The 58,525-nt window shown below is 42.6% G+C and overlaps 1 protein-coding gene across 1 annotated transcript; it reads right to left on the reverse strand.

Annotated features, from left to right (window-relative positions):
* Positions 1-29,971: 29,971 nt before the first annotated feature.
* On the reverse strand, positions 29,972-43,674 carry ENC1 (ectodermal-neural cortex 1). The gene is made up of 3 exons (XM_075078458.1): positions 43,385-43,674; positions 36,821-38,633; positions 29,972-33,146 (listed from the first exon to the last, which is right to left on the reverse strand). The coding sequence occupies exon 2, from the start codon at positions 38,619-38,621 to the stop codon at positions 36,852-36,854; it is 1,770 nt and encodes a 589-aa protein (XP_074934559.1). The 5' UTR covers positions 38,622-38,633; positions 43,385-43,674; the 3' UTR covers positions 29,972-33,146; positions 36,821-36,851.
* Positions 43,675-58,525: the final 14,851 nt, after the last annotated feature.

A 58,525-nucleotide genomic window follows, 5' to 3' on the forward strand; every position in this document is an offset into this window, starting at 1 on the left:
AGGGAGGGAGGAAGGGGAGGGAGGAGGGAGGAGAAGGAAGGGAGGAGGAAGGAGGGAAGGAAGGAAGGGAGGAAGGAAGGAAGGGAGGAAGGAAGGGGAAGGAAGGAAGGAAGGAAGGAAGGAAGGAAGGAAGGAAGGAAGGAAGGAAGGAAGGAAGAGGAAGGAAGGAAGGAAGGAAGGAAGGAAGGAAGGAAGGAAGGAAGGGAGGAAGGAAGGAAGGGAGGAAGGGAAGGAGGGAGGGAGGAAGGAAGGAAGGGAGGGGAGGAAGGAAGGGAGGGAGGAAGGAAGGAAGGAAGGAGGAAGGAAGGAAGGAAGGAAGGGAAGGAAGGAAGGAAGGAAGGAAGGAAGGAAGGAAGGAAGGAAGGAAGGAAGGAAGGAAGGAAGGAAGGAAGGAAGGAAGGAAGGAAGGAAGGAAGGAAGGAGGAAGGAAGGAAGGAAGGAAGGGAGGAAGGAAGGAAGGGAGGAAGGAAGGAAGAAGGAAGGAAGGGAGGGAGGGAGGAAGGGAGGAAGGAAGGAAGGGAGGAAGGAAGGGAGGGAGGGGAGGAAGGAAGGAAGGGAGGAAGGAAGGAAGGGAGGAAGGAAGGGAGGGAGGGAGGGAGGAAGGGAGGGAGAAGGGGAGGGAGGAAGGAAGGGAGGAAGGGAGGGAGGGAGGAAGGAAGGAAGGAAGGAAGAGGGAGGAAGGAAGGGAGGGAGGAAGAGGGAGGGAGGGAGGAAGGTAGAAGGAAGGGAGGAAAGGAAGGAAGGAAGGAAGGAAGGAAGGAAGGAAGGAAGGAAGGAAGGAAGGAAGGAAGGAAGGATAGGAAGGAAGGAAGGAAGAGGAAGGAAGGAAGGAAGGAAGGAAGGAAGGAAGGGAGGAAGGAAGGGAAGGAGGGAGGAGGGAGGGAGGGAGGAAGGAAGGAAGGAAGGAAGGGAGGGAGGGAGGAAGGAAGGAAGGAAGGAAGAAGGAAGGAAGGAAGGAAGGAAGAAGGAAGGAAGGAAGGAAGGAAGGAAGGAAGGAAGGAAGGAAGGAAGGAAGGAAGGAAGGAAGGAAGGAAGGAAGGAAGGAAGGAAGGAAGGAAGGAGGAAGGAAGGAAGGAAGGAGGGAGGGAGGGAGGGAGGGAGGAGGGAGGGGTAGAGAGGTAGGAAGGGAGGGAGGGGTAGAGAGGTTTCTCCAGCTTTTGTCATTGAAGAAAACATATGGAATGACATCCTCAGATGGGAAAGATTTGTCTTATCTGCCTCCTGCTGATTATCACTCCTCCCATATCCATAACATGAGCCAGCACAGCTACACAAACATGTAGGAGAACGCAAAATAATCAGTTTAACTACTGCTAGAGGCCTCAGATCAGACCAGCTCTTAGGAAATCTGTTTGATAAGAGCAGATATTATACAGCTTTTTCCAGACTACCATTGCCAAGCATGTAGTTTTAGCACTGACATTTTGAGTCAAAGGGCTTTATATCTACCTTGAAGCTGTACTACAAAGGCACATTCAGGTGATACACCAGGTGTGTTCTGTACAAAGAAATTGCATCAACACAACAAAACCCACTCAGATGCTACCACCAGATTAATTCAGAATTGGCTAATGGCAACCTTAACCAGGTTGAAAACCAGGTACAATGCCTCTGACCAGAACCCCTGCATGTTCCTCAGCCCCACCAGAACAGCAGGTCTTACTCAGCTAATGCCCTGAAGCCCCACATGGAAGTCCATTCAAACACGCAGTTTGTATACATAGACTGTGCAGTACATCCAGAAGGCATCAGGCCTCTAGGAGATGTGTTATGCAGTGCATTTGGACATGCACAGAAATCCCACCTCCTAAGCACATCAGATTTACCATGTTAGCAGCTGTGCAGAGCATGTGCCATACCGACAGCAGTCTCAGGTGGCACAGTGCCCCTGCTTATGTTCATGCCTGGGGCCATAGCACAGAAATATGGAAGTCCCATGTAAGTGCTTCCACTCCAGTTTCTCCCCAGTCCTCTCTTATATACAACAGTCATGTCCAGTGCTAAGGGAAAAACAGCTGAAAGGCACAAACTGTCCAACTTCAGTGCAACCACGCAATGAGTTGCCTCTCTTTGACCATATCCATTCATTGTCCTAGTCCTGGGCAGAATGCTCTGGTTGTGTCCGGTAGCTTCATGCTTTGTACAAGAGCAAAGGATGCAAGTCAAGAACACAGGCCAGCAAGGGACTGTGTGGATTGTGGAGTCCACATGAATTAGTGTTGCTTCATAAGTAGTGTGATCTCTTGATCTGATTACCAGAGAAAGCAAAATATATAGGAAGAGAATGAAACATTTTTTGTCACTCTTTAAGAAGAAATGGTATAAGAGAAGAGCTATATTTTGATCTGCTACATTACCTCCTTAAGTAGATAGCTCAGTTAATTCCAGGGAATCGGGCAAAACTCCTGTTGATTCTGATAGAGCCAGGATGCAACCCAGTTATCAAAACCAGTTTGTCCTTCTTTAGACTCTGTTTTGATGAAAAGCTTTGCCACCCAAAATGTGTGGGGCAGACAAGCTAAAGACAGAACAAAATTAAACAGAACATTCTAGACCGGAACCCTCTCAAAGTAATAGTGTTTTTCTGTGCACATAACCCGTGCATGCATTACTGTTGTGTTAATGTTAGGAGTCTGAGGAGTGCCTAGGGAGAGACCCTACCCTTGAGTCACGAGGTTCAGACAGGACCCCTTGCTTGCTAAACTCCTTCTCTGAGAGGAGTCTAGGTGCAGCTAAGTCCAGTCTTAGTCTCAGACTTGGTCATCGATTTATTGTCTAAGGACTGTAGAAGTAACCCCTCATCAGGGTATTTGTTGTTAGTAACTAGTCTGGCAGATGCCCAGGCCGGTCATGTTCAATGAGAACGATCACGGCTAGGTTAATGAATAGCACAATTTATTAAAGCAACAGATAGGCAGGTTCTTTGAATTACTGGTGATAAGGTTGCTGATTACAAGACACACATAAATGCCAAAGATATGAGTACACTGCTAGGCTACAAGTATGCAAAACAAATATGAAGCGACTCTAATATGAAGCAAAGCAACTCTAATATTTTAGGGATTTAAAGTGACTCTACAGAGGTTTCCAGTCTTACCCAAAGGCGTCCCAATGGGGAGGGAAGAGAGGCTCAGCTCGTCGACTGGTCCCAGAAGTCAGAGTGGTACGCGATGGTATAGTCCCTAACAGCCTCTTTCTCTTCACGCATTTTATACTATTTTTTATCTTTCAGGTGGAGCTTGAGCAACCCTAGTCATACATACCTTTATTATGATTGGTGTAAAATTTCCTCGCTTTGCTTTTAAAAGTGTAGACTGGAAGAAATTCAAAGCATGTGCTCAGTGAGGCGTGGTCACACCTTAGAGGCAGGTAGCTTTTGCGATGGAGGCGTGTTTTGGTATTATCATGATATTGTAATGAGCAAAGCTCACCAAAAGGACAGCATTTTGTCAAAAGTATGACGGAATGTTGGCCCAGGGTGGCAAATATGCAGCGTATCAGCTCCATGATACCTCGAGTTCCCATTTATCACAGAGCCTGGCCACGATGCCTCCACACTGCTCCACCCTCCAGATAACTCCTCTTAGAGTCAGTATGCCAAGTTCTCCTGGCATTGCCGACATCTAAGGTTACTAGGGAACTTCTGTGGAATGGATTTCTCACATATCAGCTGCACTTCACCCTGAAAGCTTCTTCAGTGCTGTACCTTTTCGAAAAACAAAAGTTTAATTTCTAAGTCACCTCCAGTGATTATTGCACATAATCCACCCCGTGACTATAGTCACTTAAGCTTCACGCTCAAGCTTCATGGGATTTGGGATGCACTGGGTGTGTCACATGTGTTCTTGTGGTGAGGATTATCTAGGACATACATATGTTGTGGGGACATTTGGTGAGACAAACATTTCATCATAATCCAAAGTTTAACATACAAGGTAACTGTTAAAATACAACGCGATCCAGTAAGCATTAGTAAAACTACGACAGGATGCAGCGTCTTGTTGAAAATTCCTGTTGTGGTCAGTGACCATCCAAATAAAGTGTCCCACCAGTGGTGTTCTCCATCATTCTTCATTCTTTCTAAGACATGGTGTATCTCCTCTGCATTGTGATGGACAGTAATTAGAGTTCCTTCTCCATTGTTTCGAATTCTTTCTAGCAACCGGTTCAGATCATCATGTTGCAACAGTTTTTTCACCAATGTGAGATTCATTCCAATAGGGGTAGGTAACAAGTCTTGATATGACATGTGGTTAGATTGTAGCAATTGGTAGGATGGGACAGTTACAAAACTTATATCATTAAAAGTAAAAGAACTGTGTAACAGAAAAACAGAACAAAATTGTCTTTAGGGGTAAACTTCCCTTTCTTTTACTTCCATAACCCATAATCCTGCTGAATCATATGTTTACTGGTGGGTAATATGTGAGTTGTAAGTACAAGAAAGCTGCATTGAAAAAAAGAAACCAAACAAAAACAACAACAACAACAAAAAACCCTCCACTATGTAAAAAATGCCCAGTAAGACTCCTCTATTGTAGCAGGAATTGATGGGGACATTCCAGCAGATTTCTTTGACATCAGAAGGAGCTGAGACAGCACAGTGATATAAATGCCAGAGCACAATTGTTATCAACCATTGGCTCCCAATTAGCCCTTTGCAGAACCAAGATTATTAGGGATTAATGCATGCTGCCTGCTTACACGCAGAACTGCACAAACAAGAAAAAGAATATCTCAAGATACAAGTCATTTACTAGATCAATACAAGAAAGAAAGGTACTCACATTTAAATGATAAAAAATAGTAGGAAACAATATAGACAAAACAAGATATTCTGAGAACTTTCAGGGGAAGCAATCACGTGGATAAAACAAATATTAGGGAAATAATCTTGCTCAACAGAAAATGAAGTGACAGAGCCAGAAGAGGAACAAAGGACCTGTGGAACATAAATTTTGTATCAAGTCACTCTGAATAACAGATAGACATGAGTCCCTTCCAAAGAAAGCAATTTTTATACTAACACTGAAGGGGCAAGATACAGTAAAATAAAAATATATAGTAATGGAAAGTGTATAGAAGAAACATGGCTGAAGGTAACGGCTGCTGAGCAGATAAGCCACTTGCAGGAAACATTTTAAAAGATCCCAGTGGCAGCTTTACAATATTTCATAGATAAAAGACTGCAAAGTGCATCATAAGTAAAAGGTGAGGAAAAATAGGGAGAAAAATGCCTTTTAAAAAAATCCACCAAAGCTCTTTTTTTCCACCTTGGCTATTTCAAGACACTTTGAAATCATAAAAAAAGTGTTCTACTGCAAGAAAAACTAAAATGTTCAATGTTATTCTTAGCAAATGGCAAGAGATGTTTAACAATTTTCTTCAGTAGGCTTATGAACTGACTTTTGGAAGAATGGGTACCATTAAATGTAATTTCCAGTTCCACTCTGACTAACCCAACTGCAATAGCATTGACTGTATATGAGAAAACCCTCGCTCTAGTGCCCTTTTCTGCATTTGTATACTCATATTTAGAGGCATTTCCTTCTCTCAGGGAAGCAGATATCCACTAATATGAACAAGTGAGCCTTCTGGAGCACTTCTTACATAGCCCAGGAAAGGGAGGGAAGCCCAGTCTGGACACACCATGGGTCACTAGAAGTTACGGGACAAGCAGAGACCAATCATGTAGGTTGTGGGATGTTCCTCCCCAGGATTACCCTGGTGAACTGCAGCAATTAGAGTCTGATCTTAGGAAAACATCATCCTCTTAGCTCTGTGCTTTTGATTGACCCTTTCACATTGTGTCAGCTGATGACTACAGGTTTATATGTCTCCTTCGGGTTTTGTTCCCATCATGTGCTAAGGAAATCTGCAGGGGCGACCCTGCTACATTCACCTTGTGGCTCTCCCTATCCAGTTTCCCAGTGTGAACAAAGCCAGAAAACAGCCAAGAACAACCCATGCCTTGTACAATCACTCACTTTTGCATTCCATCGACCTGTAAGAAGACAAGCCTTTTCACTAGTCAACAGGGTGGGTTCTCTGCTTTCTACTAGTAAAAAGGTATCTGAACTTTCTCCAAAATGATGCACCAACAAATCCGAAGAGAGCAAACAAAAAGTCTTGCAATCTACAAGTTCCTCCAAACAGTAGATTTCTATTTTGAAGGTAGGATGATCTCAGTTGCAATAAGGTAAATGCAGTCAGATGCCTCACAAGGTATCTTACTGGGGGCAAGCAGGGTACCTCTGTGATACACATAAAAATTGGGTCTCTATGCTGAAATTATTTTAATTCTTATTCTCTGGTTTATCCTTGTTGGTGCTCATGAAGTGCAGAAGGGTACTTGCCCGGAGTTTGTCCTGTAACTGATTGAAATATGGGTCCTGTATTCATTTCATTTTTAAGCATCTAGCTGAAAAAAAGGCTTGGGATGATTGATATGAGGATAGTGCTGGAGAAAGTCATATTACAACTTAAAGCATAACAGATTTCACTTGGCGCTATTCAGTGGGAAACTGAAATCAAATACAGTAGCAGAGCAATCTGTCAAAGAAAACTTGTTTCACTGAGCAGCAGAACCCACTTAAAAGTACATAACTCACCAGCATATGAAACAAATGACATTTTCATTTCTTTCATTCCTCATGTGTTAAGGTATGGGATCTAATGCATAAGATCCACTACTGTAAATCAGAAAAGCTATGAGTAAGAGGCAATGCCTATAGGTTACTTTGTGCGTTTAAGATTGTTCTGCACCTTTACCTTCTTCCCCAAGGCTTATCTTTCATCCAAATCTGTCTTAGTAAGAATGACATAATGGGAAATTGTTGCAGGTTTGAACAATTTGCAGAAGAATGACTGACTAAAGTATTACTCATTGCGCTTCCTGCATTCCACAGATAATGACAAGGTTCTATCTTCATCACTAAAAATAAATTTTCAGGGTGGCATATTAAGCTATACCAGGTGATTTGGAAGAAAAGGCAGGCTGTGTAACACTGGCTTTTCACAAAAGCAACAGAAATATACTGTCATTCAAAGTCATTTCTGGCGACTTCATAGTCATGCAGGAGAGTCTGCGAGTAAGTAATTTGGGTTGGCATTTCTCAAGTTTAGCTGTGCAAAATAAGATAAACAGTTCAGAAGTGTGTTGAGCTCCAGTGTGCCAATGTTGATTACTCAAAGCCAGGAGGAGAATGATAGAATTTTATTTACCTTTTTGTTTAGAAAAAGGGTAGCTTTGGAGGTTGTTTGGGTTTTTTTTGGAAGCCTGTGGGTGTTGATCTTTTACTTGCATTTCCTGCTGGTTACAACGGCAGTAGTTGAGATGGGTTAAAACCCCCACCCTCTGCAAGACCTCACTCAAAAGTTATCACTTTAGAAGAGGCAGAAGATCACACTGATTGCCCAGCAAATTGAACCCAAGTGGACTATAGTTTAAATTAGTGTGCAGGGCTGCACAGTGTGGTACCCTTTGGTAAGAAGGGTGGCTGGAGAGGGGTAAGTAATCTCCCTAGCCACTACAATCAACACAGACAGGAACCATAGCTCAGAGACCTTAGCAAGTTTCCTTTTCCCCTACCCCATATCACCCCTTTTCATGCATATTCTGTTCCCATTCTCTTTCAGACCCAATCTGGCAAATATAATTTGTGGGACTTATCTTGGGGTTAAATTCCTAACATTGTCATATTAAACCACAAAATTGCCATACCCAAACATCAGCTCTCTTGATCCTGTTTTAACCACCCCCTGCTCCCTCCAGGCCTGCAATGCTCTGACAAGTCATCCATACAGTGTGAACATGTATATCACATGTAAGATCTCTCACACAAGAACGTGCATTTCTCATGGCTTTTCTTATACTGCTGAGCCTGTGTATTCCTCATGACACTTTGCCTGCCTATGTATGTTAAACCTGAGTATTACATTTCTGGAGAGAGGGGGAAGTCTCTGGGGTAACAAAAGTATTTTATTAAGGAAAGAAATGTGCAGAAATATGTCAAGGATACTTTTGACTGTAACATTTTCCATTACAGGTTTTTATTTTATTATTTGATATCTGAAAAAAAATTGGACTTGGAAACTGTAAATCATTAACTGCAGGCCCATTAATATTGTGTTTCAAGGTGTCACTTTAAAGCCAGCTAGAAATCAAAGGCATATTAATCCATGCTGTTGCATGATTAGCAACACATCACTTTTCAGTTTTGCACTCCAAACTGTTTCTGTGCTACTGACTGCACATCAGATTTTAGTGCAAGTTAGAAAAAAAAAATTGTTATTTAGGATGTAAAAGAGGTGCACAAAAGTAGCACAAAGTATTAATGAGGAAAATATATACTCAAAGATAACAGAAAAGTAGTCCACCTCAGTAAAAAGGTATGGCTATAATTTCACACAGGTTCTTTGTTCCAAGATTTTTGGTTTCTTGCTGTCACACCCGGTATAGGTAACCAGGCCAATGAAGCATCTTCGCCAACACCCTGGCAAATGGACAAAACTCTAAGATGGGAAAAAGACAGTTTGGTGGGCCAGCACTGAGAGGTAGGTAGTAACAGAAGTGGACTTACCTCAGAACTTGGAAATGAAATACAGATTTCCCAGTCTTAGTATGTTCCCACTTACCAAAGAGCTGTGCAACTCATTTGCCCAGACTGCAAAAGATGTTGCTCTTCACATTTGCCCATGATCAATAGGTGGTATTTTCTTACCCAGGTAGATCACACTGTTGCACTGCCTTTGTATCAAAGGTGCTAATAGTCTTCTTTGATATTATACCACCACACCCAAGAGCAATGAGGAAGGAATTTATCTGGTGATCTAATGGGCAGAGCAAAGAGGGATATGGTGGAGACAGCACTGCTGTACAAAGGTCCCTGCTACCAGAGTGGGAAAGATACTCATGACTCTAGCAGACAGCATGTGACAACAGTGGTGGAACAAGCCCAGAACTGGCCACAGCATGCAAATCCTACTTCCTGGGAAACTTCATGGTTTTGGAAAATGTTTTCTTTTTAAATCAGAATTAATGTTTGATGAAAGGTTACAGCTGCACATACACACTGACTGTGACACTTTTCAGGGCACTCACCTACCGGGAAGCCCAGACTGCTGCTTTTGTTATGCCTGACCTGAGTCCAGGTGAGAGCCCTCACCACTGGGCTGCTCTCTGGCTTGAATCTGCTCAACTTCTGTCTCTTCCCACTGCATTTCAATGGGGAGTATGCAAGGAAAGGCATCACTACATACATCCTTTGTTCTTAAATTCTTTCCATGAGCACCTAGTTCCAAGCACTGGCAGAAAATAGGATCTTTAGTCTGATCCATTACAATCAGATGTATGTGCTCTCCCACTTCATCCTCTACCTTTTCTCTGTCATCCTGTCCTGAAGCCCCAGTCCTCTGTGAGAAGCCGTTTCCAACCATAACTTCAACAAAGCTTTCTCAAGAAAGTTTCCTTTTCAACAAATCAGCATTCGACAATAATGTTTCTCATGACAGGAAAATTTTCCAACTCAGCCTTACTAAGAAATTTCTCTGAGACCGGCAGAAGTTTATCCTTTTATTTTTCTGATACCATTTAGCTTTTCATGCAAATAAAGCCTCATTGACTGTGTGTGCATGTCCTTGAAGTTAAAGTGCTGGGTTTTTCCTATGTAGTAGCAGTCTGTCTCACACAGCAATGTTCCTGGCATGCCACCAAAGTCCATGGAAAGATTTCTGTACGTTTCAGCAGGCTTTGGTTTAGACTCTCTCTGTGTAACCAGCAGGCCTGGCCAGTACAAAATATACCTACCTGCATTAAAAATATCATGGCATATTAAAATTCAAAACTAAATGGTACCTAGTGATTATCCTACCTTGACACTTGTGTGGCTCCCTTGAAGAGATCCAGCTTATTTCAAGAGTATTCCTAAGAAGACCCAGCCCTTGTTACAACGTTGAAAACAAAATAGATTTGTTCCTCAGACTAAATGTGGTGCTCTGTGCACCTATAAGGAAAGGTTGGATAAAGATGGCACACATCCCATCATCCTCTGATTCTGGTCCAAGAACTGCAACCATATGTCTGGACAGGACTGGACAGCAAGTCTGTCCCAGCATGTCCCCAGTTCAGAACAGGTAGGAAAGATAGGGTTGAGCTGTCATAGCTGAGATTCCTCCAGGCTTTTAGTGCAATGGACCATCACAAAAGGGCAATAGATGTTTTAGGATCCTATGGCCCTGAAACACTCCCTCGAAACGAACTGGTTTCCAGTGACCCAGATAGACAAACCTGAAAAGATCAATTAATTACACTACTACATTCTCCAGCGACCCAGAACCCAGAACTGCGACCCTAGAAACTTGGTCTGCTTGAACTGCATGACCAGTGAGTCCCCAAATAACCACAGCAGGCAATTTTGCAGTACGTGGAATTGTCATTCTATCCCCAGGCTCCTAACAGCTCTAGTGAAGCTGACTGCCTTTTTCCTTACAAGCCATCAGGAACAAGTGCGCTGAAGGCAGTAACCACACTGAATGAACCTCCTGCCAGAGCAACACTGAGCACTGAGTGTCACAGTGCACCCAAAACTGAATTGCTGACCAGTGCTTGGCGGGGGGAATTCAAGATTTTCTGCCACAATGAACATGTGAACTGTCCTGCACAAACAGGACACTGATTGCATTCCAGTAAGGAGGCAGAAGATCATACAAAATAGGGCTGGAAAGGACTGCAAGGGGTCACCTCATCCATCCCCCTGCCCCAAGGCAAGCTCAGCTCTACCTAAACCATTCCTGACAGATGTTTGTCTAACCCGTTCTGAAAAACGTCCAACAACAGACATCCCACAGTCTCCTTCAGTGGTAAAAATAACTTCTGATCTTCCAGAACTCAGCTCGACACACATACCAACTTACTTAAAGTACAAAGATGACAGGGATGTCAACTTTTAAATGTGCAAATGGCATTTAACTTCTTGATTTTAAGGAAAGCCCTCATGGATACAAAGGTGAGAGCACAGTGTCTCACACACATTTATACTGAAAGAGAAGGAGGCCTACCAGAGCAGCCAACAAAAGATCGCAGGCCAGCAGCTAGGCTGCTCTGAAATAACATCCATAACTCTGTACTATGCTATTCCCTCTACAGCAACACTGCTGCAGGCACTTAGAGAGTACCTGTGATCCACCTGAGTGCACACAAGGGCATTGGCCCCTCTACGCTTTGCAGAGCAGTCTTCAGCTGCAATGCCAGCAAGACTTACAGCCTCTGTGCCCGGTAGAATTGGTCTTGAGGGAGGTCCTCAAGGTGGCCCCAGTGTGATGTTCCCAGACATTCTCACTTGGGAAGTCACCAGGAGCAATCAGTGCAGCCGGGTGCTGCCATTTCCCTGGGAACTCTCCTTTGCTGGGAGACAGGAGGGAAACAGTTACCCCACAGTAGGTTAATGGTTGCTTTAACTGATGATGGAGGGAAAAGCAGAGTTAAAAAATATATGTCATTCAGTATGGATGTTTGTGTATGTGCATCCGTATGCATGTATTCAAAAAAGTGAACAAGAGACAAGTCTCATGAAGGTCAGTTCCCAGTTTCTGCCTTTTCAATAACTCCTGGCTTCCATTCAGCTAGCTGGAGTGGAAGAGACCCTAAAACATAGGTTCTATTTGATTTCAAGACAGTTTTCTGGAAAAAAATTAGTTATTCCTTAATATTCTTGGCCAAAAAAGGATAACATGTTTATTCTTTCACGTGGCCTTTGTCTCCACCAGTAGCATGGCTGCACGCTGGTGGTATTGAACATGGTTAGAGTTTCACCCTCCATCCCTCGAAGTTGACATGTCTTGAAGTTGTCTTCAAAATGGCCCTGAGGCAATTTATAACTTTTTTGGGAAGCCTGCAGAATAGAAATGAATACAACAGTTAGCCGACTGATTTTAGTATAATTAGATGAGCCATTCTTAGAAAGAAGGGGAAAGACAGGATGGCTAAAAAGCAAGTAGTGGATTTTATAATGGACAACACAGCAGAGTGGGAGAGAAGCTCTTTTGTGACTGGTGGATTGACTGGCCTCATCCAGATAAACACGAGGAATCTGCATCACTGCTCTTCTCCCTGGAAACACACTTACGTGAGGCATAGCTATGAGTTACTCCCGGGCAAAAATGTAATTCTTGAGCTACATGATTGCCCTGGATTCATCATGTACCACTGGCTGCACAACATTGGATGCCCCAAAGCTTCTCCCTCACACATGGCTGTGAGTTGCTTTTGCAATATCAGTGACCTGAATATATGAGAGCAAAACTCTCAGAGAGAATTAAATTCAAGAGTCTTGAAGCTTCCCAGGAATCTGAAAGAGCTGGCATTTAGGTCTTCATGGCCCACTAGATCCAGTTAAAAGGTCAGAAATAAAAGGTTACTGACCTGTAGATTTTCTTGAGACTCAGAGGGCACCATGATTTCAGCCCTTGAGTTCTTCTCTCAATACAGGGATCATAAAGGGGTTTGCAGGTCACTGACCCCACAGCCTGTGAAGTCAGGAAAATGACTGGTAAATTTACTCTGCATTTTATTTGATTGCCGTTGAACTTCAACAAATTACTAAGCAGTTATCACTAATCAGAAAAGCTCATGAAGGGCACAAATAATTCCCACCTCAAGAAATACTAGGTGACATTCTGCAGCCTAAATTATACAGCCAGTCAAATGATGAGACCATAAGGTCCTATCTGACCTTATGGTCTATGAATTTTGCCTGCCTCCATTGTTTGCCTGCAGCAAAGCTAAGTCTCTCTGTGTTTTATTTTAGTTTTCCCCATATTCCTTAAATTATATCTCTCAAGACCATCCTAAAATCTACGCAGCTACCCTTTCTTCAAACAGGTACAGTCCATGCAAAAAACCATATTATTATGATCATCATACTAATATGAGTGTTGGACAAGATGATCTCCACAGGTCCCCTCCAACCCCTACCATCATGTGATTCGATGTTATGCACAAGAAGTGTTTGCTCTTCACATGTTGCCAAGAAAGCTGGAGAACGCAAGTCTCTCTATCACTTTGATCATGAAAGACAAGTGGCTCCAGTTATTTGAAACTGTATTTGACAGGATGGAAGCGAGATAGGAAGTGAAATGTTAAACTCTACCATAAAGATCAATGCTTGAGAAACTTACAAGCAAAACAGCAGAAGTGGATTTTCAAAAGTCAGTACAAGGCAAGCAAGGAAAGACTCTGGTATACATTTTATCAAATATCCCTTTAAAAGTCCAGCCCTGGTGCAAGTGAACTCTTAATTGTTGTTGTGCTCAGAGCACCCTGGCTAATTCTAGAAAGCCACTCACTGGCAATATCAGATTGCTAGTGTTTAACAGTGTTAATCGGCATCAAAATGCTGCTGCAGCTTTATGAGCACCTTTTCACCCACATTCTTTCCTCACAGTGATTAAATCCTTGAAGTCAGTAGAATTAGTCCTGATCCATGCTGGTGAAAATGAGAGGAGAATCAGCGCCTTGTCCATTTGAGCGATAATCCTTGTAATCGTCTTTTCCTAACAGGAAAGCAAAAGCCACTGCTTGAAGAAGTTACTCCAACTTTCAGCTGGACTTTGAATATTTTGCACACAAAGTAAAGCATTGGAGAAATTACATCAGAAGTATGTGTTTAGTTTAGTGCAGTTCTTCTGACATTACTAAGCAACTCAATTTTGCTTCAGGTCAAAAGCATATTACATAGATGAAAGACTAATGGCTTATCTACCCAGCCTGATGATTATTAGGAAAGGGCTGGGTGAGCAAAAGCAAATTTTTTAAATGGAAGCAGTGAAACTTTCTAAAACATTCAAAGAGCTGAGGAATTATTCGTGTTTTTCTCTGTATGGATTTTATCTTTAAAGACCATTAGCACCCAATATACTAATGAGACCGAAGCAGGCATTGTGGTGACTGCTGTTTTTATGATATTCTCAGAGTAAACTGGATTAACAGTCCTGGAAGCACTCATCTTTCCTCTAGCCAGGAGGAGATATATTTTAAGCAGTAAGAGCTTTAGGTCTCAGTACTATGGATCCCTTCACATGACAGAGCAATGCAACACAGCACAGCTGCCATAGCCATTAACACTTTCTGCACTCTGCTTTATACTCCTGTAGATACTGTGGACAAGGAGACATAACATGCAACCATTGAATAGCAAGCTAGCAGTCATTAATTTTTTCCCACAGAAACTGCCCCTTCATGTGGATTTTCATCCCATAATGTCACTTGGCAAATGCAAACTGGTCCATCCATTTTTCATCAAAGGGCACACAATTTCAGATTTCCTCATCCTTACCATGGAGGAGGAGCAGGCGTGGGAGGAGCTGATGTAGAGCAACCTGTTATCTCCAGTGACTTCTTCACATACCCACGGTTTGAGAACTCTCATGCAGTTCTGCAATACTGACATTAGCCTACTGGGAAATCCATTTTCAGCTCACATATGAGAATCACAGGCCTTCAGTCAAGTCTAACCAGAGATCTGTGAGCCCTGAGCCTAAGCCACCAGCCTTCCTACTATTGTTTTATCTAAGAAAATCAGTTTCAGCTGTTAGTCTTTTTTCTTCCTCCACTGAAAACTTGATCATAATTCCTTTGAAACCAAAGTTCACACCAACATTTGCAATATGAAGCCTGCAATAACATATTAAAATGTCAAGAGCTGTTGTATAGATCTCTCAGATAAAATCAATGACAGATGCCATTGCAACTATCTGGCTGGTAGGCCAAATCAGAGGCTGATATATTCTCTGACCTGCTTTCATTCTAGATGGTTCTGAGCAGATTTTAGAGAAGCAAGGAGAATAGGACAGTCCCATCATGTCCTGCTAAAGAGAATAAAAGAACTGGAAATGTGGCAATAGGCCTCAGAATGAGCATTTAAGAATCAATAGCCCTGGCCTCATGTCCATAACTCCTCCACAGCAGCATAATGGCAGAGCCACCAAAATGTATCTCTGCTTGATCTTTCTACTGTTTCCTTACACTCTGACATCTGACAACACTCATTGTTTCTCTTGATAGATGTCTCGCTTGGGACATAGGAATCACTTTTTGGTCCATGTTGGAACATCTGCATGCATGAGGCAGATCTCATTGTGTGGGGTGGGATATCCTGACATATGGTATTACAACAATAAGAAATTAAATTTTGCTTTTGTTGTATTTAGTAATAGCTAGAGATACTGCAACCATTAATCCCAGCTATGATGTGAAGCCAGCAGGCCTGGATCTCTCCTGTTTGTGTTGTTCCCACCCTTTACTACTGAGTGCCCCACTCTGTTCCCTTCCTGTCCAGTGGTATCCACTGATCCTCTCTTATCCTTCCACAATTTCACCATTACTAAGAGCTGAAAGCCTTCTCATCCACAGCTTATTATTTACTAGCCATTTTCAAATTACATCCAAAAGCAGAGCTGTCTGGCATATATCCTGAAGCAACAGAAAGAGAAAGAGCAGGAGAGAGAGCATTGCCTCAAAGAAAGAGCCACAGGAACTCATCATGTTTTTCCCCAGCTGTTCCAGTCAAACACTTTCCTCCTGCTTCCTTAGCTGTTCTCAATCCCATGCCTGTAGGGGTCGGGATTTGGGCACTACTGCTGATGATGCAGTGATTGGGTTAATCCCAGGCACAAATACTGTTCAATAGCTCTTGAAACAGAGGTGAAGGTTCATCCTAGTGCACTGTGGTGGTGACTAAAGCAATCGGGATATTTTCACACAGATTAATCCAGCAATGCTAGTATATAACTACTTAAACTGTTCTCTGAATTGCAGTAACTGGTCAGACCTGTTCTAACCACAGCTTCTGGCTTTGAGAACAAGCAACTCCAGTGAAGCTGCTGCTGGAGCAGATCCGATGCTTCAAATGGAAGTATTTTAAACCAGTTTGGACTTTCTCCAGGCAACTGTAAATGATTTTTGGGAGAGGGCAAAGTCCTACAGCTATCTTCCTAACTCAGTCATCATTCTTAGTTTGCAGCATTCAATACATTTTTTTCCCACTTTAGGAAAACATATCATTGTAGGCAGAGTGCATATTCCCACCAGGTACTTTAACATAAGCTGTTAATGACTTGTGACTTCCTTATGCAGTCAGGCAGAGACGACTTGTTTCACACTAAGCAGGTAAGCAAGATTCAAACCAGATGCTTCCAAAAGGAGGGGCATTGAGAGAAGCAAGATTAACATAATTTTATATACCTAAGCAGGGGGGCCAAAGCATGGGAGGAAAATAGCAACACATTGACAGCCTTCAGTGCTTGCTTGGAAGGCAAGACAGGCAGCTTACCATCTGGAGTCCTAGAAAAATATTGTCAGTTAGGAAGTTCTTGGAACTGCTAATAAACCTTGACCTAGAGAATCTATTTAATATAACAAGGCTCTTGGTCAACTTCTGGCTTGTACAGTTGGACTGTAAAGACACACTACAAAGCATTAATAGCATAACAAGGAGAAATCAGCCACGGGAAGACTGCTTTAAATTTCATAAGCCATCATGCGAATCCAATTTCACCTGCTTTTCAAGTTCCAACAACAGGACTACATGGATAGGTGGATTTTAAAAAGTCCTCCCTTTATGTAATAGCAGCTTCAGTTGGAGTGGAGGGATGATGTAAATGAAAGCTTTCCGTAACACTTTACCAGCACCTCACTTCACTTGAACAGGTATTTGCAATCAAACTTAAATCTAGTTCCAGTAATTAAAGGGATCTTCTAAATCTCCTCCTCAGTGGCAAAAGACTCTATTTACTGGTTAATTAAAGACTGTTTCTTAAGCCCTTTCAGAACAGACATTAAAAAAAAAAAGAGTGAGGATGCAAGGCTGAAATTATTGGTTAGGCTTTAACCAAAAGCAAAGATTTACATTTATCCACTAGCTCATGTGGGCCTGTGTTTTGAAGTGCCTTGTTTCCTTTGATACAGCTGAGGGTGAGAAGGAAGGTGCATATCTCCTAACATCTTTGTGTGCACTAGGAAGCTTACCAGGGCCCTGTGCCCCAGCTGGGGTGGGTGATGGGCTGCGGTGCCAGCATACCTGGGCTCTCACATGCACTGGCTGCATGGCAAGTCGCTCCATTATCAACACTGCAGGGGACCCAGAGCATGCTCCAGATGTCTAGGGACATACTGTATGAAAGAGTGGGAAGGCCAGTAAGGGACAGATTAGCACAGCTGCAATATTAGCACAACCAATGAGGAAAAAGTGCATATGTGGTGTCTTTAGATGTCAACATAACTTCACTTTGAACAAATTTTCATATGTTTCATTCTAGACATTGAGCTCATTAATTCTCAGAGTAAGGGTGGTATGTCAGTTTGGATGCTGTTTAAGGCTCTGGAAGATCAGGATTTGTTTCCGTCCCACACCACAAAGTTTCTTTGTAACCCCTTGTTATCACAGTGTATGGCAGTACAAATTAATGCTCACATGGCTATACTCTGTGACTCCCTGTACTGGAGTGATCGCTTAGTAAAATTACCTCACGTACACAAGACTCTCTGTCCCTCTTTGCCAATGCACAGCATGGAGCCTCCCCTCATGGACCTGTTATATGGACAAATAGACTAGAAATCATCTGGTTTCTGGGATCCATTTCAGTGGACACAATATAGGTTTTCAGCAAGAGGAACGTGTTTGGGCTGTTCTTAGATCCTAACACTAAACAGCAAAATCAGATTTTCCAAAGCCAAGTCCTTAAAACATTTTATTAATGCATCTAACCAGTTAAAGGTAAGTCCTTTCAGATCCAGTGCTGAACTGTCTGCAGAGTGTTGTTCAGTAAAACAGAGGTGAGTCCTCTTCCTGCCCCAAGCCAACAAGCAGCACTGTGCATAGGTCAGTACAGTCCAAGCACAAGCTGCTACTGCTTCAGCTAATATACTCTGACCCTTACAAGGCTTAATTCCTCAGATTTAGAGTAATGTTATCTACTCCCACACAACTTCCTGTCAGTCCAGGCTGCGAACAGAAAAAGTGGCCGTTTAGCCACAGTGTATCACAGGGACTTGCCAATTATCTCCATTTTTTTGTTTAAAAAATTCTCCAGCATCCTTCCTCATAAATGTAGGACTCTGAATGTTTACAGTAGCTTAGTGCATAATACAATATTTAATTTGATAATACTTCTCTACCTCACAGCCAGGATTAGAAAGATTTCAATTCGAATGCAGATGTCTGTTCTGTCCTATGCAGCTTCTCGCACCACCTCTACTAGCATAAGATCGAGTGATTTGAAGTGGTGTGCTGAGTATATGTGGGTGTTGCCAAGGACAGCTGAGTATGAGGGCAAGAGGTGCTTTGTAGGTATACAACTGTATTTATACATGCACATATTCACTCAGGATGCTATGCTTTGGTTCAGAGAAGTTGAGGAAATGTAAACATAAAGGCAATTTAATGGGTCTTTGATTCAAAGGAAGTTAATTTCACAGTTTTCTAAAAACCCTGTTCTTACTTATTTTCCCATATACCCCAGTTATCCTTTCCCACAAAAGTCCCATCTCCTGCCCAAGCAGTCCTAACCTGCATGTGGAGGTGCTGGGGAAGCAACACAGACTCCAATCCAGCACCTGTGGCACTCAGTGAGTTGACAAAACCACCACGTACTGCAAGAGTCACACACAGTACAGTTTTATGAAGACAGCCTTTGACTACTGTAATAGCTTAGCAGATAGGCATGAAACCAGGATAAAATCTGATACAAAGAGCATCTTAACCACTTGCATTGTGTAACTGAATTAGCTGCCTTTTTTCATGTCCTTAAATCTTGCTGAGTATTTTGGAATAGAGGCTACATAAAAGGTCTCCAGAGACAAGGGCAGTTGTATGGTGGTGCTCCCTAAGGTGGTTGCATTCACAGTCCTGAATTCAGCACAAAACTACACTGCTGGTCTTCAGAAGGCCCTCTGCCTTATTCCTGGCTCTTGCCATCTCAACAGCCATTTGCCTTTTCAGCAGGCATAGTCTCATATCTCTGCTGGCTTGAATGTCTCCCTGTCCTCTGTATAGTCATGGCTGTTAGGAAGTTTCTTTCTCTACCAGCCAGGTTAGGTTTTGGAAAGCTCTACCTCAGCCTCCTCAGCCCTCCTGCGTATCTGCTTTCAGTCATTCCACTTATTTAATCCTCCCTTTGGACTCCTTTCTCATCCATAGCAGGAAAGTGTGACAGACAAGTAAATCTTCAGCTGTCATCACTTCTCCCCTGGTGAGAAGAAGGACTGACAACCTGGGCTTTTCCCACAGCTGAGCAAACTGGAACCCATGGGCTACATGTTTGCCAGTAAATTAAACCACTAATCTGTGTTGCTTAACTGTTACAACAGGTCTAGGCACACTTTCTGCCAGGGCAAATTCACATGCTCCTAAATATTACTGATATATATACATTATTGATTGACTAGTGGGTTCTCTTCTTGTAACGGGATGTTTTACCTCTTTGTTGCATACTTTCCAACAGGAAGGGTCTGTCTAAATTCACTGATCAAAAACTGATCACAATCTGCAGAAGGCAAACCCTGCTGTGGTTAAAATCAGCAAGGTGCAATGCCATGCAGCTTGCTCTATTTGTGTAAGTCACTCCAATGCCCAGCATCAATCAAGAGGTGAAAGGTGCTAACAAAGGCCACCTTTTCTTAAATATTTCCTCATCCTACCACTTTCTCAGCCTTTTCTTTCTCCTCTGGGAAACAAGTAGCCTTTTTGCATTGCTCCAAATTCTCCCAAAAAGTATGTTTCCCAGCAGGGCCTGCAAAGTCCCTTCTTCCCTATGGAGCACACCATGGTTCCCCATCACCTTCTGGTGGCCAAAACTGTCAAAACATTATGAAACCTCATCCTTCCACTATTCACAAAGCAAAGTATACAGAGGCCACAGAGCAGCCCCTCTGCTCAGCCCCACCATGTCCTGCAGTGGCAGTCACATACAGGCCAAACTCCTCCTTGCTGACAGCAGGTACAGTCAAGCAGTACTAACCACTCTTTAGCCAAGGCTATTCAACACTTCATCATGAACTGGACACAAAACATGAGCCTTTTCAAAGCATGTAAGCATGTCATCAGTATTTGTGAAGGCTACTTTAGAAAATTGCCTCTAAAACATAAAGAAAGAGGTCCAAAGAAAAGGAAAAGGCTTCATTAGGTTTTTGTTTGCTATGTGTCAGTGAGACCTTTCAAATTAGCTGTACATCTAACTAGTTGTATATCCTTGAGAAGGTCTCTTAAGCTCTGAATTTCAGTTCCCAGTCACACTCAACCATCACTTGGTGTTTCCCAAGTAACTCAATCTCCATGGAAAGATAGAGGGGAACACCTGGCGTGTTCTCTGTAATGTTGTCAACAATTAACATTTAATGGCAATAGTATGACATAAACAAGATAATTCAATTAAATTATACAGAGTTATGGTTGGCCCCAGATGGGAGAGACGACTTCTTATCATTTAGAGATTATTTGATAAGAACAGTTAGTTGCTTCCACCCTTTTAGTCTTCATAACTAAAAATGAACAGTTTCCATTTGATTCACAGAATCACAGAATCACAGTTTGGAAGGGACCTCAGGGATCATCTAGTCCCACCTTTGTAGGAAGAGCAAGATTCTACTGCATCTACATCTGAGATTTTTAGCAATAACAATTAGACCTTGAATCTCACTGGCTTTGCAGTCAGGAACGAGTCCTGACTAGAGAACGTGGGTTTGCATAATGCTACATCTTCACGGTGTTCAGACACTCCTGTAGATTTAAAAATGTATGTATTCTTGGGAGAAATAGTAGCATAAGAGGTTTTCAAGTTTCTTAAGCTAATAAGGGCCAATTTTTAAATTAATTTAAACACCAAGTTCAATGTCGCCAGTAAGTCAGAGATTGTTCCATTGGATTCCAGTTCTTGAACACCTCCATAAGGGCTTTTGAACAAAAATCATTCTGTTGGGAAGGCTGCAGAGAGACTGTATGATCAGAGGAAAGTGGGATTGGGTGTGCACTGATCAGGTACACCTCGCAACTCTCTACAGCTCTTTAATCGTTTTGTAGCTACAGCTTATATCACTGTGATCATGATTTTTGAATGCAAAGAGAAAAAAGTCAACATCTAGGAATATTTTAAGCTTTTTGTTTTTTTAAACTGTGGATATCTTGAAGAAATATCATTCAACTTTTTGGTTGAAAAGAACTATTTTTTTAAACAGTGGGGGGACCAAAACAATAGGTGGAAGGTTGTGGCTACAATTCATGGAAGAGGGGAACAAAGATAAATCTGAATCTTGAATCTGCAAAGGCTGTTCCCTAGAAAATTCTCCTTGTTCTCAAGATCTCCTTACCCACATAGACCGGTGTGAGAGAATGCTGTGGACAATGGCCACAGTCAAGGCAAACTCCACAGTTTTCCACATTGTTGTTTGTTTTGGTTTTGTTTCTTTTTCCCCCAGGAGTATTGTTAGGAGTATTCACTCAATTCCAGCAGAACAGTCAAGACAAAACACAAGCAACTAGTTCTCTCTTTCTGATCTATAACACAGGTTAACTAATTTACTTTATAATTTACCAGTAAACCAGCAGTTAACTATCTGACAGGCTGTCCTGCCTTCATGACAAAATGTTTCTGTAGCTTCGGTTTGATGATTTAAGTAATAACATGTGGAGGCTGAGCAACACTTTTTCCTTCCAGATCCTTACAGAAATATAAGGTATTTGGCTACAACCATCCAGTTAAATAAACCAATCTTTTAATCTTAAAAATCCCAACATAACCACTGTTGCCACCCTCCAGCTGCACAACAGTGTGCATGTGTTTTTTTGAGAGTAAGTCCAAAGTGTAGGTAAGGAGATCTGAAACACAACAGGAAGGTTTAGGCCTGAAGTCATTATTTTCAAAAGGGCTGATGCCTTTTTTAATGATTTGCATTTCATGTCTACACATTGGGCTGGTGAATAAACTCTCTCTTGTATTCTCTGTGCCAAACACTATTTACTCATGTGTTAATAAACTTATTCCTCCTAACAGAGCCTCTCATACCATGATTTTAGAACTTGCAGCAACACCTTCTCTCTTTGTCCTTTGTTGGCTATAGGTCTGTGTAAGTCCTGCTCTGTTTCACGCACCACTTTCCTACTAATTTCTTTGTGAGCACTGTGTTACCAAAAAGAGACAGAATTAAGATCTCAGCTACTGGCAGAAAGGAACACTTACCAGCTAATAACAAAAAATATATTCCCTCCAAACCTTACACATTTTAATGTACTTGCTAGCCACTCCCCCCTTGCCCCCCGCCTCAGAGATTATCTACCTTGTACTTTGGAAAGATATAGCCTGCCCATAAAATAACACTGATTCTCAGGTGTCTGCCCTGTCATAAAAAGACTGAGTCTTATTTTATTACATTCTGAAAATATATTTTAAGTGCTGGAGTAGCAGACTGTATCTCTGAAGCTCATATACATTGTTAATATATTCAGGGTTCATATAGTAAAAGAAGATACAATACATGGAGTTTGCAATTTAATAGATACCACCTGTTCCACAAGACACTCTAGATTAAGCAGCTATATTATAATATATCATTCTCATTTTAATTTAGTACCAAACCTTGGTTAGATGGGCCATAGGTAGCTTTATGCAAACCTTACACATTTACTGGAAACAACTTCAATAAAACGTTCTTTCTATTATAATGCCATTTCAGCAGATCACCAGCTTGCACGCAGGTCATGGACTGAGAACTTCTGTCCCATGCTGCAGGCTCAGGTGATAAACGAGGAGGAGGCAGAGCATTTGCCTGAGCCGTGGCTGCTGGCAGACAGGGTTACTCTAATACTGGTCACAGGCTGCTGTGGGAGAGGCAGTACTCAATCTAGGTGACTTCAAGGAAACCCTTTTGCACACAGGAAAGCAAGGAGAAACTTCTCAGGACCGTTATTTATGCCACAGGTGCCTGCTGCAGGGTTTCTTGCAACTGCTCTGATGCACATTATAAGGTGATTAATCCATGCAAGATGCTGAACTAGACTAACGACTGCCTGCCCCAGCCTGATGGTAGCCCTAGTCTATGCACCTGATCCCAAGATATGCTCAGTGCTAACAACGCATTCATTGAGCACACCTCCATCAGAGGTGCTGCTGGTGTTTAACAGCACCAGAGAATGGATGGATCACTAGCTGTCGTGGCCATAAGAAAGGAAAGAAATGCATATAAGACTTTTGTGACTAATTATTCACAAATACTGTGAACTCTCAGGCTGGGATGTCAAGATCACTAAGTAGCTAGTCTCTTCATATTTATTCAGAGGAGAAAAAAGTAATGCTATTCCCTTCTATGACAATACCATTTTTGGCAATCTGCTGGAAAGTATTTTATACATTTTTTTAATGCATACACCAATGTTTAGGCAGAAGAAATTTCAATGAACGCATATTATGTTTCTGCATTTTATCCTGTATAGAAATTAATATAGCATAACTAGAAAAAAATGCTAAATAAATTCTAACAATGACAACCTAAAATTATTAAAATTGTATTGTTTGTGTTCTTGGTAGTAGGATCTTCCATGCCATCTTAGATGTTTTCCATCTGTTTTGTTGTTCAAGGAACCTTAGGAGCAGGTAATCTCCGTTTGCCACAGGAACAATCTTTTTGATGCCCTCAATAGAAAAGTTAAACAGTTTGGCCATCCCTCAATCCTTTATATCAGTACCCTGCAGTGCTTCATCATGAAATTTTTCCTATGAGCATGGTCCTCAATCCTGCAACTGATGCATGCTAATATTATGGTCTCTGAATTAATCCACTAAACTCAACAGGAGTACTCAGGCTGTGTGAATTTAAGCACACACAGACGTGCTCACAGGGTAAAAAAAGGTTGTATGTCAGATGACAGGGGAAAGCTAAGACATTTTATAGGACAGCTTTTCTCCAGAATAGCTCAACAAAAATAAGAAAAAAAGAGTCTTTACCTGCTTTAGATATCAAAATTAATCCATTGTTTGCTATTCCAACTAAGTTAAGAATTACTCTTACACATTTTTATTTAAATATTCTTGTTACGAGGCTTGACTATTCAATTGTCTAAACAGCCAGCTAGTTTACTTCTGAGTTTCTAAAGCCCATATCACAGTTTTTAATGTTTTTTTTAAACCATAAATATTTTCCCTTTTTGCACCTTTGAAATGGATTAGAGCAGGAGAAGGAAACAAATTGTTCTTCCAAGAACCGAAGTAGCTGCAAGGAGTGAGAAAATGTGCCTCAGCTTATTGGCAGCTGCATTTGTAGTTATCTGATGTTGAGCCTCAGCATAGTCAGGATCCAGGGCCGCGTCCTCAGTTTCTGGGGCTGCAGTCAGCCCTGAACCATCTGTCCACCAGGGCCAGCAATTACAGCAAGGACATTTCTCCCCATTTTCTGTCCGTGGTGCTGGGCAAGCAACGCCAAGCAGCAGCTTGACACAACAAGGCAGAGGCTTAAGGTGAGCAAGCCGTGCCCTTTTGTGAAAGCAAGATGGACCATAGACACCTACAGGCTTTCAATCAATAAAGTCATATTTTACTATAGCATCAGATAAAATAACTTTCAAATAGAAACACTCAAATGCACTGTGTGAGGTGAACAAAGTGGAGATGCTCGGACACAAATACTGTGTTTTCTTGGAGGAAGAGTGTGAGACAGAAAAATATGTATTTTTTTCCTGCAGCCTTACCCACTAGTACAGAAACAGCGAGCATTGAAGAAACCCCACAAAATCTCTTCTGGGTCCATAGGAAACTCTCTTCCTTCAGCATCTTGGAAGTTTTGCGTTAGGTCTCGTCCAACTGGAAGAAAGCTCCTATATTTCTCAAGGTGCCACCATCACCACTTGCACTGTCAATGCCTCCATCCCTGCCTCTTGAGCTGCACAACCAAGGCATCTCCCACAAGCAGCTGTTTTTTACTTGAGCAGATCTCCCTCCATCCCACAGTGCCCAATTCACTGCGATGCTGCAGCCAAGAAGACACAAGTAGGTGGGTTTCCTGGCAGCTGCCAAGTCACACCTTGAAAAAAAGTTCCAGTTTCGTACAGAAAACCAAGCAAACCAAATGTCCGTCACATGGAGACTGGCAAAAACACATCCGCAAAAGGCATGAGGTGAGGAAAGACCCTACTCTGTGACTAAAGGGGTGGTATTTTCCTCTAGGTGGGAGGTGGGAAGAAGGGACCTGTTTCTATCAGCTCAAATTGATTTGCTGAAAATGCAAAGGAGCTAATAAATCCCAACATAAAATATCCCTGGTAACAGGGAGGGTGTTTGTACACCCATGAGCAGGGTGAGACAGTCTCTGCGAGAGCATCTGCATGTGCCCAACTGTTCCAGAACCCCATTTGCAGGATCAAAGATGAAAGGCATGTTTCAGCTAAACAGAAGAGGACATACATCAGCACTGATGACTAGCCCTTTTAAAGCTAACAAAACACTAGCTAACACAACACATCAGATCTTACCTTATGACATGAGTATTTTCAGGGTTTTTTGCAAAGTTAACCAGAAACAGCTAGAGACAGGCCTGTGCCAAACAGGGTTGCAAACAGCTGATAGCCATGAGCCATGTGAAAAAGGGGCTAAAGCTCTGCTATTCAGGTAGAGTGAGACAAAGGCAGATCCTCTGCAGGATTATCAGGCCATGGGATACAGCTCCTGGACTACATTCAGTGGCAATATGTAAGCAAATGACATCAAAAGCTTTTCACCTCCCATCCTTCTAATGTCTGCAAGATTTGCTGCTCTCCCCATCTAACTGTAATTGCTGGGCAATGGGTCTATGAGAGGAGTTTACGCAGGAACGGGCTGAAAGAGCAAAGATGGGGGTGAAGGAAAGTAAGGACTAAGTAGGCACGGAAATGAAAACTGGACCACTGTCCTCGGTGTCCAGGGACACTTCCAGCAACCCACCAACCTCCTCTTGCCCAGCTGCTTCCCATACCCTGAGCCATGCCACTCCAGCCAGCTGTTCTCCCTAGGAGAAAATCTGCATTGCCTGAATCCCTTTAGAGAGAACCCCAGGCTTTAAACTACTCTTTCCAATATTTGTAAGACAAGATGTTTCTGGTTTTGGAATGGAAAAGAAAGTCTATTGCTTTTAAGATGAAAAGTCTGACCTGCATCTTTCTTTCACTCAGTACCTCTCCATACTGGTAGGGATGCCAAGGTAGGATAACGTCTTGAGTTTGTGTGAATACTCTGCTACCAGCAGCTCTCCAAACCTGTCTGCTTCCTATCAGCACTCCAGCTAAGAGTAACTGTCTGCCTGAAAGAACTATTGTCCCTCACTGCTACATAAAAAGCCAGCTCGCTTGGGTTTACCTTGTGGCAAGTTACCCCTAGTCCTGTTAGTCCTGGGAGACATCTCTGTAACCCCTTCTCAAGCCAACTGACAACATGAATGAGATGACAAGTTTTCACAGTCAGTCTCGCAAAGCAGACTGACATCCTGTCAACTGACACAGTGCACTCCAGGAGAAGGTGCCGGGAGACCCAAGGAGGTTCTGCTGCAACCCCTGTTGCATCCTGCATCACAGAAATCCCCTGTGCCCTGGCTTTCTGGCCCAAGGTTGGGACTAAATATTTTTGCTCCCTCATGAACCTATTGTCAGGGTGAAATGTGATGACGTATGTTGAAATCTCATGGAAAGAGCTGCAGATTGGTAAAATCTTCGTCTGGATTTGTGACTCTGGCTTATATAAATACATAATTGCAATTAAGTAACACAGTCAACCATAAACTTTACCTCTGAATCAGAGCACGGGCTATGACCCACAAATTCTGCATAGTGATTACAAAATATCTAATGAACTTAATCTAATACACAAGCATTAAGTAATTTAGTAAATGTCTGATATTGTAAGAGTAGGATTATGAGGGGTCCTGGCAGAAATTCCAGTGGCTTTGCCTCCTTCACAGCTCCCCATCGCTTCAGAGATAAAGATTATGGTTTCTAGGGTAACTAGACACACACACAAAAAAAAAAGAACACATTGTCTAATTTGGTTTCCTGAGACTCTCAGAGCATTATCGGGCCAGAAGCATAGCCTAAACATGATTATGAAAGAGATTTGTAATTTATTTAACCACTCATTTTAATTCACAGTCATGCCTTACGTACATTTTTAGTTTTAAGGGCAATTCTCATATTTAAATGTACAGTTTCTAACAAATAGCGACACTTGAAAATCCACAGACCATTATTAAAGAGACCTAGAGGACAGATGGTCTGCTGTGTATGTGCATATGTTACCACTGAGGGAGATTGTACTTTGCTTCATGCCACACCCACACATAAATGTAAAGATTTTAATAAACATATAGTTTTCCTATGACATTTATTTTTCTGTATGGTTTATGTACATACACATACACAGAAAACTGACCAGATTACTATTTCAGATTGCAGCCTTTCATATTGTGGAGGGGAGTAAATTATGCAGGTCTTACAGCAGTGTAAGGGCCAAAAATGATGATATGCCAGTATAGGTGGGAACTAGTGATCCTTTAAAACAGGAGACTTAACTTTGTCTTATTTGGTATTAGGGCACACATATGGATTCCCACGTGGACACCTGAGCTGTCTCTTTGTGACAGGGCTCCACTCCATTTTCTTTTTTTGAAACCAGAAGACACCACGCTGCTGCTGCAAAGCCCACAGGGTGCTGCCACCTCCTACCTTCAGGCACACGAACCATTCTTCACTCAGGTGGGCACTCCTGCTCCCTTCTCTCCGCACTTCCAAAGCTTTGTGTCACAGCATCTGAAGAAGCAACATGTCTCCACCTCTTCAGGACCCATCTTTTCTACTTATCAAGGTTTGGGTGACTCAGAGACAGCATTCCTTCCTCCACCTTCAACAGCATTTAGGTCATTAATGCTGGATCAGACAACTTCCACTCAGTTATCCAGGACATAAGCGTGATGTTACTCAGACGTCCTGGTTGGGATGACAGCCATATATTTGTGCTTGGGAATGTTCCCAGGCCCTGGAAGATGCTTGTCAGTTCTGCTGAATTTCTTGAGTGGCCCCAGCATGTTTTTGGCCCATGCAACCTTGCACTCCTCTGGAGCATTCCTGGGCAGAGCTCAGGAGCCAGAGCACTCCAGTGGCCACCCCAAGCAGCTTGTGTGCAGCCACCCTGACTTGCCAGGACAAGGGGCTGCTCAAAGAGCTCATGGCTGTTTTGTGCCAGCTGGCCTCAGTACCAGAGGCCATTCCCAGGCATGGTCAATTTACTAGTAGAGACAGAGCCTTTGAGACTTTCCTAGGTCAGGGCTGATCACCCAGGTATGTTTCATGGAGCCATAATCAATGCTAATGAGATGATTCCCTTCTATTAATTAAAGACATTTAGTATTCATACTTACAGTGAACAGAGCCAATGCCTTGCAGGTGTCTACTTTACAGATTATCAGCTGTTTTAAATCTAAATGTCATATATTTTAAATTCTCACCATAAATATCAGACCTCCAGTATAAGAAGTCTTCCATGTTCAGAGCCAAGCAAAGGAGTTTGAATCCACGACCAGATAAAAGTCATCCAACAAGTAACCTGACGCCCTAAAATGACACCAGTGAGTCACCCTACAGCAGTCTGTTCATGCCCAGTGCTGCTGCAAGAATCCCAGGCCCTGGTGAAATCCAAATAAGAAAAACCAACCCAGCTTACTGTCCAGCAAAGAGCTTGCAATGAGCACTGTAACTGCTTTAACCTTACTTTGTTCTGTGGGAAGGCTGATTTCTTCCAGTACCATTCATATTTCAAGATTCTGTGAAGTAAATGCCCACTCCCCCAGCTAAGACTGATTGCAAACACCTCAAACACAGGTTAACTGAGCAGTGCCGAGGCCTGGAAGTCACTTAATACTGTGGCCCTGACTCTTTCGGGCAAACAAACACCTCAAAGAAACCTGTGACTTTCAGGTGGCAGCTAGAGGAATTCTAATAGAAATAGGTTAGATTTCAGAAAACTTAATTTTTGCAGAAAGCAATACTTCTCGCTACTGTCTTTCCTTTCCCTCCCTCTGCTAAACAAGGACTACAATTCCATTTCCAGGGCCAGGAACCCAGGTGCACAGTTACACAAGTCACACTGCACAGGTTAGTGGTGGCAACCGAAGCATCAGTATCCTTGCTGCACTGTGCTGTGACCTGGACACCTCCTTTACTTCCTCCTTCAGAGCTGTATAGGCAAAGGGATGAGATGGTAGGTAGTGAAACACCCCAAGCAAGGAAGAAAAGCCTTGTTCTTTTGCTCCAAAGCAATGGATTCATGCTCAAGGAAAATCCTTTTCTAGGCAGGACAGCAGGTCAGTGCTCAGCAGACCTGAGCATATGAACCTCCAGGGTGTGCACATGAATGCTCCTGCATGATGTTATTTTAGACCTGGACAGTGGTCAGCAACACCTTAAGGACACAGAGGGGCTAAGCCAACATAGAAAATCAATAGCATTTAAAGAGGAGAGAAAAAAAAACACAACCCACCCTGTATACACATTAAAGTGTAAGTAAGCTTAAAAGATCAAAGAGTTTGGCAATATGTGCGTACTATATAGAACAACTGCAATGTTTTACACGCAGCCAGCATTTTTTGCCTTAAGAATAATTAGGAAGGATTCGAGAGGCCTAATTCCGCTTCCAAGTCATATCAGGCACCAACAAACTTGCATTTCCTGTTCTTAAATGTTTTGAGTCTCTCCAGTTTTAACTGCTGAACTTTGAGATAGAGATCATAGTAACAGCAGCAGAGCAGAACAAAGGGAAGGGAAGTGCAACTGAAGCAGAAGCTTAAACCAAAGCAGTAAACTGCATGTTGTTGATGTGCTTTTATTAAGAGGACATGAAAAGAATATTATAAGGGATTCAAAGCATTAGGGAGTGAGGAGAGAGGGGAGGAAGAGACAACACTTGAAATAAATGCTCCATGGAAAAAAAAAATCTCTAATAATTTATTGACCTTCAGTTTCACATTGTGGGAAAAAAAAAAAAGGTAAGTTTTACAAAATCTTAAGATGTGGTAACAAACAAAGAGACACAACATAGACAATTTTACTTCTTCACTTGCACAGTTTTCTTTTATACATGAACCACATCTTCAATAGCCAGGGAAGGGAACATTATTCTGCTCTAATCACTCTTATTCAGACAGGTGTCAGACCTAGAGAGAAAAGAGGCTGCACAATTATACCAGAAGAGGAAGGCTGTCCTTTGTTATATGTTTCTACAGCAACCAGCCTGCAAAATAAGAGGAACCTTCCCATCTTATGCCAGGGTTTTTGTGTGCACTCCACTGTGAACTGCATTTGCTTCAAAGTGTGGGGTGTTTTGCAGGACTGGAATGGTCAAGTAGCTAGCCAGGATTCCCACATCAATTCAAACAGCAAAAGCCTAGTGTGTTCCCTGCAGAGCCAGGGGCCCACCCTGACTTCAGCTTCCTTCAGCCTACACACAAGAATTAATCGAGGACTTGAAAGCAGACCACAACTTTGGAAACAGCTGCAGAAAATTCATTCCACTTTCGGAAGTTGCATGGCACTACAAAACAGATTTCATAAGCTAATTAGTTAGATGCAGTGCAGCTTCACGTCTGGACTCTAATTATTTTGACGGAGAAAACAGGTCTCAAACTTATGTATCCTTATTCAAGCAAGGGGGCCCCTGGGGACCCGGTTCTTCTCTTCCTTGTACCTCCTGCAGCCACTAGTGCCTGGGGAAAGGACATGCAAAGCACAGGAAGTCTGATTTTATGGCTCCCTTTGCACTCCTGGGAGTGATCCACAAGATGAAAGGCAACAGCAGTTCAAGGCTGTTTCATTCAACAGGGCAACCTGTGCAAGTACAAGGATATAGAAAGGAGATCTACCCTATCTAAGAAGTTTTCCTATTGCTTAAAAGCCATCTAACAGAAAAGAACCAATGCAGGGGAGGGGAGGAGCAGGGAAAGAGGGGAAGGTTGTGGGTTTAAACACTTTTTAAACCTATCATTTCAAGAAATCAGTTTGACCAGAGGAACTATAACTGTTCACATCTAGCTGAGCCTCATCCTTTAAAAAAATGCTAATGCCTTTGCTAATTATTCAGTATTGCCTCAGTACTCACAGAACTCCAAATACTCTATTTCTGAAATGTAAGGGTCCACTCCAAACAGCAAGTCAAATGTAAGGCAGCACAGAGAAACTTCCAGTGACCGGTGTAAACACTTTCAGATGACAAAGCTTTCACAAATACAGCTACATCACTGTCACACAAAGGCAAGCATCACCAATGTGACTATTTTTGTTTTGCATGCATGCATGCAGCAGTTTAATTATACCGCAGCACACACCAACCACGTTACTGAATGTGCCATTTAAGTTAGGCTCCAGAAACATTAGGAAAAAAACACAATACAATACACACTTCATTACAGGATCTGGCAAAGAAAGCACCTGTGAAACACAAGCTTCTGCAATCCAGAAGAAAGAGAGCAGCTTCATCTCTGTCTCAAGACCAGACTGATAAGAAACAAATTTATTTAAAGAAATAAAATTTTGGTTTCTCAGGATTGTATCTGTCGCTTCTGAGCAACCAGGTGTAAAAAGACACACCTGGCTAAGCAAAATAAAAGGCAGCAGAGTTTGAGGGCTATTTTTAAGATTAAGAGGTTTGAAATTCATTTTATATCCCCATAAGAATTTTGCTAGAGCACTTGGGTCTTTGACACCTGGCCACTCAGACGACCATCTGAAATCCAGATGGATGAGGCAATCCAGTCAGTGCAAAGTTGCTGCTCTTTTTTTTTTTTTTTAAAGTAAGACTTCATTACTAACCTATCTTGAGGTTTTTTTGTTTCTATTCTTGAATCACCATACTCCACTCACTACGGTCAATGTGGCTATATTGGAGGTACCCCTCCTCCAACCCAATAAATAAATAAATAACTTTGGACAATGACTTCATCTGGGCTTGGTATCCAGAAGCTCTTCCACAGTATTTGCGTTGCAATCGGGAAGCTGCACAAAGAGAGAGCTGCAAGGGATTTTTGGCTATTTCCAGATTAGAAATTGAAAGGCATGACCAACAAATGAAATGTAGCAAGGACACCATCTACAAGACACACCACATGCAACCTGGGGAGCTGGTGGCCTGAGAAAGTGACCTCCATGGCTTCTTCCTTTCGTACATGTGTAATTTAAGATCCTGCCTTGTAATCCTTCCATTTCTGACCAGGAAGCCACCCCTCCCTCCCATCTCCAACTGTTACCCAACAGTTTTCTTTCTTTGTGCAGCAGAGCAAGTCAGCGATCACAAAATGTGCAAAACATACAACAATTCACACAAGCCCTTGCAACATGAAGACAATTGCAGGCATTGTTTCAGCATGCAAGCACTGAACAATAAATAACTATATCTACAACAAGTAACATAACAGGAATGGGACAGTTTGAATTACTTATAAATACAAGGAGCAAAGGGAACTAGGAGCATTTGAGGGATATAATTCATTCCCCACTGTTGCAAAAAACATTTCACCAGTGGGCTGTTCCTTATCAAGCGGAGGGTCGCTCACTGCACACAGGAAAATGCAACGTGGGATCTAAGAGATGCTGTAGACACTGCCCACAGACAAGCATGCTCCGTTTAGCAGAGTTCAGCAGCAATTCCGCTGTATCTTCACTCACAGCAGCATCTTGCTGTTTCAGACCTGGCTTGCTTCCCCTGCAGCTGGCGCTGGCACTTCAAACCACCACAAAGAGAGATGACAACCATTTCAAATTTCACATACAAACAGTTGAGTCCATGGAAATTGAGTGCTGTGTGCTGCACAGCTCAGAGAGGTTCTGTCTCTTCTCCTTTGAAGGACTGATTAATAATGGCATTAATCCACAATTACTAGCACAAGGACCAGATCATAAGTTCGTCCATTCATATTTAAACCAAGCGCTGAAGCACTGAAGACAGGTTTTTTTCATCCCATTCCTTCATGTCTAGGTTGGATAATTTACAAGGTGCAGATGATTTTCTTCAAATGCAAGAGACACTGAACAATTTTTCTTCATTAAAACCGTTTCTCCAGATCTGAGATTCCAATTCTCTTCTCCAAATAAAGGAGTACACTAAAAGCATGGGGGGGGGGGGGGGAGGGAGAGAGAAAAGACTTAAAGGGGTTTGCTGAGACAATGTACCATAAGGTTTTTGTTAGATGTCAAAGAAAATCTAAAAGCTACACTCCAGATACAAGCTAATTGATGGGCCTCCCCGCCTTCACCACCTCAGTGTTCCTGTTCGATAGCCAACTACTGATAAATAAGCAAGCAAAGAACATAATTTTTTAGGGTCAGATTCTGCCTTTATTATTCTACTAGCCTTACTCTGCAAACCATCCTCCTGCTACCAGAAAGGCTGTTTATTTTTTTGGCTATAAATTCAGTCATTTGAAACCTAAATCAAACCCGCCCAATATGGTTCAACATGATGGGCTCTGCATCCTGCAAATTGCAGCATTTCTGTGTTCCCCCAAAATCTTAAAGTTTTCTGGATTTGGATTTGTTTTAAATCAACATAACTTTGTGCGACTTCTCTTCCACAAAAGCCCACATAAACACTTAGTGCAAAGAGTTTTTTCTATCCCCAGGCCAAGGCAAACCTGGTTGGAGTAAAGCAGAAGGGGAGGTAAAGGTGTCTTACTCCAATGCCTCCATTCACCATGAAGAATTCTGAATTGAATTTATTCACAACATGGAAAGGGACATATAATATCCTTACTTAAAACATATCTGCTATTCATTAAAGCAGAAGTCTGTCTCATTTCTTTTCACACAGCAATGCACGATGCATCAATAATTCCATCCTAAAGTCCTTTATAAGAATTGATTATTCAATGAGAAATTCAGCCTTGGATGCCGAGACTGTGCTTTGCTTTTTCACTATGAAGCTGCATTAAAATACTAGCTTCCGAGCCACCATCAGCTCAGTCATTTCTGACAGCACTGCTAGAATTTTAGGAGGCAGATCCTATATCATTACAATGCAAGGGAGCTCCAGTGAATCCACAGTTTATTTGAACATCTCTCTCAAGCTGTGATGTCTAAGAACAGGGAACACTGATAAGAAACACCACAGCCTACGTAACAGCCAGACCATCAAGCCTTTTTGCAGCTGTGGGCCTGAAACACACTATCTGCATTATGTCTAAAAAACGTTTTCTGCACTTAGTGTTCATTAGACTTTTCTAGACTTTCTTAGCATAGTGTGCCATTCTTCCCCCTGAAACACACTACCAACACTGAAGCCAAAACAATGTTCCCTGTCATGGGATGAACTTTAAAAAACAAATTATAAACAATTCTGAAATGGAGGGAACAAAAAAAAATCCCTAACCTACTCAGAAACCCCAAGTCTGAGGAATGGGACAAAGCAGACTGAAGTCTTCCTGAGAGCTGTCAGACTGGGGCCACACAGCGCCACGAAAACAGAGGGTAATCAGAAGTAATTTCCTTTTTGTCCCTCCCACCCGCGGACAAAGCAGCAGGAGTCAGTAGGAAAAAACCCTACTTGCTGGATGAGCGCACAGCATTGGAGAGACTTCAGTCTATGGCTGCATTCAGCCAGTTATCTTGTGTGTTAGTCAAGCCAGTTATCTTGTTCGTTAGTGAAGCTAAACTAATGGCTTTTAACAAGATACTGAAGAGCAAAGGAAAGCTTTTTGCACCGTTATATTCTGAGAACTCTTTTTCAAAATAAAACACTCCCTCTCATGTACTATAAACTTCAGAACAATTAAGTCAGTCTTGGAAGAATAAGTCAATATTTTTCTTGGCACAGAACTGAGTCTGGGCATTTAATACTACTGCTCTGATAACACTAAGAACTGCTGAAAGTCAGTAATAATAGAAATTAACTGAAGATGTCAAGACATAGTTCCCAGCTATGAAGGAAGCCACCACACAGAAATCAGGGCTTCCATCTGCTGGCTGTTGGGGGTGCGATTACTCCCAGCACCCAGGATCTGGTTAGGTCTCAAGGGTTTGCCCTGCTTTCCCAGGAGTAAGTCTGTAAAAAACAAAGTGTCTGCAAGACAGCCACCTGAGACAAGCGCAGTTGATGGCACAACACAGCCCAATTTCACACTAGATTTCCATGCTGACCTGCTGCTTTGCATGGGCCCAACCTTGTATTCTTTCAGTCAAAGCTCCCAGTCAGCTGAAAGACAACTACAAGATGAATCCTCAGTGTACCACAGAGAAAGGAATTTCACCACTACCCTACATTTCTAGGTATATACTTCTACCTATTCTCCTTCAAAGACATTTGGGTTTTATGTTTACTGCAAGAGTCAGCCAAATGTCTCCAGCTGCAAAAGACACCAGAAAAAAAAATATCATCTGTCCCTAACAGAAGAACTTATGTAAGTCTTTATACACATGCTGTTGTTCCTCTTTTCTGGAGAACCTCCATCAGTCTGGACTTCTGGGTAACTCAGATGCAAAGGCAGAGTTTGTTTACTTACTGCAACTGTACGTATTTGCCTTGTTCCGTCTAACCTGCCTTCATGGTTACACTATACACTGTTCAAATCCAAAAAGAAACTACCACTCATAGGGCATGGATTATTTAGGATTAAGCATGCCACTCTCTTTGGTTGGTTGGCTAGTGGTAACTGTGATTCTGTACTAAGGTCTCGAGTGGGGGAAAAGAGCAACACAACACTAAGGGGTGTCTGCCAGACTTGTTGCAAAATACACAGATTAATAGTTCTGGAAAATGCCCGTGATTTATTTTAAATGATGTAACTCTAGAAAAGACAAAAATAAGGAAAAACTAGCAGTTGTTGACCTAACAGTAAGTTAGCATGGAAAAACAGTTCTGAAAAATAGTTCGTGTAGGTACTCAGATTTTGTAGGGTTTTTTTCCCTCCTCCTAAAAATCATAAATTCACAACAACCAAAACAAGCAAGGCCAAATTCAGACTTGCTTATGAGAAGATACAACGCTGAAGTTGCACCTGGTAAGAGCTTGGCCCATTATATGTAATTAAATTGTTTTGGAACAGTGTGTGCTATAGACTGGTAATTATTTCAGCCAGCAATATTAATTACATGTCTTCCCGACAGTGTAACTAGTCCAACATATGTGACCATAACTATTTTGAAAAATATGTATTTTGAAGTATGTCAGTGGAGCAAAAGTAACCTTAGTCCATGCAGGTGCAACCATGCTGTCTAGGCAAGATGGAAAATTAGGCCTGAAGTGCCTGTAAAACACCTTTCATAAGTCAACAAGTTTCCCCAAAGGCTGTCTGCATGGAGAAAGCATGCTGTCTGCCTGGAAATTCAAGTGAATTCACTATCAGGCTTCAGATCAGAATTTACAGTATCTTTTCTGGGCACTGTTACTGGACATACGGAGTGACCTGGCCTCTGATGTCAGGAGACCAGCACTGAACCCTTGTTTAGCATGTGTTTAGCGTCTAAATGCAGAGCAGGATTAAATATCAAAATTATCTGCACTTCCACACAAGTAAAGGACTGAGCAAAAATAACATTTTCAACATCAAAACCATGCAGGAAAAAGGCCCTATACAGAGAAGTGGCTCCAAGATATGTGGCAAACTACTTCCAGAATCTGGCTTTGTCGCAGACGTGATACGTGGCTGACAACAGCCCATGAATGTGTGTCTTAGTTGCTCCAGCTGCAAAGTTGGATTGAATATACTCACCCTCCTCAGAGCTGCTGCTAAAAAGCTTTGTGAAAATCACTATTACAGTGGAATTAAGGTGCTATTTCTTACCTGATAATTTGTAATTGCAACATACACACAATTATGAGGGGAGGTGCTTCCATGTGCTGACAAATGCCGTGGGAATTAGCGAATAGGGCACAGTTGTTATGCTGTTCCATACATCTAATGTGGGATCGTAGCAGTCCAACGTTTTGCACCTCTGAATGCCAAAGTAGCCTCCAACCACATACAATTTGTTTCCAGATGCCACAGCGTGGCAGCTCATTCGCTTAGCTGTCACATCTCCCACCTTAGTCCACTGGTATGTCTCACTGTTGAATTTATAAGCAGAGCATGCAGAGAATTCAGTATCTCCGCCCATAATAAAAATCTGGTTACCCAGAACAGCTGCAGCTGTGTAGCGCCAGGGCTGGGGGCAGGTGGCTGGTACTGTCCATCTGTTTTCACACTGATCGTAGCACTGAACTTTGGGCAGCTTGTCATGGCTAACACTGGTACCTCCAAAAGCAAACAGCTTAAGCTTTGCGCTGACTACAGCTGCATTGCTTACTCCCTCTCGCAGTGGGGCAACCATGGTCCATTTGTTGGTCACAGGGTCATATTGTTCTACTTGCTTTAAGGATACTGATGGGGAAGCTGGAAGGCAACCAGTTGCTGCGGTATGTCCTCCTACTACATACAAACAGTGCTTAAGTTCAGCAGAGCCATGCCCAAACCTAGCTACCAGCATGGGAGCAGCCTTCGACCACTCCTCGTGAAGGGTGTCATACACCCACACATCTTTAGAGACTCCGTTTTCTGACCCTCGTCCCCCAGTGATATACACTTTGCAGCCTATGGCACAAGCGCTGAACTCTTTCCGTGGACTTGGTATGTCAGCCTTTGGAATGATCTCCTTTGCCTTTTGGTCCACCAGGTACAGCTTGTCACACATAAAGGTTTGGCCACCCAACAGAAAAAGCGAATGGCCAGTTTTACGGGGTCTGGCACACAAACTAGTGACCACTCCATCATTCTGTAAGATCTTTAACTTGCATCTTATTGATTCTTCTACTATCTCTTTGCTTTTCCTTTGCTTGGTGATAAGTTCTTCCATGGCCACATTCTCCATAAGGTATATGGCTGGCAAGAGGGCCAGTCTCACCGTCTGCAATAGCTCAGGCAGATAACAGTGACGCTTACTCAGATCATAGTTGACCCAGTTGATAGCTGACTCATATACCAGCCTTTCATCTTCAGTTTCTAATTCTTCACTGGAAAGCAGCTGCACTACCATATCTTTCGGCAGCTGGAGGAAGTCTTCACTTTTACTGATACTCTGGAAGTTGCCCAGGCACATCCTCCAAGAGAGTTCATACAGCTTGGTGCACTGGTGAGCGTCTGACAGCAGCAGCATGCCGAGACAGTTGGTGGGATGAAGGTTTTTCTCCAGAAATTCTGCACAAGCATCCCGAATGTCCTGAAACTCCAGCATGTCACCGGCCTCCAGCAGCGACTCTGCATTCTCCTCATTGATAATAACCCTGGAGGAATATGCATAGTCCAGAAGAAGCTCCAAGACTTCTGGGTGAATCGAATTATGAAAGTTGACTTCACTGTCCTGGCTCTCCTTCAGTCCTCCACTGAACATTGCTTCAAAATAGCGGCTACAAGCAGCTAGAACAGCTCTGTGGCAGGGGAATGACCTGTTCCCAGCATGGAGAAGCACATCTGTGAAGAGACGCTGCTGACGCAGAAGGTTCAGGTGAGTAAGGACACTATCAGCGTAGGATGACTTGTGGAACAAGTATATGTTTATGGAGCCAGTACTGGCCCTAGATTTGCGATTTTCATGCATGCTGACTGACATTTTCTTTCACACCTATAAACAAAAAAGAATAAAATAGTAAGATCAATGCGACAGTTAAATTCATGATTCGTTTTACATACTAAAAAGTGTATCTATTATTCACTATAAGATGCAGAAAAAGTCTTAATTTATAGCTGAGTGGACAGAGAATTGCATCTACCTTTGGCATGTGTTTATTTTTTTGTAATATGAGTTTCATAAATGACATACTCTATTTGTTGCCCAAGAGCAGGTTTATCTTGGGAAACCTGATCTCCAACTTTCATAGCAATACAGTAAGCAACGAAGAGGAGAAAGAAAAGGAACTGGGACTGATTTTCTCACCCTTCCCCAACCTAGACCAGCTGATTCATTACATATGTACACATGCACATGCTTGAAACATTCTCCTATACTGAATCATAGCAGGAAGAGCTACCAGGAATGTCAAAAGCCACACAGGGAACAAAAACCTACTAATCCCATTAGGAAGCTTCCCTTTGGTATAATGATTCCATATGCATCAGCAGAGAATGAAAAAAGGGAACTTTAAAATAAAAACCTAGCAACAATCATAAATTTACACTTGCGAAACCTCTGCAAAAATATGACAACTGAATTTGAGAGATTTTATCTTGAACTCTGCCAGCAGCCGCCCGTTCTAGTGATACAGCATACACACAGCCAGAGTCAGCAGAAAAATGTGTTTTGACTATCAACTGAAGTCACCGAGGCATCGCCTCTGAAGGTGCCTCAAGAGTCAGGTACTCAGAGCAGAAGCCATTGGTTCACTCTGAGGTTTGGAGGAGGCATAAAACACAAGACATATCCTATCCTACCCTATTCCTAACAAACACAGTGCTGTTAGGTCCCTGTTTGGAGGTGAATGTTACTGTCATCTGCCATGATATGTAGGTCTACGTATGATTACAGCAGCATGTTTCCAGATTTAATTAAGAGTCAAGGCAAAACAGTATGGAGTATAGGGAAAGGGACGAAAATTGGCAGCCATGGAAAGCTAATGGCCAAAAAGCCACAGTGTAAGTAATAGGAGATGAAGCATATAGAGCCCAGTGCAAGCTGTGGCTGTGACTGCTATGGTAATAATCTCACTTCTCTCTCCCCAAACTGCAGAGGAGTTTCTTGGAGAAAGAACAGAAGCAAACTTCCCCAATTACTATGATATTCGCATGCCCAGAGTCCCTTTTACTGTACCTTCAAATAAGGAACAGGGCAAAAGCCTACCTGGGAAGCACCCAATGCTCAAAGTCAGAGCATGACCTGGGGCCACCTGTGCAGGTTTTTAATGTGGATATACTTCCCTCTCGCACAGACTCAAATATTTTCATATTAGTGAGCATGTTTAAGCAGTACAGAAGTGTACAACTCTATTCCCACATTTCATGCTTCAAGATGACACAAGACCTTTATGAGCCTCAAAAAAAAGAAGCATTTTAAAATAAATACATGTATTTTTCTAGATTCATATGACCAGAATATTTATGACAAAATACAAACCAAATATGATTAATTTGGGAAGCAGACTCCATTGCAGAACAACTGATTTGTGTATATGGAATATACAACACCTGCAGATGACCTGCAGCATAGCCAGTACCATCAGCCTCACTAGCTGTGCTAACACATAGAATAATTGATTCGTCGCATCAAACGGCAAGTTTGTGATGCTCCTTTCCCTTCAGTCACAGCAAAAAATCCCTCAAACCAACATCAATTAAGGAACAAAGAGACACCTTACTGCAAAAGAACTATAGCCTGATTCCTTGATTCTGGAACATGATGTCCTGATGAAACTTAACTGGGATGAAAAAGAACAAGCAACACAGCTCAGGATACAGTGGCTCAATTCAATATCCTCCAAAACAGAGAGGAAATCTTCCCATCAGAGCCACAGGCAGAGTATCTGTCTCACTCTACCATGCAAAAGTTTAGAAAGTTATTTTACCAATGCTTCCTAGACCAACCTATTAAATGCACTAAGCACAGAACGACTTAAGGAGGCTGGTACATCTCCACAATCCTTTTACAAGAAAAATTATATTACCTTTAATGCAATTGTGTTGTCTGGCAAATAAAGACTCAGACAGCATTCAAGAATCCTAAGACTAATCTCAGACTGAAATTACCCACTTTATCTATAGCCAAAAAGACTATACTGACCACATACAGGTTGAAACCCGCTGGAATTGAAGGATTATGGAAAGGGTCATGGATTGAAATACTGGTACATAAACAGTTTGGAGACACAGATGAGAAGGTGAGCCCTTTACTGGCAAAGCACCCCCTGCAAAATTTTAAGACTTTTCTAGGCACTTTACCATTTAACATGCTATTTATGATGCAGCGCAAAGTATTCACTGTATTTCTACAGACTGGCTTTCCTTATACTGAGGACCTACTCCTGCAAGGTTTCCTTGCCAGGGAGCAGGACAGGAGCTAAACACTCACTCATCAGAGACAAGAGCCACTAGATTATGAAGATGCTTACTGCCCCCCTGCTCTCCATCCCAATTAAGTGAGTGTGTAGACACCACAGCATAAGCATGTCAGGATCTCTATGGAAACACAGTTCCTCTCTTTTCCCCCCACATATAGGGGGAATTCAGAGTACACTGAAAATTTTCTTTTATCATGCACAGAGTTCAGAAATAGGGCAGGTGAAGTTCATGTCAGAGGCTGCAAACACACACATTCAGATCCTTCAGCAGGATGTGTACTTCTGCAAGTGCCACTTGCTCAGTATCATTCAGAATGAGACCATATCCAGAACAAAATAGAGGCAAACATTAAAAACCCACCCTGCAATTAAGGCATACATTGGAAACTAGTGAGCTACAGACCATATGCAGAGGAGAGGAGCAGGATCACTGTGTGTTACCCAAGCCCACCCACAGCCATAGTAATGAACACTGCCATAATAATTAAAAAAAAAATAAATTAAAAGAGCTACTCTCAAACAGCTACTGAATAAGGAACCCAGCATTTCACCCCACTAAAACAGAAGACTTGGTCTTTCAGTGAGCAATGCCATTTCTTACAAAGCGCTTACAGATTTCACGTATGCTGGTGTTTTAACTGTTCCAGTAACATTGCCTTTATCACCACAATGTCATCTATTGAGAGAATTCAAAGTATGCCAATTCACATTTAAGATAAACTAATATATTTCCCCAAGCAGAACAAAGATACACATCTATACATATCGTTTTCTGCCACTGTGGCTGCTGCTGTGAGTTCACACATGGACTAGTCAAACACCCTTACAAGCATTTATCATAATTTACTAACACTCAGTGTTTCTGTAAACATGTCCTTTTGCAGTTTCTGACAACTACCTCAGTCCAGAATCTTACAAGAACAGTTAGATGTATTAAATGACATCTCTGATTTCTCTGTTTGGTGCTGGAAATTATGCAAGCCTCAAATACTTCAGCAGCGGTAATTTACAGTCACTGAGCAAATGTTCATCTTGAATAATATGAGTCAACTCCCTTCAGGCACTTTTTCTTTAGAAATAATAGTATTTGTATGTAAAAGACAAAAAGTGGTCAGTAAATTACAGATATAGATTTTATCTAGGAAGAGAGGTTGAACCAAGACTTTGATTTATAATTACACTTCAACAGGCTACTTGTCACAGCATCCCAGCAGTAAACACTACTTTAAGACTAAACAAGGCTCCTTGCCCTACTTCATACCGGCTCTGCAGCATGCAGGTCTCAGCCTAAATCAAATGAAAAACTAAGTATTTTCAAATTAGTGCCACATCCCTGATGTAGGCTCATTTTAATACGACTCTGTAATTACATGGTGGTAGTTGCGTTTTTGTTTAGAATCAGTGGAACAGCTGAAGGAGAGGAAATCTGCTAAACACCCCACCGATTTAACTAACACCGCTTTCAATTGCTAAATCTGCAGCGATGCTATCAGTTTTGCAGAGCCAAATCCCAAGCCTACCTAAAGTCCTCTAGCACAAACTCAAGTGGCTTCCTAGGACCTGCAGCGAGATGGAAAGCAGAACACGCTGCTCCAGCGAAGAATGCACTACTGCTCACCACACGCAGACAAAGAAACCGAACTCTGAATTCCCCTCGGTTCACTCCACCATAACGCCAAAACGACTCCGCCTCTGAAAATAAACTTGGCTAAATTTCTTCCCAACCTGATAAAGAAGCAGCATGAGAAGGTAAGACGCATTTGGTTTCCTTTACAGACCAATAACCACGTGCAAAAGTTTCTGTACCGGCGCCGGGCGCGCAGGGTCGCAGCCGGCTGCGGGAGCAGCGAGGCGCTCGCCCACTCCCTTGCCCTGACTCACGCCCGCTGAGGGATGCTCCGGCCCTCCCGGGGCCCCGAGGAGGACGCCGAAGCCCACCGGGGAGACTAGCAGCCTCCCAAACAGCAGCCAGCACCTTCCGAGGACTGCCGCATATCGGAGACACCTAAGAGCCACCGCGGATGTGTAACCCACCGGCCGCCCGGCGCCGGGCTGCCTGTAGAAGGATCGGCGGCCCTCGGCGCTCCGGGCACAGCGGCGGGGTCCGGGCTTCGGCCGTGGCGGGGATCGGCGGGGCTGCCCGCCTCCAGTCGGAGCGGCCCCGCCGCGCTGCCGGCACCGCGGACCCCGCAGCGCCCGGCCCGAGCAAGCGGCAGCTCTGCCCCGCCGTCCGGGCCCCGGCCGCCCCGCCGCGGACCGGCGCTGCCCCCCTCCCTCCCGGCGGAGCGCGGCCGACGCTGCAACAGGTCGGCGGGCACCGACTTACAGCGGCGGCTGCCGGGCGAGCGCGGATGTCCGTGTGCCTCGGCGGGCGGCGCAGCGCCGCGCATGGGACGGCAGCGCGGCTCTGCTCGGCGCGGCTCGGCTAGGCGCGGCTCAGCGGTCCCGCGGAGAGGCGGCCGGGCAGGCTGCAGCGCCGGGAGCCGCGGAGGGACGGAGGTGGTGCCGCTGGCGGGAGGCGGGCCGCGGGAGGAGGGCGGTAAGAGGGACGGAAGGAGGGAAAAGGGGGCGGCGGCGGCGCCTGCTCCTGCTGCTGGCACTGCCGGCCGCAGCTCTGCCCCAGCAGCGCCGCGGAGAAGGGGTATATGGGCTGCGGGGCGGGGGGAGCGTTTATGCAAAGCGGGTGAGTGACAGGCGGGGGAGGGACGGGAGGAGGCGGGCAGGGCTGTCGCAGGGGTTGTCGTCCCGGCCGGCGGCGGGGAAGGTGCGGAGGTGCCCCCGCGCCGCCCCGCCCCGCCCCGCCCCGCCCCGCCGGGGGCTGCGCGACGGGACGGACGGCCCTGCCTACTCTGCCCGCTCCCCGCGGAACGGCCGCCCCGAAACCCAAATAACGGCGCGGGTCGGGGGCAAGCCGGGGAAGGGAGCCGGTGGGGAGCCCCTCCGCAGCGCGCCGCGGAGCGGCCGGGAGGGCCGGAGAGAGGCCGGGGCCACGGGCGCGGCGGGGGCCGAGCTCCGCGCCCGGGCGCCGGCCCTCCCCGCGGCATCGGGGCGCCGCCGGCAGCGCCGACGACGGGCGGTGCAACGCGCTTTTCTGGCGCTCTCGTGAGGCCGCCGCGGAGCTACCGCTTCGTAGCCGCGCACGGGAGCGCTGCAGCGGCACTGCGCTGAGCCTGGCTTTAATTATTAGCCAGTTAACTAACTATGAGAAAAATGCGCTTCTGCAAAAGGACGATTTCAAAAATAAACGTCTTCTAGACATAACGGCAATGTTTACATAATGGTGTTATGCAGCTCTCTGCAAGAAAAATACAGGATAGCATACTAAACGCTTTGCATTTACCATTTAGCAAAACGATTTACCATTTGCTAGTACCATTTAAAGCAATGGTATTAAAGAGGCTTCAAGAAAGATAAGAACAATTATTTTACTCTCCCCAGCAGGTAACTCCTAGCTGCATATAATAATTAGGAGAGTTCGTTCATTCTTCACAATGAAATGTCACCCAATTTCTTCTGTTAAAAAAAAGCCCTGGAAGCACTTCACTAATGTCCGGAGGGTTACTTGTGTTCCTGTTGCTGGACTCCAGAGTTCACAGATAAGCACACAGCCAGTGCACAGCAGGACACCTCTGAAATTCCGGACAGCCTGGGGGCATATACGAGCCTGGAGAGCGTGGCTGAACAGGGACCAGATGAAGGAGTAATTTGTTTTATAGATTATTTCTTTTTACGATATTGTTTGATTATGACATGAAGTATTGCAGATTGCAAGGTCTGAAAGTGCTGCACATCTGTATGTAATAAAGTGTATTTCAAAGCTGTTTAGGTGTGAGAAGCTGTTGGAAATTGTAAACGACCTTACGCAAGGGGTATTCATGGACACCATGGGCCTAATCCAGTGCTCACTTGAGTCATGTAGCTCTAGAGGATTTTGGATTAGGCTGTGAATGTACGACCTTTGTTGCACATTACATTGTTCATGCTACAAGTCTGGGTTCTTCCTTTCATCATAACATGACCCATAAAATACCTTGATCCTGTTTTCTCCCATTTTCCCACAACAAAACCTGCAGAGATTCCATCCAAATCCTGTTCCCTTAGACCTAATTCCATTATGGTGAATATTCCATAGTCTGGTGTCGGAAAATCAGATTATATCATCCTACACAACTAAAACATTACTTCATACAGTGTCAGGATAAACTTCAAACAGGCAGAATTATCACCAGATATGGTGATAATGGTGAACAGAAATGGTAGAATAGTAATGTCACCTAATCTATTGCTCAGCAACATCTGAACTGTAAAACTGATTTGGAGCATGGCTATGAGGACTGGTCAGTGAAAAATGAAGTCTATAGGGAGGACAACATACAAAGCTTACATGGCTGCCTGCAGCACACAGATGCAGACGATACTCTCAATGAACAGAATAAGGCAACAATCCTGAAAGAGAGTGACCAGATGAAGTAGTGATCTTCCTTGTCCTCCATAAAACGAGGAACATGTTGAATTTAATCAGTGCAGAATGATTGGATGAAGCTATACATCATCTGTTGGGAAACAACTACACGGCCAGACAGCCCCTTCTGCATATGTGTAACTCAGCACATATGTGCTGTGTAAAGCAGTGCTACTGGTGGGAGAAGAAAAAGTAACTCCATAGTCCTCTGCCTGTGATTCTACAACATGGCTTGCAAACCTCAACAGCAGTTCTCTTGAACGTGCTCACAGGAGCTCCTATTTATGCTCAGGTGACAAAGAGCATCCAAAGTGCCGCTGCTCCTTTCTGCAGAGGAGTTAAAACTAGGCAGCTGTGGCTGAATACAGCTTAAAACACATTAAGAAGTAGGATGCTTGCATGGCTAGCATGGAAAAAATGCTCAAGAAATTAACCCGGTCCAAAAGCAAATCTTTAGCCTGGTCTACGTTGGTCTAAGAACTAAGGTCACATCTAAACACTGTTCCGGTTGAGCCAGTTTTGTAGGTGGGCCAATCTGTTTTTTGACACTGCTGAAAACAAAGCTGGCCTAGCCTATCCCAGGACATAGTTTAACATGCCCACTGAACTAGTTTAAACATGTTTCCCCTAGTATTTGTGTGCCAGGATAGATAGGATCTTTGAAGTGTTGCTAAATACTATGATTTTATCACAAATCACAAGATAATTGGCCCTTTTCTCAAAGCCCCAGCTTCCAGAGTCATGTGAAATTGATAATCTCTTAGTGTTGGTTTTGTTGTTTCTTTTAATAAGAAGTCTGAAAAAAATGACTATGTGAAATGGAAGTGTGGCCTTCAGAAACAGAAAGCATGTAAAACCCCAGATTTTTTCAGTTTTCATCTCTGGAATTGTTAGAGCCACATTTGACTGAAACAATTGGGGTAGCAAAAACTTCTTTGTTCAACTCAAATGCAGCTTGCTATGCAGAGAAGCACTGCTGTTTTGACTAAATGAGTTTCACCTCGCACTTTATTTAAATTGGTTTGGCTTCTGTGTTGAGACAAGTTCTTGGATCCTTGAATGTATAGCAAACTTTATAATATGGCTTTGTTGACGCTTAAAACGCTTTGCAGGGATACCTATGTAGCTGAAACATCTTCCAGACTACTCTAGCAACACCAGCAAGGGTTCAAATGCTGGCAGAGCTGTACAAGCAATATAATCCATTTACCAGTGCAGGTTATTTCATTGAGGAGATGGAAATACTTTTTTTGTTTTGTTTTGTTAGTATCAGCTGCATCTACAGTAGCAGGGTTTGCCAGTACAGCTATCTTGGCAGCCCTTTTAAATGCAAACAAGCAGTATGTGCCCGCAGCACAGGCTGAGATCTCATTTTTAATGCTATTAAACAGCTGTGTCTTGTGCTTTTGCCTTGTTAGACTCTTTTTAACCACATTATTTTGTTCAACTGCTAAATAAACAGCATGGGGTTAAATGTATTAGTGTAATTTATCTTCATTCCTTCCTAATTTACACTTGGAGTGAATTAATTAGAATGATCTAATTAACACTGTACAATAGCAGTACCAGTGCCAGAGATCTCCCAGGGGGATGGGGCTAGGAACACCCCTCCGTGACCCACACCTGCTTTTCTTATCATTTGCCTTTGATGGACTTCTCCAGCGTGGCCTGCAAACACAAACAGAGGTTTAGGTTGATGCAGCCCAATGTGGTATAATGCTTGTTTAGTGCCAGAGACATATTTGATGTGTTTGGTGGGAGGTCAACATTCAACAATTCTTAGTCACAATTACGCCAGCTTGCCCAGTAGTTCTGAGGGGAGAAATCCCTCTTTGACCTGTTCTCCTTTTCTCACCTTTATGTATGTTTATTTTTCAAAAGGATTATATTCAGTCAGGCTGGCACATTAGATGTCATTCCTGCATGGCATGGCAACTCAGACCAAAAGAAGATACCTGCTGCTGTCTAAAAACTGGCAGCGGTAAGGGACAAATGTTGGTGTCTGTGGCATGTTCCTCTCCAAAACTTCTGTATCACATCAGCATGACAAATGGTTGTAAGGTGTAAGTCCCTTGTCACTTGTAAAGTATATGAACACTGGCCTATTTGAAATCAGTGAGTTATGCCATCATCTTATCTGTGAGAGGTGGGAAGAGTCAGGCCTGGGTTTCTATGTAAGGCTGAATGTGTTCTGTACAAAAGATTTTAAGAAGAGTCAGTTTGGCTGTAATATAACGTTATAGATGTGGGTAATGTCTGAAGTGAGAATGGTTTTCACCAAGGTTTCTTAATCCTTAAGGGAAACCCTTGGAAAAGCCCGAGTACTGCGTCCAGTCCAGAATTCACAATTCTGCATTATTCCAGCAGTATGTGCTTAGACAGAAAAGTCGTATTGAGAAAAAAATATCATCTCAGACTATAAGGAGAAGCCACCCGCTTCTCTTTTGTACATAATGCCTCTGTCCATCTTATCATTTTCCAGTTTGTCTTGCTCTCTGATTACTTCCCAAAAAGTCTCTGCTACCTGAGTTGTATTTTTTGCCTATTCCATATTGCCTGTTCTTCCTCTTAGCCAGAAAAGAAATTCCTGGTCAGTGAAGACACCAGTGATGATGACCCACTTTCGACCAGGTTTGATTAGCAAGGGGTCCCAATTACTACCGGTATGCAAGCCACTTCCCACAGATATGCGGACCAGCACAGGACTGGGAGTACTGCTGCCGAGTGGTTGGTATCACCTCTGCCGCCACTCATGGTGACGTTCAGCAAAAGTCTTAGCATCTCATTCATCTTTCATCTGTTCAGGAGATTTCAGTTCCCTCTGTGTATCTTTGCTGGCTGTTCCCATCTCTGAACAGTGACGCCACAGAGGGACACTTCCTTGCATCTCACCAGGAGCTGTCTCCAAACAGTGCGGACTTCAGGCCTCAGAGCAACTTCCCTCAGTTCTCTATTGCTAAGTAGCAGTGGCCCCCAGTGGTGACAGCTAAGCTGGCTTCTGATTTTAAGTTTTCCCACTCCATAATTAAAAGCCTCCATGCTGTAACAGCACCTTGGCCTAAGGACTTGTGGGTTCCCCACATCTTCCAGTTCTGCAGGGACCATGGGCCAGTTCCTCCTGACCCCTTCAAGCCCCTACAGACCTAAGCTTGGAACCAACCAAACCTGATGAACCTTTGAGAACAGGGCTGTACCTTACATTATTCATAAATGTTTAGTCTTTAAGAAGGTACCAGGTAATTTAAACATTGGACAGTGTGTCATCTAGGGAGACCCCTAAATGATGGTGATTTTTTGTTTGTCTTCATCTTTGATGTTAGTACTGAAAGCAGGAAGACAAGAATGCGTTCATGCAAACGAATAGCTTTGGCTTTGTGAGGACAGGAATACACATCTAAATAGCTATTCTTACATTAAAGACTAGCACTACACATCTAAATACAAGGTATTTAAGGACTTTTAATACTTAAGGACTATTTAAGGACTTTCATTCAATATATTTAAGGACAAGGATTTTCGACATGAAGTGGGAATACACATACTTATTTGGTGGTGCAACTTTGAGTCACTCAAGTCTGAAAATGCAGACATGTATGCCTCAAAAATAATTTACATTTTAGCTGGGGAGTTGTTACACTGTTCCCCTCACCTAGATGCTATTTTGCCCTCCAGTCAGAAGGGAACTACTCTTCACTTCTTCAGGCCTGCTGAAGAGACAAGTCATATGCCAAAAGATGCCAGAAAAATAGAAGGCAATGCATAGCAGCTGAAATGCCCTGACTGCATCACATACTTAGGAAGGAGCTTTGTATTTCTTCAGGTGGATACGAGCAAATGAAAGAAAAACTTTTTTTGCCCCTTCTGCTTTTCAGTGCCCAGGGGATATTGAGCTCATCTGTCCTTATAGATATATAGGTAGATCAGGACCTTTGGTGTAAGTTCAGGTTGCTCACCTGCCAAAAGTCTACGTCTCAATGCTACTATCATCCACTGTACCAAATTCAAGTGACAGCAAACAGACAGACTCTTGTAGTCAGGCTTTCCATCATCATCGACGTATGTCTTAAGAGGACTAGTTCCAAACTACAGGCCATGAGGTCATGCGAAGTGGTCCACAGAACCAAAGTAAACTGTAAAGTTTATGTTGTTTCCAATTCAAAGTTTGATGATAAGAATGCATGAGAAATTTGGAAGCTTAACATGGTTTGTTGGGGACCACTGCTTTAAAAAGACAGAGAGTACAGAATTTCCTGGGTTTTATGGGTTTAGGACAGATCCAGACAAGTATTTTCAAGCAAGCTTGTTTGTGTAAGTATGGCTTTATTAATTTTCCTGCTGAACAATTCACCACAAACATCTGGAACAGCATTATTAGTAGTTTTGATGCCACATTAATTGGATGTTCTTAAATAGCATTTTTACAGATACTTAAGAACACTTAAGAAAGGAACACTTTTGAAGGCTCTTGGCAGAACATGAGAAGGTTAAAGTAGAGTCTCAGTTACCTAGTCTTATTCTGTGAAGCTTGATGATTGCGAGGACTAAGTAATCTGATTCCAGATATTTTAACAGAATGAAATGTGTCCTATGGAGTTGGTATTTCTGTGGTTTAGATCTAACTTTTGAACATGTTGCCTACAGCAGGGGTGGTTTCCCAGCCGCTCTTCTATGCACAAGTAACCTCAGTATCCTCGTCAGCCTGTGTCTGTTTAATGAGAAGGACTTAAAAGGACACACTTGCTTGTTTTAAAATATTTGTTTATATACTCTATCGAAACCTTTATTTGAGACTTTATTGTTCTTGTGTACAAAGGAAGTCAGTGAATTGGATCCTGCCACAGAGCCAGTGTATTATACAAAGGTTTAAATCCTTCATGGTGTTGGTTTGAAATTTTTTAAATCTTTTTTATAAGCCTTTGTAGAAGATGAGTTCACTGTTGGTGCAGTGCTGGTGCATTTAGAACTGCAGAAGAATCTTTTTTAAGAAGAAAAAACAGTTTATGAGTGAAGGAATGTCACATCATAATAGGCAAAAACCTTGCAAGTTTCACGTTCAACAGTGAGAGGAAACCAGCTTTCTTAGGTGAACTTTATCCCAAAAAGGCCTGTTACCTCTCTGCTCAATATGTTAATTTGGACGATTTAGTTAAGGCCAGGTTAAGTAGAAGGGCTTAAACTTGGAAGAATGTGTAGTACAGGCAAAGCTTCAAAACTTTCTTAATACAGTCAATGTGGCATTTACTCTGGTTATTGATCTGCATCTTCAAAGCTCTGCTTTATTTTAGGCTAGTGGAGTTCAGTTAGAGATCTGATTGCTGCTGAAAGTAGTAAAAATGAAACTGGTGATGCTTTATTTGAGCTCAACATTTTCTGGCCATTTTCCCAACCTCTAGGACATGTCTGAACATGTTTTTACTTTCCTACCTGAAGAAGGAGCCACTTGGCATGTCAACCTATGTATACTTTGGCTTAAAGAAAAGACAGTAGTTTGGAGATACAAAAGACAGCTTCTGTCTTTTGTAACAGGTCATGTGTTAAGATGTAAAAGAGGTAATACATTAAATTAGAAAGAATTTGAAGTGCATAGTTGGAAGATAGCTAACGGATCGCTTGGGCTTTCTTAAATAAATGTATTTAAGGTTTTAGTTAAGAGGCCATTTCCTTTTCAGAATTTACTTTCATCTGTATGTAAACTTAGAATTTTGCTCAAATAGAATAACAAAGCCTTGTGACTCACCATATCCAAATAATTGATTGGAAGAAACACAGTGTTTTCCTTACAGGGGTAATGAGCATTCAGCTGTGGAAGTAATCATATCCTGTGCTGGCTAACAGATCAGAAGATTCCCACTAGTACATTCTATAGACATCTTTGAAATTCATTGCTTATTGCGATAAACTGAACATAACACAAGTGTTCTGGATAGAAAAATACGTGCAAGCTTTGTCATATCACAATAAATAGATGAAGGCAGGGGCTTGCAGCCTTAAGACAGTGGTCCTTGCATAGCAGTTGTCAAGCGCACATAAATGGATTTTCACAGAATCACAGAATCACAGGTTGGAAGGGACCTCTGGGATCATCTAGTCCAACCTTTCTAGGAAGAGCAGAGTCTAAACACATGCCCCAGCACCCTGTCCAGACAACTCTTGAAGGTGTCCAACGTGGCCGAGTTAACCATTTCCCTGGGGAGATTATTCCAATAGTTGACTGTCCTCAGTGTGAAAAATTTCCCTCTTGTGTCCAATCGGAATCTCCGCAAGAGCAATTTTGTAGTTCAAAAGTAATAGTTCATCAGAATATCTAAGCAGATATCTCTGAGTGCTCAGTAGCTTGTGTGAAATGGCCAGTACACTTAGGGTGCACATGCACGTGTGCACACACGCCCAGCCTATGGTATGCACAAGCCCAGCCAGAAATTGCGTTTCTACATGTGTAGTCTAATTTTCTCAGCTAGAAACAAAAAAAAAAGAAATTTATGGGTGACCAATTATATGAAAATTCATCGGATTTGGAAGTCTGGCTTAAAAAATTTCTCAAGCAAATTTTACATGTTCATGGTTCATATGAAGATTGAAACTACCTAAAAACCTCAGCAAGTGTTAATAAAATTGCCAGATTTTCACGCAAATGAAAGCTGCGTGCATATACATACAGAATCCTAAAATTTGCCTACAGGATGGCCTGAGCTCCTATGACTAAGACACTTTGGAAAGACCTTCTATTCTCTTCTGGTCAAGTACATTTCAAGAAGCTTTCCTTCTGCTGGGGGTCTTTGAGATTCCAGTATGTTAAATGGGGGAGAAACCTTTGAGGTATAAAATACCTGACATGAGTCAAGAGTGGTTTCTTTGTCAGGTGCCATTGATTTTCCCAGATCACAGTCAGATTGAAAGAAAAAAAAAAGATCTACATAAACCCAAGAAACAACACTGAATTCTCCTTTACAATTGACAGAGCATATTCCATACAGTTTTTATAAAATAAATAAATAAAATTATTTTATGTTGCTTCTCTGAGCAGGTCTAGTGAAGATGTATTTCTGCAAGAGAGCTGTGTTGTCTTAGAGCAAGAGTTTTACATTTTCTAGAGTTCCTACATCATATTTCCTACCAAATAACATTAATGTGTGAACTTCTAAAATATGTATTAAGTAATGTGATGTGGTTTAGCTTTTTAATGCTAATGCATCTTGATAAACAGGCTACAAAATGAAAATACATTTAAAACACAGGGCTCCCAGCCCATCCGAATATAAAGCATAAAATTTTGTCTGTGATCTTCAGAGGAAATTTAAACAAGGACTAATCTTAACACTCCTTAATTTGTCAAATTTTTCCTTTTAGTATAAATATTCTGATTATTTCAGCATACCCCAATATACTCCTGTATGAGAAATAAGCTCAAAAAATATCCAGTCCATTGTTTTAAGGGACCAAAAGAAAAAAGATCCTTTAATAATTTATTACTATGACAAGGTCTGTAAGAAAAGGAAATCTCTTCAAACCTTCATTCTTCTTCTAGTGTTATACTTACAGCACCACAACTACTACCATGGAACTACCATCATGTTCAACTGTTTACTTGCTAGGTACCATGCTTTAGACACCTCTTTTTAAACTGACAGTTGTCAAGTCTGAGCTGAGTTCTGCAGCCATCTCTCCCCACTGTCTCTCACAGTAAGGTGGCAGATGTCTGCCCCAAGTCAGCACCTCTGCAGGCAGGGTGGGTCACCTATACCCTCCCTGTCTCTGGCTGGGAGACAAGCACATGGCACTCGGCAAGGCAAGAAAACTGCCCAAAGTTTGTTAGAAATGATGTTAAACTCACTCTTCAGGCAATCTCTTATCAAGAACAAACATCAGACATCTGAAAAGGGATTGGGTGAATCCTGGCCTTGTTGAAGATGGTAGACAGATGATCGGAGACATGGTTTTGCCTCACTAACTATTACAGACCTAGGCAATTACATTTAGTGAAACAGACATGCGTTCATATTACCTAGGCTCACAAATGTAAAACTAACTCCACCCTTCCCTCTTTAAATGCATCCCTCCTCCTTCTTTTATTATTACTTATGGTACAATTACTTATTCTTTATCAATAAACACGTTCTTAAGGAACTCATGGCAATGGTAGCTTTTCCTTTGTTGTTTTCTGCATATAGTTATTTCTCTCACACATTCCCGTCTGGCTCCGTCTTGGCATAGTGCATTCAGGCTGTGTCCTAACTGTTAACAACACACATTTCTCTTCGTTGCCCTCCTAGTTTAGCAGTATCTGTCCACAAAGGTAAAAGGAGCTCCAGAGAGGGCAGCCAGCCAATTGCACAGCCAAAATATACTCAGTCACACCCTGGTAATGGACTGATTTTGGAAGGATTGCACAGGTTCCACCCCGATAGGTTTTGGTACCACACCCCCTATCTGATCCACTTATTTCAGTAAATCCCACAGCCATGAAAAGATAGGTCTGCCCTGTTAATGCCTGCAGGTATAGATGTCCACTCTACCCTGATCTGAACCAACAGATTAACTCAAAAGTTTCTAAAGCACATTTTCTCAACATTATTGATTTAAAACTAAAACCCAGCTCCTGTGAAGTCAATGGGAGTTTTGCCAGTGAACATAACACCTCTGCTATTTTATTCCTTGGCTTCCTAAGCAGGAACTGCCAATCATGCTCTATTACACAGTAATTTTACTAGGCATCCAATTGTGCTTTCAGTGAAGTAGAGACAAGTTACCCTTTGCCAGCAACAGAATCAGGCACCTTCAGCAAACCACCAAATTCTCTACATGTTTCTTTTGTTGGAAGACACAACTCTAAATTACTTCAAACCATTCTGACTTCATTCTGGCTTCTGAACTGATAAACTAGAACATTATACCATCACATATATGTAGTATCAAACTCCTATCTGCAAGTGTATTTTCTGACTTTTTTCTCCTCTTTCAGGACCCAGGTATTTTCCCATTTCCTTCTGAATAGTAAAGCCTGTAGAATAGACGTTGGTATATTCTATATTGTATCATCCTGCACAACTAATATGAAGTGTCAAGAAAACACAAGATAATAAAAAAATCCAAATCTCATTTTTCATCAGAAAATCAACTTCAGCTTTAGAAAAATCTGTAGTTATTACTTCAGACTCTTTGCCTAAAGGTACGTATTTGACTGAGGTATCCTTTTGTCTGATTATTTTTTTAAAAAATAAATCTCCATATGACCAAACATATGGCTAATTATATTAGGCAATCTTCTTAAAATATTGGCACCTTGGCAGAGCAACTCCTGGCAGAACTGAAAGCAGTAGACAGATATGGCTTTAAACTGTCTTCCTTTCTTTGTTTCCCTTTCTCCAGTTGCAGCTACTGCCAAAGCAAAAAGCCACCTCCAAGCTACTTTTCACAGTGTTTACATTCAATATCCTTCAAGGAGCGAAAGCAGACAAATGGCAGTACATGTGTGCTACTTCAGGAACATGAAATGTGAGTAGCACAAGCCTCCCTCTGTCCAGGGGTTTGCTTTAAAGCCATTTTGCACTATCAGCATCAGTAGAGGTAGTTCTAAGCACAGGGTGCCATTTGCACATTCCCCTTATCCACAGAATGACTTGAACGAAGCTGGCTTTCTAAGTACTCCTCAGCTGAGCAAACATAGTGTTGAAAATTATAATAATAAAAGGCATTATAGATTAGTATAGTCTATTTCTGATACTGTTTATTCATAGCAGTACTATGAAGAACATTTACTCAAAGTATCACAGGTAATATGAATAATTAAGGACCACTAGAAGCAGGAGTTAAATAACATGATCTGACCACTTCTTCTGACAAATTAAACTGCAAATACAATACACAAGCCTCAGAGCTCACTGAACAAAAGAGATTACTTACAGACTGCCAAAAAAGAAAGGAACATCTGTTACTGGGGTCTATACAAAGAAAATATTACTGTTTAACTGCAATCAAAACCATTCTGCAGCTCTTAAAATCCACAGTTCACTTTAAATGTATTGTATTTTTTTTGAAACTTGATATTTTGTAAGGTTTTCTTTACTGCTTAAAAATTCTTTTCTCCAGAATATTTCACAATAAATCTTGAAATTCTTCTCAGCCGGTCTTACTTAGTATACTAAGCAATACTGCTTACTGCCTTTTAGTTATATTGTGGTTGCTCTTAGGATTGTGAATCAGTGTTTAGTCATATCTTTCTCTAAGACTCTCCATAGTCATAGCTTTCAGATCACAATTCTCATTTTACTTCTAAGTGAAATTATCACAATAAATTATATATTCATAGTAAAGTTTAGCGGCTTGGGGAGGTGTGTGTACATTGATTATGTATTAAAGGATTGATCATTCATTCATTTTATGGATACACAGAAAGTTAAAAATATTTCAAATCTAAAGTCTTTCTTACATACACAGAACTTTTACATACAAACTCTGTAAATTCCGTAGAATTTACTTTGCACTTCCCCATTAAGTGATTAAATTAATTCTGAGACCTGAGATTCCTCAGCTGACTAAAGTATATCAGATTATCTTCTTTATCATGTGAAAATCATACAATATTGGCTGGAAAGGGTCTTTGGAGGTCTCTAGTCCAACCACTTGCTCAAAGGAGGGTTACTTTTGTAGTTAAACCAAGTTGCGTATGGCCCTTTTGAAAATCTCCAGGCATATTTTGAAAAATCTCCAAGAATGAAGGATGTTAGCTGCCCTCAACTCACCAATGATGATCTTGCTTATACTGCCCAGCATGCTCTTCGCTTTCATCACTGCAAGGTCACACTGCTGACTCAGGTTCAACCTGCTGTCCACCAAGAGACCCAGACCTTTCCTGCAAAGCTGGTCTCTCACCAGGCAGCACCCAGCTTGTACCAATGCATGGGGTTTTCTGCCTCAAGTGCAGGACTTAACACTTGATTTTTGTTGAACTTGTTCCTGCTTGTTCCATAGTTGCAAGGTTCCGTGGGTTTGTATATGCCCAGCTTATTTAAGTATTTCCTAATTTGATCCTCCTGTGCTGTGGGTAGTGTCTCTCTCTTCAAACTTTGCTAGCAGTCAGAGAAACCTTATTAGAACAGAACAGAACAGAACAGTTCAGTTGGAAGGGACCTACAATGGTCATCTAGCCCAACTGCCTGAGCAATTCAGGGCTGACCAGAAGTTAAAGCATGTTATTTAGGGCATTGTCCAAATGCCTCTTAATCACTGACAGACTTGGAGCATTGACCACCTCTCCAGGAAGCCTGTTCCAGTGTCTGACCACCCTCTTGGTAAAGAAATGTTTCCTAATGTCAAGCCTGAACCTCCCCAGTGCATCTTTGATACATTCCCATGCATCCTATCACTGGATAACAGGGAGAAGAGCTCGGCACCTCCCTTTCCATGTCCCCTCTTCAGGAAGCTGCGGAGAGCAATGAGGTCTCCCCCCAGCCTCCTTTTCTCCAAACCAGACAAACCCAAGGTCCTTAGCTGCTCCTCACAGGACAGGCCTTCCAGGCCTTTCAACAGCTTTGTTGCCCTCCTCTGGACACATTCAACAGACTCAACAAGACCTCAACGACCTTCTTAAATAGTGGGGCCCAGAACTGCACACAGTACTCAAGGTGAGGCTGCACCAATCCTGAATACAGTGGGATAATCCTTTCTTTGGACTGGCTAGTTACACTGTTTGATGCACCCCAGCATGCGGTTTGCCCTCTTGGCTGCCAGGGCACACTGCTGGCTCATATTGAGTGTGCTGTCAACCAGCACTGCCAGATCCCTCTCTGGAGGGCTGCTCTCCAGCCACTTCTTTCCCAGTTTATGCTTGTGTCCAGCATTACCCTGTCCCGTGTGCAGAATGCAGCATTTGTTCTTGTTAAATTTCATGCCATTGATGGTTGCCTAATGTTCCAGTCTATCTACAACCCTCTGCAAGGCCTCTTGTCCTTCAAGAGAGTCAACAGAACCTCCCAGTTTAGTGTCACCAGCAAACTTAGTAACCCCGCATCCAGATTGCTGATGAAAAGATCAAAAAGAGCTGGCAGAATCTGGAAGGCTTAGCAGGAGATTCTGCTAGTAAAGACTAAAATAAATAAAGCGTTGGGTACGTCAGCCTCTTCCATGCCCTTCATTAGTAGGTCACCTGCCTGATTCAGCAGCAGGTCCATATTTTCCCTGGTCTTCCTTTTGCTGCCAACATACCTGCAGGAGCCCTTCTTGTTGCACTTCACATGCCTTATCTGTTTCAATACCAGCAAAAGTTTGGTCTTGCTAATTCCATCCCTGCACGCTCAAGAGATGCTTCTATACCCCACCTTGGTAGTATATCCTGTCTTCCACTTCTCATACAGTTCATTCTTGTGTTTGAGCTCAGTCAGATGGTCGTTGACCACATTGGTTTCCTGTGGTGCCTGCTGTATGTCTTGCATATTGGGATAACCATACTGGCCAGTAAAGATGTCAGGTACAAGCAGGTTGAGTCTATGTGAAAACAAGGGGACAAATTTTTAAAAAATTGTTCCGATTTGGGCTTTGAGGGCACTCTAATATTTTGGCTTAGAATGATTTTTTTTCCTAATGCAACCACTTCACGTTGTCCCTCATATCTAAATTACACATTAAGGCTGAGACACACTAGTGCCTTAGTCCCCCTCTGTCAAGGCTATAGATTATGAGTAAATCCATATGTGACAGTTTACTTATTACTACAGTCAAGGGGTTGACAGAAACAGTGTTTGAATCTTGGACCTGAATGTCAGGCTTTTTCTCTAAGCCATGGTTTCCTTTTGCTTGCCTCAATCTTGTTACTGAACGAAGCATGTATACCCACTCTGTTCATTACAGACTCAAAATCGGGAAAGGAGATACAAATCCAGTAAGAGATCTGAAAAGTGGAAGGTTGATGTTGAACCTGAATTCAAAGATGCCTGGCTGGAGGGATGGATGGAGAATATGAAAAAGGAATCTAAATACAGTATTCTGGATCTCCTGAAGCTGAAGAGCATA

The sequence above is a fragment of the Phalacrocorax aristotelis genome, chromosome Z, assembly GCF_949628215.1.
Source record: "Phalacrocorax aristotelis chromosome Z, bGulAri2.1, whole genome shotgun sequence".
NCBI classification, from domain to species: Eukaryota; Metazoa; Chordata; class Aves; order Suliformes; family Phalacrocoracidae; genus Phalacrocorax; species Phalacrocorax aristotelis.

Bases quoted from the DNA above. Each gene is read 5' to 3' on its own strand.
- ENC1 (XM_075078458.1), bottom strand. From the start codon at position 38,621: ATGTCAGTCAGCATGCATGAAAATCGCAAATCTAGGGCCAGTACTGGC.